Source organism: Triticum urartu, chromosome 7A (assembly GCF_056163025.1).
Source record: "Triticum urartu cultivar PI428250 chromosome 7A, HENAU_Tu73, whole genome shotgun sequence".
In the NCBI taxonomy this organism is placed as follows: Eukaryota; Viridiplantae; Streptophyta; class Magnoliopsida; order Poales; family Poaceae; genus Triticum; species Triticum urartu.
This window is the reverse complement of record NC_141879.1, coordinates 753,893,474-753,965,289: the sequence shown is the minus strand read 5'-3', so window position 1 is coordinate 753,965,289 and position 71,816 is coordinate 753,893,474. Positions and strand designations below refer to the sequence as shown.

General features: G+C 46.1%; 1 protein-coding gene and 3 long non-coding RNA genes across 7 annotated transcripts; 2 read left to right on the top strand and 2 right to left on the bottom strand.

Annotated features, from left to right (window-relative positions):
* Positions 1 to 3,260: 3,260 nt before the first annotated feature.
* Positions 3,261 to 14,568, top strand: LOC125520509 (uncharacterized). Of its 2 annotated transcripts, none has more exons than XM_087538143.1 (9): positions 3,261 to 3,661; positions 5,352 to 6,419; positions 7,613 to 9,716; positions 10,106 to 11,125; positions 11,205 to 11,315; positions 11,641 to 12,663; positions 12,820 to 13,857; positions 13,978 to 14,203; positions 14,307 to 14,568. In XM_087538143.1, exons 2-8 carry the CDS (start codon positions 5,370 to 5,372, stop codon positions 14,157 to 14,159), a joined length of 6,528 nt encoding a protein of 2,175 aa, XP_087394269.1. In that variant the 5' UTR covers positions 3,261 to 3,661; positions 5,352 to 5,369; the 3' UTR covers positions 14,160 to 14,203; positions 14,307 to 14,568. The 2 variants fall into 2 exon arrangements, with proteins under 2 accessions (XP_087394269.1, XP_087394268.1); XM_087538142.1 differs by having other exon boundaries at positions 14,301 to 14,568.
* Positions 14,569 to 19,016: 4,448 nt separating this feature from the next.
* Positions 19,017 to 23,019, top strand: LOC125524542 (uncharacterized). Of its 3 annotated transcripts, none has more exons than XR_007290821.2 (6): positions 19,017 to 19,455; positions 19,729 to 19,802; positions 20,510 to 20,615; positions 20,923 to 21,119; positions 21,195 to 21,296; positions 22,833 to 23,019. It is a non-coding gene; the product is annotated as an uncharacterized LOC125524542 (long non-coding RNA). The 3 variants fall into 3 exon arrangements; XR_015611625.1 differs by having other exon boundaries at positions 20,499 to 20,615; XR_015611626.1 differs by lacking the exon at positions 19,729 to 19,802.
* A 16,648-nt stretch (positions 23,020 to 39,667) lies between these two features.
* On the bottom strand, positions 39,668 to 40,438 carry LOC147962886 (uncharacterized). Its single transcript, XR_015612256.1, has 3 exons — positions 40,169 to 40,438; positions 40,003 to 40,060; positions 39,668 to 39,915 (listed from the first exon to the last, which is right to left on the bottom strand). It is a non-coding gene; the product is annotated as an uncharacterized LOC147962886 (long non-coding RNA).
* A 9,490-nt stretch (positions 40,439 to 49,928) lies between these two features.
* On the bottom strand, positions 49,929 to 51,744 carry LOC147962885 (uncharacterized). The gene is made up of 3 exons (XR_015611735.1): positions 51,280 to 51,744; positions 50,500 to 50,696; positions 49,929 to 50,060 (listed from the first exon to the last, which is right to left on the bottom strand). It is a non-coding gene; the product is annotated as an uncharacterized LOC147962885 (long non-coding RNA).
* Positions 51,745 to 71,816: the final 20,072 nt, after the last annotated feature.

Here is a 71,816-nt window from a genome sequence, read left to right as displayed (position 1 = left end):
AACGCTACAAGCTTTGATAAAGGCAGGTATCTCAGCTGCTGTAGCATAAGGAGGTAGAGTGCTGATCGTAGCTAGGCTCAGTCAATACGGTAACAAAAATGGTTCCTAATTACTGGTACGTACGTATTGGCTTCTACTCACTTTGTGAGCCTAGCTACGATCTTTACAAAGCTTTGTAGCATTTGTATACCTAGCTGGTTTTTCTTACTTGCCTTGTACAGCCAGATCTAGCTCACTGGCAGCGTGCTTTACCATGCCTTGTTTTATTTCTGACAAGTGCATATATTTATCTCTCGCGCGTGGTTTGTGCAGAACCGCATGTGGATGGATCAACTACCGATGTGCATACAAGCTAAGCTAAATAATCCAACCTGACAGCCCACGCTATGTACTCTAGTTAATTTGCTCCCTCCAACGTTGCTGTCTGCTAACGTTCGAGTGTACTATATTATGTATGAAGAGATGTGAGTTTTTTTCCGGTACACTGTCTCTATATGGTCCCATCTAGCCATGGGGTCTAAAAGAAAGATGCTCCTTGTTAGAATAAATCCGAGGCCACCGTCGATCATCCGAGGACCAAACAATCACACAAGCATGACACCGAGATTTGTTAACGAGGTTCACCGATATGACTACATCCCCGGGGCCTGACTATGGGCGCTCCTCCTCATGACATCGCTACAATACCGCACCCGGTCGCCTTGGACGCCAGCATACGCCGCCGGCTTCCCCTGCGTTCCTGGACCGTGACCGTGAGCTGAGCTACCATTACATGCTTTTGCTCTGAGCTTGCTCTATTGTGTGCCTGGACCGTGAACCAAAGATTGGCCGAGCTGATTTGATGGGCGTGTAGCCGCCGGATTGGCCGAGCTGATTTGATGATCAGACTCATCGGCTGTGACTGGCTGGCTGTTGTCAGAACCGCTCTCCAAAAAGCACCTCGGCCCTTCGCCCTTCACGGGGATTTTGGCCGGAGCGGAAAGAAGGTCGTGGCTTGCCTCTTGCTCGCAAGGGAGAAGGCGCACTTCCACGATGGGGGTTTTGAGCACGGAGTCTTGCCCTAGAGATTTGAGTCGTTAACCGATGATCCCATCGATCCTTTGTTGATCTCACAACAAGACTCTCAATGAAAGCATCAGTGTCGCTGTTAAAACCGGCAAACCTCGGGGTAGGGGGTCCCGAGCTATGGATCTCGGATAGATGGTAACAGGAACAAGGGAGACAATGTTTTACCCAGGTTCAGGACATCTTGACGGAGGTAAAACCCCATGTCCTGCTCTTATTTAGATTGACGATGGTGTATCGAATACAAGTTTGACCTACCTCGAGATTATATACATGCCGGGTAGGGCATCTAGGGTTACATGGTCGGTATCCAGGAGATCGTGCAGAGGCGGTAGGAGATGTCTTGGAGTATACGCCAAGTCTTCGGCAAGTGTGTTCTTGAACAGACATGCAGCTTCCGGAGTCAACCTCGATGAGAATGAGGGCCCATTACCTTGGCCCGGGAACCACGGGTCGGCTAGGTTAGTACCCCCTAGTCCAGGACGCCGTCAACGAGGTCTTATGTGGTTCTCCTACTGGATTTATAACCTTGGTTCTTAACTGAGGGAAATACTTATCTCTATTGTACTGCATCATCCTCTCCTCTTCGAGGAAATCCCAACACATCTCACAAGTAGCAGTCGCCAGTCGCAGAGAGGGCCAACTGGGTTTCGAGGCCCTCCCATTGACGCTCGTTATGGGTGTTCATGGATTCCTCCATGACACACCTCATGAGCTCGGCCTCCTCCTCCTCGATCATGGGAGGTGGCGGTGGCGGGGACGGGGAAGGAGATGGCGTCGGCGTTACGCTGCGCACACACCTACGCCCGCGCGTTTGGGCCGGGCTCTCACCACGAGCAGACGTGGGCGACGAGGGCTCGGAGGATGACTGACAAAAAAGGATTGCCGCCATAGGTCGTGCTCGTCATGGAGCCACGTATCCAACATCGGCCAATCAATGGCATACTTGTGGTCGTAGAGCAGATCCAGTGGCAGGCAGGCGTGATGTCGATCAATCTCCTCATGGCGGGCATGGCTGCTCACCGGTACTAGTGGGATTTGCACACGATCTGCAGAGAGATGCCAATTGTTGGGGAGGTGGGCATCTCCCCACGGGAGTGTCGGCGGAGATGTACGACCTATTGTGTTGTGGGGCTGCCGGCGGCGCGATGGCAAACGCGGGCGGAACAGGTGGTGTGGGCGGCGCAGACCTGGTGGAGGAGGAGCCGACCTCATGGTCATGCTTCCCCTTGGTGATCCAATGCCAACCCATGGCACCAGCGAGGAGGTGGATGAGAGGGATGCGCTGACGGCTAGGGTTTGCTCGCTTGTGTCGGGGCTCGAGGAGGTGGCCTGGCTTGAAAGTGGAAGCTGTGGATTGGCCGGTCCACGGCTTCCACATTAGAAAGGACGATGACCTAGCAACTGGGTGGTTGACAGCGGGGGCCCACTGCGCGTGCGTAATTATTTTGGACGGTGGAGGTAGGTGGATGGCCGCCACATGTTCCCGATGCGGACGAGGAGCAAACACATGCATGTCCGTTCAACGTCAGTGTGGATGCAAACCGGACACAACTTTGTGCCGAAAATGGAACAGGCCGGACGCCAAAGGGACAAAAAATACAAATGTGGTCGCACGTTAGGCCCGTACCGCCTGTCTGCTTGAGCAAACACATACTTGATGGGGTAGTGCATTGGAGTTGCCCTTAGAACAAGTATAGTAGGATGAGAGAGAGAGGAGAGAGAAGGGAAGCGGACTACTCCTAGGTGATATGGAGGTGGGCCATGCTCCTAGGCATGTTGTGAGAGAGGAGGTGGGCCATGTATCGAAAAAGTAGTACACATTTACATGCAACTATTGTACTTGTCAACTACTCCCTCCGTTCCTAAATATATGTCTTTCTAGAGATTTCAACAAGTGACTACATACGGAGCAAAATGAGTGAATCTACACTCTAAAACATGTCTACATACATCCGTATGTTGTAGTCCATTTAAGATGGCTAGAAAGACAATTATTTGGAAACGGAGGAAGTATAAGCTTGGCTATAGATGATGTGGCAAGACTATATAACCAACAACTGGCTATATTATTAATCATGCTCTTAAAGCAAAGACCAGTGACGACTTGGAAATACCCAATCATGATGAGCCCAATAAAAGGAAAGAGCCCACCAACCAGGACGCTACGCTAGGTCTCACTCCCACTCGCACTCCCCAGCTGCTGCAATGCGCCGCCTTCTGCCTACGCCGCCGGAGAGCACCTGCCGCCACGCCCAGTTGCTCTGCCTCCTGCGGTTGGTGGTGTAGATCCACGCCGATCTGCTGCGCGCGGGGGCGACGGGCCGGCGGAGGATCTGCCATTCCCGCTGGCGGCGCCGCGGAGGAGGACCTGAGCTGAGCTGCCGATGCGGGAGGCCACGCGCCGGCGGAGGTGCTGAAATGCTGCTCTCCTGGGCGACGCACAGGACGAGGAGCTGAGCTGTTGCTGGCAGAGGGGACGCGCCGGGCGGATCACGCTGGCCCCACGTCTTCTCCGCCGTCGGCATTTTCCGCGGCAAGTGCATCGGCATTGGGTACCAGATCTGAATGAACAAGGCATCCACCCATCTCAAAGGTTAATTTTGTACTAGCTGGTTAAACTTGTTGCTTCTTTTCCTAGTTCCTTCTTCGTGAATCGGAAAGTTGATTATATTAGACTGCTTGAACCAAATTGCTTTGCCTGTGTGTAGAGTTAGAGAATCTTGTATCTAACTGATGAAAAGTAAATGTGGAACCTACTTGGTGAAAAGGCTGTTCGTTCCAGATCTGAAGGAACATGACATCCATCCATCCTCCATCTCAAAGCTTAATCTTGTACTAGCTTCTTGCTTCTTTTCCTTGTTTCTCCTTCATTCAGGAGCTGGAAAGTTGATTATAGACCGTTGCATTGGTGTTGGTGGATTATACCACACATTTTTTATTTTATTTTGCTGAAAATTGCATTGCCTGTATGTAGCTAACTGATGAAATGTAAATGTGGCACCTAATTGATGAAAATGCTGTTTGGCCGGTTGGACCTCAGAAACCTGTTTGTTCCCTCTGAATTCAGGGTGGACGACACGAGCGGTCTTCAGGACCGGCTCGCGGCCCGCTCGGTCCGGCCAGACTCGGTCCTCGTCCGGCATAAAATCCAGCCCGTCCGGGCCCTGCAAACGGGACCGAAAATCCCTCGGTCCGGTCCGGTTAAAGCTCGGTCCGACCAAACGGACTGACGAACACGAGCTATGGCATGGCGGGGGGCGTGGCAGGGGCATGTCGGGACGAGGCGGGGGCATGACGGGGGCGTGTCGAGGTCGTGGCAGGTGCGTGGCGAGCGCGTGGCGGGTGCGTCGGTCGTGCGCTGGTCAGCGCCACCGTCGTTCATCCGCGCGGCCACGGGCATCCATGACACATGTCTACTGGATGCGCCATGCTCGGATCTATCACGTGGAAGGTAGAACTTGAAGCAGGAGGCCCTACACCGCCGCTGTACAACGGCCGTCGTGCACCGGCCGTCGTGCCAGATTCTTCATCACTGTTGCTACCCAAGCTCTGCTTGGCCGCCATGCCGTCCACCGTGAGTCACAGAAGTCGCCGGACACCTCCACGACGAGCCCCACTGCCTCCAGCGCCCTCCCTGCGTCGCCGTGCTCCGGCACGAGCTCTGGGGTGACCACCGGCCGGTCCAAACGAGGCGGTCGGTCTGGCTCGGGTTTTCGTCGCTGCGGTCCGGTCCCTGAAAACAGGACCGCGACGCTGCTCGGTCCGGTCCGGTCCGGACCGCCGACGGCCAGTCCAAACGACGGCTCGGTCAGGGACCGGACCGGCCCGGACCTTGTCCACCCTGACTCTGAATCCTAGCTAATTTAGGAGAGTGTTAAGATTAAAGCGTGAGGGTCAGTGTCCAATAGGTCAATAGTAAAATTTAACTGAAAATTAAATTTGCTTTGCCTGTATGTACAGAGTCTTGTACTAACTGGTGAATGGTAAATGTGGTACCTAATTGATGAATAGGCTGTTTGTTCCTTTGAATCCTATAAAAGCTATATGCAGATGTGGAGATGGGCATTTTAGGGGAGCGTTAAGATTAAAGCGTGAGGGTCAGTGTTCAGTAGATAATATTACACTGAGAATTAAATTGCTATATATTTCTTCAGTTGGCGAGGCAGTTCAAAATTAATTTGTGTCCTTACACGGTCACTTACACCTAGCTAATTAAGCTTCTTGGTTGGTTTCCCTGTCTCCCATGCCGCTACTTAAATTTCACCCCATTTTTACTATTGCAGCAAAAGGCAGCAAGTACAATGGCGATGGTGCTGGATGCATTCGCGTCCTACGTGGGCCACATGCTCGCGCAGATAGCAGAAGATGAGGTAGGGGTGATGCTGGGCGTCTCCGGCGAGATCGACAAGTTGGGCGACAAGCTCCGGGACCTCAAGAACTTCCTTGCTGACGCCGACAGGAGGAACATCACGGACGAGACCGTCCAAGAGTGGGTAGGGGAGCTCAAGCGCGCCATGTACGAAGCTACTGATATTCTCGATCTCTGCAACCTCAAGGCCATGGAGCGTGGATCATCCTGCGTTGATGTAGGTTGTTTCAATCCCTTGCTCTTCTGCATGCGGAATCCCTCACATGCTCATCAGATCGGCACCCGTATAATGGCTCTCAATCAGAGGCTCGACTCCATCAAGGAGCGGAGCGCTGCTTTCAAATTCATCAATCTTGGGTCATATGAGGATCGTCATAGCAGCAATGCCCATGCCTCCCAGCATGGTAATCCATGCCGGGAGACGACAGGGGACTTCGACCAGTTGGCTCTGGTCGGGGAGAAGATTGAAGAAGATACAAGAGCACTGGTGGCCCAGATCATGCAGACAAGTGAGGACGTCAGCAACAACGTTCTGGTGCTCGCCATAGTAGGTGTTGGCGGTATTGGCAAGACCACTCTCGCACAGAAGGTCTTCAATGATGAGGCAATCAAAGGTGAGTTCAGCAAAAAGATATGGTTGAGCGTCAACCAAAACTTCAGTGAGGTTGAGTTGTTGAAAAGAACCATCATTGAAGCCGAAGGAGATGCCCAACCTGCTGGAAATGCAAAGGCCACGCTTAACCGAACCCTCAAGGAGGCCTTGAGGGGCCACAAGACCTTATTGGTAATGGACGATGTGTGGAACCATGAAGCATGGGGGGGTGTGCTCAAAATACCCTTAGTCAATGTTGTGGCCGCAGGCAGCCGAGTCCTCATCACAACAAGAGATGTAGGTGTTGCCCGTGGGATGACAGCCGCATTGCCCTACCACCACGTCGATACATTAGGGCCTGCTGACGCTTGGTCATTGCTCAAGAAGCAGGTACGTATGCAATTAAACACTAATGCATGTTGTATAATCTATCTTCATCTACTTGTTAACAATACTACATTGTTAATTAATAGAATTTTTGACCGGTGATAATTTTGTGGCGCTAATATTAACTTTGCTCTTTTGCAAATAAAGAAGTAAATAACAATTGTAAATAATAATTTCATCAAAGCATGGTGCTAAACAATGAAACATATCACACTGCCAATTGGAATTTCCCCCTTTTTTTTATTATGCCTACATGACACAAATTCGAGAAACTGCAATTCTGTTTAGCTGAGCTTGAGTAATAATTAAATTTTGGATAATTTATATATGTCAATTTATCATGGAAAAAATTCAGTGAACCCCTACCAATACAAGAAAATTGATATTGAACTAAAATTAACTAGACTAAATGTTGGAAGTAATTTTGCGAAAAAAAGCGTATGTACATTTTTTACTGCAATATTTGGCCTTGTATTATGCATTTTAGCTGACTGAGAGATAAGATAATTTCAGGTGACTGTAAAATAATGAAACTAATAAAATAGTATTTTGGTTCTGCTGAAGTTGGAGTATAATTCTATATAATGGTGATGAGAGATTAGTGGAAAAGTTTTGATAAAAATGAGATATGTTATAGTTATTGCACAAATCTTTGGTGTATTCGAGCTAGGTAAGTAAGGGCCTGTTTGGTTTCAAATAAGTCACCAACTTATAAGTCAAAAAGTGAAAAAAGTGACTTATTTTGCCAAACAGACCCAACTTATAAGTCACCCCAACTTATAAGTCATAAGTTGCTCCACCCCAACTTAAAACCTATAAGTCACTCCCTTTTGCGTGGGTCCCACTACCTTTATACATAAAGAAACAAGGTGGGAAGGTGTGGTCAGGTCACTTATAAGTCAGGTGACAACCCAACAGGCGTGACTTATAAGTCACTGGTTTTAAGTCACCTGACTAAGTCAGATGACTTATTGGAACCAAACAGGCCCTAAATATCCTTTTTTTTAGCGGGAGTAAGTATCCATTTTGACGAGCACTTTATGTGCTTTGACTATGTACATTGTTAGACGTACCATGATAAATTTCGCTTACGGAGTATTCAACTGTATCTTAAGATGTAAAAAAATTGAGTGACTTAGAGGAGCTTTATGCGTAGTTAATTAATACTATCGGGCCCTTCAATTCCATGTTTGCAGGTACTGTCAACTGAGATAGATGAAGAGCACATCAATATTGGATTTAAAATTATACAAAGATGTGGTGGTCTACCACTTGCCATCAAAGTAATGGGGGGTCTCTTGCGTCAAAGAGGGGGGCTACGTTCTTACTGGGAGCAGGTTTTGGATGATTCTAAATGGTCCACAACCAAAATGCCCCAAGAGCTCAACTATGCAGTATACTTGAGCTATGAAGATATGCCTCCTTATTTGAAGCAGTGCTTTATTTACTACTCTCTTCTTCCTAAAAGAACTAGGTTTAGTGTGCATCAAGTCATTGCCTTGTGGATTAGTGAAGGATTTGTTCATGGAAGCTCGAATGATTTAGAAGAATGTGGAAGAAAGTACTATGATGAGTTAATATCTCGGAACCTTATAGAGCCAGATCAACGGTATATCAATCAGCAGTTTTGCAGCATGCATGATGTTATTCGCTCATTTGCTCAATATATAAGTAAAGATGAAGCACTTGTTGCTCATGACGAAGGCGTTGATATTTTGAAGAAGCTTAATTCGCAAAGGTTTCTTCGGTTGTCTATAGAAACCAACCGGTTGCAATCAGGTGCACTTGATTGGAAATCTTTACAGGAGCAGAAATCAGTGAGGACATTAATCTCAACTATGCCAATAAAGATGGAGCCTGGTGATTCATTGGTTACTTTCTCTAGTCTCCGGAGTCTACATATAGAATCTGCCGATGTGGCTACATTGGTTAAAACGTGGCATAAACTCAAGCATCTGCGGTATTTGACACTAGTAAATAATGATATATCTGTACTTCCAGGGAATATTGGCAAGATGAAACTATTGCAATTCCTTCATCTTCATGGATGTGAAAAGTTGGTGAATCTTCCTGATAGCATTGTGAAGCTTGGCCAGCTGAGGTTACTTACTCTTCCCAAAAGCAGTATGATACCTAGAGGGTTCTCCGGTCTCATAAATATGAGGAAACTCCTTGGGTTTCAAGCCCACATGGATGGTGATTGGTGCAGTTTGGATGAGTTGGGTCCTCTTTCCCAACTCAGACTTCTCAGTTTATATCAATTGGAGAATGTATCTGCTGCCTCGTTTGCTGCTAATGCTAGGCTTGCTGAGAAGATTCATCTTAATGAACTGTTTTTGTACTGTACCAGCATACTAGGACCTGACGGGTTGGCCAAAGAAAAAGGAAGTGTCTCTGAGGAAGAGCAACACAGAATCAAGAAGGTGTTTGATGCACTCTGCCCTCCGCCCAATGTGGAGAAAATCAACATTGATGGTTATTTTGGTCAGCAACTCCCGAGTTGGATGATGTCCAGGTCAAGGGCGCCCCTCAATAACTTGAAGTTTATATTACTTTATAACCTGGCTTGTTGCACCCAACTTCCCAGTGGGTTGTGTCAGCTCCCCTACCTGCAATTACTTCAGGTCGTCGGTGCTCCATGCATCAGGCGTATTGGAACTGAATTCTTGCGGGCTGTAGGAGCTCCATTTCCGAGGTTAAACAGGCTGTTCTTATCCGGAATGGTGGAATGGGAGGAGTGGGAGTGGGAGGAGCAAGTACAAGCCATGCCCCGTTTGGAGACGATTGAACTCATTAATTGCAAACTGAGTCGTTTTCCTCCTGGGCTTGCCTCCAATGCAAGGGCTTTAAAACAGTTACGCCTAGAACAAGTCCAGCACCTCAGATACATTGAGAACTTTCCTTCTGTTGTCGAGGTTACAGTGCTTGGAAGCCCCAACCTAGAGAGGATCTCCAATCTCCCTAATCTGCAGAAGCTTAACATCAACAATTGCCCAAAGTTGAAGGTGGTGAAGAGTATCCCTGCACTCGAGAGGCTGGTCTTGTGTGATTACGCCATGGAAAAACTCCCAGATTACACCCGAGATGTAAATCCAAAGCTTTTCATATTATTGTGCAGGCTATGGCTGCTCGCTTCAGTAGCTGCGGGACAACTTGGTATTGAGTGGGATAAGTTCAGGCATGTGAACCATGTGAAGGCATATGCACATGGTGGAAATAACGGAGGTAAATGGTATGTTTTGTACACAAGAGGCAACGACAAGTTGGATACAAATATCAGGCACTCCACCGTATTTGAAGGTAGATAAAATAAAACATACGAGCTTAATCTTAACTTCTGTGGGCACTCTGGTTTACAAGTTGTTTTATTTTATCTCCTGGATTTCATCCATATCTGTTGAATGATGACTGAATATATTCCATAGTTTGTTTTTTCTTCGACATGTTTTGGTCAACATGCAATTTAAGTTTTAGCCACACCACTAGCTGTACATTTGGGTCGTTTAATGTCTAGTTTCTGATTTGGTTGCACTCCCCCATGTTGCTAAGTATTTGTCCTTTTTATTTCTTCTGCTAGGTTACCTCAAGTTTTATTATTATACAATTCACATCATGGTTGTTAGAGCACAGATCCTTCTTTGCAAATTAGAGATTTGTATAACCAGTTTTGTATTTTTCCTTCCATGCAGAAACCTTATCATCTTGTATGGTGGACCCACAAGGATTTGAGTCTATGTACAAAATGAGAAGAAGCACCTTCAGTTACATTTGCAGCTTGGTGAGGTTGCCATTTTTGGAAGATATGATGGCGAAGGATCACACCTTTGTTGATGGGAGAGTGATGTCTTTGCAAGATCGAGTAGCCACTGCTCTGAGAATGTTGATCTCTGGTGAGCCACCGGTGGTCGTAGGATCCTCTCTTGGTGTCAACGAGTTCACTGTCTCGCTGGTAACTCAGAGGTTTATTGAGGCTATTCAGGAGCGAGCGTTGCGCCATTTGGACTGGCCATACCGTTTCCAAACAATGGAGCAGATCAAGTGCAGGTTTGACAAGATCCACGGCTTGCCAAATTGTTGCGGTGTTGTACATAAAGCTTACTTTGAATTTGGATCACCAAACCTTGACCATGAGGAGAATGCTGACACACTAATGCAAGCCGTCGTTGATCCAAATATGAGGTTCACAAATATTTGGTTTGGAGCAGCAAGTAGCATGAACCAGTCAAGTCTTTTGCATGACTCTTGGCTCTTCAAGTCCTGCGAGAAAGGTACTTTGTTGGATGGTAGCAAGCTGAAGGTATCAGATGGCTCAGACATTGGGGAATACATCATTGGTGATGCGGGATACCTTCCTCGTCCATGGCTCCTCACACCTTACCAGTTGGAGGATGATATCTCAGACTCGAAAGTGGAGTTCAACAGGAGACACTCTGCAGCTACTGCCATGGCGCTGAGGGCAGTGGAAAGGTTGAAAGACACGTGGAAGTGTCTACAGGGAGAAGGCTGGCATCCAAATAATCAACGTGATTTGCGGTGGACAATCAACACGTGTTGTAGGTTGCATAACATAGTGATAGACATGGAGGAGGAGGGTGCAGGCATGCTGAGTGATCAGGAGGAGAATTGCATGGAGCAAGTGAGCCAATTATTAGAGGAGGACGCTGTCAAGGTGAGGGATGTGCTGTCCCAGCACTTGGTTGCATCTAGAGGTAAAATAACTCGGCTCTTATCTGTTCATTTTATTTGCCTTTCCCTCCCGTTGACTCCATCTTTCACCTACTTGGTTAGTCCACACATCCGGTCGAAGAGATGAAAACAATGAACAAGAAGCACACCAACTACAAACAATGGATCGCGGGAAATTATACAGAAACAACAAATTGACAGCCCAAGAAAATGGTATGTGTTATACACAAGAAGTGGCAACTGCAAGTTAGATTCAAATACTGGCTGCTTTATCTTATTATACTTTTGTTTCATTTTCTCCTGCCTTTCATCCATTTATGCTGCTTGATGACTGAATATATTCCATAAATTTTTTGTTTCACATGATTATGAGTTGTTTCAGATGACATAAAAACATGGTTGTACGTGTGGGTTCTTTTATGCATAGCTACTTTCTGATTTAGTTGCACCCCATGTCTTTCTTGTTATACTAGGTTAGCTCTTGCATTGTAAATTAGAGATTATGTATAACCAGTTTTGTACTTCTCTTGCCATGCAGAAACTTTATCATATTGTATGGTGGGCACACAAGGATTTGAGTCTCTGTACAAAATGAGAAGAAGTACCTTTAGTTACATCTGCAGCTTGGTGAAGGTGCCCCTTTCTGAAGATATGATGGTAGGAGGCCACACCTTTGTTGACGAGAGAGTGCTGTCTTTCCATGATGGAGTGGCCATTGCTCTTAGAATGTTGAACTCCGGTGAGTCGCCGGAGATTGTGGGATCATCAGTTGGTGTGGATGGGTCAACGGTTTTGCTGTTAACTCAGAGGTTTGTTAAGGCTATGGAAGGACGAGCAATGCACCACATCCGCTTTCCTGGCTCCGCTCAAGTGAAGAAGACCAAGCGCAAGTTTCACAAGATACATGGCCTCCCAAACTGCTGCGGTGTTGTATATACAAGTCACATCAAATTTGGATCACAAAACCATGAGAATGAGGAAAATGACAGCATGCTAATGCAAGCCATGGTTGATCCAGATATGAGGTTCACATGCATTTCACTGCAATCGCAAGGAAGAATGAACCAATCAATCATGTTGCACGACTATTATCTCTTCGAGTACTGTGAGAAGGGTGCTTGGCTGAATGGTAGCAAGCTGAAGGTATCATCAGGTGGAGGATCGGAAGTCAAGGAATACATAATTGGTGATGCAGGATACCCACTTCGTCCTTGGCTCCTCACTCCTTACCAGTTGGAGAATGGCGTCTCACTCTCAGCCACCAAAGCTGAGTTCAACAGGAGACATTCTGCAGCTACAGCCGTCGCTGAGAGGGCGATAGCAAGGTTAGAGGACACATGGAAGTGCCTGCAGGGAGAAGGGTGGCATCCAAATAACCAACTTGAAGCGTACTGGACAGTCGACACGTGCTGCATATTGCACAACATAGTGATAGACATGGAGGAGGATCAAGAGGAGGAGGAAGAGGGGAAGAATTACAGCAAGCAAGTGCGGCAGTTAGCAGATGAGGACGCCATCAGGGTGAGGGATGCACTGTCCCAACACTTGATCGAATGTGGAGGTACAGTAACACGCACCGTCACTTTAATTTCCCCATTTCTATATAGCTGCAAAGTGATTTACGTATTCTGCTACTTTTACCCTGAGTATAAAGAGTATTATGTTACCTCTTGCCTTGTAAATTCGAGATTATGTAACCAATGTTCTTCCAATCCAGGAACCTTATCATCTTCTATTGTGGATGCACAAGGGTTTGAATCTGTGTACAAAATGAGAAGAAGCACCTTCAGTTATATCTGCAGCTTGGTGAAGACCCCATTTTTAGAAGATATGATGGCAAGGAATCACACCTTTGTTGACGGAAGAGTGCTTTCTTTGCAGGATGGAGTAGCCATCGCTCTGAGAATCCTCAACTCTGGTGATTCACCCGTTACCATAGGATCCTGTATTGGTGTGAACGGGTCAACTGCCTCACTAGTAACTCAGAGTTTTGTTAAGGCCATGGTGGAGCGAGCATTGCTCCATGCGCGTTGGTCATACTCTTCCCAAAAAATGGAGAAGATGAAGCGCAAGTTTAACAAGGTCCATGGCATGCCCAACTGCTGTGGTGTTGTATATACAACTCGCATCAAATTTGGATCACAAAACCGTGACCATGAGGAGAATGAAGGCATACGCATGCAAGCCGTCCTTGATCCTGATATGAGGTTCAGAAACATTTACATGTGGCCGTCACAATGGCATTTGTCAATCGAGGCAAGTTTGCGCAACTCTGTTATGTTCAAGCACTGCGAGAAGGGTCCTTGGCTGAATGGTAGCAAGCTGAAGATATCATCAGGTGGTGGATCGGCAGTAAGGGAATACATAATTGGTAGTGCAGCATACCCTCTTCGTCCTTGGCTTCTCACACCTTACCAGCTGGAGAATGGCCTCTCACTCTCAGGCGCCGAAGTTGAGTTCAATAGGAGACATTCTGCAGCTAGAGCCGTCGCGCTGAGGGCGCTAGCAAGGTTAAAAGACACATGGAAGTGCCTGCAGGGAGAAGGGTGGCGTCCAAATAATCAACTTGAGGCGTACTCGACTGTCAGGACATGCTGCCTGTTGCATAACATAGTGATAGACATGGAGGAGGACGGTGTAGGCATGCCGAGCGATGAGGAGTATAATCGCATCAAGCAAGTGTGGCATGTAGCAGATGAGGAGGAGGGTGTCAGGGCGCGGGATATACTGTCCCAGCACCTGGTTGAATCTGGAGGTAAATTAAGACAGCTCTCAGTGTGTTTGTTTGTATGCTGGCTTTGTCTATTTTTTTTATTTTTTGTAATTCCCTGCTGTTGATTCCATGATTCCATCTTAATTTCATATGTTTGGTTAGCCCACACAATGGCTGCAGAGGAGGAACAAGAAGCAGTGGTAGTTGCATCTGGCTTAGTAGGCAAAAACAAGGAAGAAGAAGCAGTGGTAGCTACATCCAGTTCAGGAGATAAAAACAAGGAACAGGAAGTGCACCGAGCACAACCAGCGGATCGAGGAAAGGAGAAAGTGCATGGTAGCTAGCTGAGGAGATGAGATCAGACAGCCTTCTCCACTGCATCAATTTGGTACTATTCTTTTTGTTTCCTCTGTTATCAATCGCAGCCCTCTTCCTGGTTTCTATATTAATTTAGTGTCAGCTAAATTAATTTTAAATCTTGGTAGGAGCAGGTGGAAGAGGACACTAGGCAGCCTTGGAGATCTTCATCCTGCTGCTTGGTTACATCTAACTGTATGCATGAATGCAGTAATGGAGCCAAAAGCTGAACTGATGCTGCAACATGAATTTACAGTTGGATCGACAAACTATTCATTCTGCTTTTCTATTAGTTGGCATGTCTTTGGCAAAGGCAACGGTTTTGTATCTTATATTATCGACAATACACTTAATTTCATGCGTCGTGAGAAGAAGACACTATTTGTGACATCCATACATCCTTTTCAGCTTCTGCAACCTGAAGAGTGTTTTGTAAGAGCGGATCAACTGATCTGTCACCTGCACGTACTGTTATCTGTCGTTCTTCTCTAAATTGTGCTTGGCGAACAGCGCAGAGTGATGCATTTTACATAAATTTGGGGTTGCCTTGCCTGGAGCAGGAGGTAAAGTTGGGGCAAGTACTCCTACAGTTTAATCTGTTCATTTTAGCAGTATGTTTTTATAAATTTCCTCATGCTCATTCCATCTTCCTGACCAGGGGACGATTCCCTGCATCTTGCTCTATTCTATTGGGGGTTAGTAGTATTAGCTAGCTATGGTTCAGTTGACACCCATGGAACTGGATTCAGAAGAACGTATGTTTAGGCTGAATGTATGTTCAGTTTACACCGATGGAACTGGTGGCTTCAGAGGAAAAGAATTCTCGTCCCTCAGGCCTCAACTATGTTATGGTGCCACAGACGACGGCGTCGACATTGGCCTAGTTCCCCCAGCGAGCACGGCAAGCACTAGTTCCCCTTGGCCTCGTCCATCTAGCTCCATCTGGCTCTCAAGTAAACTCGAAGGCATGGACAAGGCATTCCTTGACGTCGATCTTCTATCGAATTCGCATCGAAACACTTGATTCCTTGGTTGAGAAAAATAGCTGGCATGTCATCATGATCTGACAAGAAAGAAGAGAGCAGAGTAGTTTTTCTTGGCAAAATCAGTGAGGGATAAAGTTTAGAGGGAAGAGAAGTGCTGATTAATCTAACGGTGCACTGGTCCTGCAACCGCAACTGTTACTTAATTCGGCGAGCGAGGAGAGATTAGCAAGCTCATGACTAACTCGGCTCTGCTCTGTAATCTGTACATCGCTAGTAATTTTCAGACGAGGGATACTTTTGAACCCTGCTGCATGAGCTGGTTATACCAGGTGCATCAAGAGGCAAGAAGATATGTTTAATATATGCGCTCACAAGTTGCAGCGAAGACAAAGCCTTCAAGAAAGCACAAGTCCTGTAAATTCCCTAGTGATAGTGTTTCAAGGGAGGTTAAAGGGCCAATCAACAACGACGCAGAGCTTCTGCACCAGATCACGGAAAGCTGTTCCAGGTGTGGCAAGTCACTACCGAAGAAATCAACTACCAGGAGCATGTCAAGGGACAATGGAAAATAACCTGATCCACTTCTGATATGTCAAGTCTAAAGAAGGGCAGATAAATAAGTCCATTTCTGAAAGGCACTGAAGCTTTGTCAACTCTTGTAGGACTTCTTGTGAGACTACCAAGGCAAACAGCTAATGCTCCATCTGTACCGACGCATGAAAAAAGTTCAAGCCGACAAAGTCCTGATGGTGGAAACAGTGGCAGGCCAATGTTCCTTCCTTGTACAAATGAGTCGTATCCTCTCTTCGTGGCAACATATCCATGCCTTGATGATATACTCTTTTACAAATACTTCATCTCCCTCTTTTTCTAGAGCACTTTCAATGGTTTGAAGATGAGAAATATCAACATCCATCAATAGCATCAAGCGCATCAGAGATGAATGCTCTGACAATAGTTCTTTTTTGATAAAGGGTGGATCTTATTGACTCAAAATGAAGCATCAACAAGATACATAACACATGAGCACACCAGGCCTCTGCATAGTTAGGATGCACACAACCAACACCAACTCACACCTACCCGAATACTTGTCGTCAACCAGCAAAGTCATATAAAACCAAAGCTGTGCGTAGACAAGAAAAAAAGAAAAAAAAACAAAGTCATATAATGCGATGATGAGGCACCGTAATTTGATCAACTTGCACATGTGGCATGGGAACCACTTAGAGCATCTACAACCGACCACCCCAAACCCGCCTAAAATGCCTGGGCGGGCTGCCTGGTCATTGACAGGTTACGAAATTTCGACCTAGCCGGATGCCTCAAATGGGTCTCAAACACTCGTACTGACCGGTGCACCTCATATCGAGCCCAAATATGGGGCGGATATGCGGCGCCCGGGCGCGCCCGCCACGTCGGACTGACGTCGGGGGTCCCATGTGGAATCGACCGGAAACCCGATGGTCCAAAGCTCGTCTCCTTCATCGGACCGATGTCGCCGTGTGGCACCGCTCCGGCCGGCCGCGTAGTGCCTAGCCCGACTATTTAAGCCGACCGCCGACCGCCGGCACCAAAACCGTACCCCTCCACATTTCCCCCCGCCCGTCCGCCGCCGCCACCACTTTCCACTCCCCGTCCACCACCACTAGTAGTTATACCCCCATGCCGCCGGATATGGGGCCTCCCATTTCTAACGCCAAAGCGCCGGCTGCAGCTCCTTGAGCAGATCCGGGTACGACGCGAAACCCGTATCACCGCGGGGCTACCTATGGATGTAGTGGATTTGGAGGAGGAATTGGAGGAGGTTGATGAGGAGGAGGAGCCGAAGGGGGATGTGGGGGACGCGGATCTGCAGGCGAAGTAGCAGGCCATCCTTGATTCCCTCCACTTGGAGTCGGATGCGGAGGTGAGACGCCGTCGCCGGCAGGAGATGGAGGCGCAACACACCACGGAGGAGGAGGAGGTGTTCACCTACATGGATGAGGTCGAACACGAGGAGGAGCCGGAGCCCTCCTACGCGCCCGTCCACTCGGCAACCGGCACCGAAGCCGTGGACATCTCCGACGACAAAGATTAGCTATAGGGTAGTACGTAGTATGTAGTACATAGAATTTTTCCCGCATTCTTTGTATGGATCTAGGGATTGAAATATGAGAAACTCGGATACAGAGTAGCTAATTTGAGGCATGCCCGGTCACTGTCCCCTGACGCGCTTGGTCGCGTCCGTGGGACCGGATTTGTCAAGTCCTGTTGTAGATGCTATTGCAATCAGTGTAGCCCATTCTGCGCATGTTACCTTCTTTTTAGAAATTGGTAAAAAGTTTATCGAGTATAATCATAGTAATATTATTTTCTCAAATATTCGTGTGTTCTAAATATTATACGTAGAAATAAATGACTTATTTTGAAATGTTCATGTGATCTTTTCAAATATTCTCATTTTTGTTATTATTCACTTGTGATAGCTTTCACTCGTGGCACATATTCATAATTTCTATATAATTCAAATTTAGTCAGATGTAAATATTTATATAAACATTTTAAATTTTACATTTTTATAACTATAAATATTTTTTGATTATACAAATAATTCTTAAACTACAAAAATAATAATATATGAAAATGCGCAAATAAATATTTGAATGTTTGTATAAGGAAAGTAATATTTATGAATTATAATGTAACAAATATTTGTCTTACTCTAAATTATACAAAAAAATAAAATTAGAAATAAAAATGAGGTTATATTATTTTTTCGAAAATAATACGTCAATACTATTTAAAATTATTGAGCATTTTTATAAAATAAGTTATTGTGTTTTTTTAATATTTATAACACACTAATATTTGAAGTTTATTTTTATTACTATGATTATAATTTACGTATGTTTTACAAATTTGAGAAAAATGAAAGAGAGCTAACATGGGCTGCACTGACTGCAGCCCACTTAAACCACACTGGCATGCTTTTTTTAAACAATAGATAGGGATTTTACCGATAAAAAACAAGAAATCGTAATTTGTGGAGTGGCTAGCACAGCTGGTTCACTAGCGTTTCGAATCCTAGGAACGACAATCTTTAACTAGGATTTTTCCTTTGTGCTTAAATGTGGGACCCACTGGTCATAGAGACATATATAAAGCAAGCAGTAAAGTGAACATCGATGGCAAGTTTAAGCACCACCGGTGATATTACCTTATACTCCCTCCGTCCCAAAATACTTGTCGGAAAAATTGAACAAAATGAATGTATCGAGAACTAAAATATGTCTAGATACATTCATTTCTCCGACGAGTATTTCTGGACGGAGGGAGTATTTGGTGAAGAAGTACAGAGATGATTTTGTGAGATATCGATGGAGTTGAAGATCAACTGATTTGGCGTCCCATGCGGACTGACGTTGGGGTCCCATGCGGAATCGCCCGGAAACCCAGCGGTCCGGAGCTCATGTCCTATGTGGGACCGATGTCGCCGCGTGGCGCCGCTCCGACGGGACGCGTTAGTGCCTAACCCGGCTATTCACTACACCATGCACTAGATTTCCCTACAGTTGTGTGTTGGGAAAAGTCAGTTTCTCCAACGGACTGTTGGACGGGAAATGTTCTATCGAACTGTCGGTCGGTAATACTTGCGTATCATGACCAACTGTCGGTAGGGAATAGTTGGATATTTGATGTCCGATTGTTGGTCGGGGAAGCTTCTTTTCCCATCTGACCGTTGGTCGGTGATCAATGCCGACCGACTGCTAGTTGCAAATTGGGCCGGCCCATCTCTGCGCGCGCGGGCCAAAAACTTAGCGCCAGGCCTCCCTCATATTTTTCCATATGGCCTACTTGTGCCACGACCGCACACACCCCACCTCACCAAACCTAAATCCTCTCAGGCGCTCCCTCCCTCGGCCGCCGACCGCTAGATCTAGCAACCCGCGCGCCGTCGCCACTCGCCAGCACGCCGTCACTGCGGCAGCGAGGTTGCTGCCATGTCCCCTTCATCCTCCTCCACCCCCACTGCTATCCCCACATTGCTAGTGTGCTCTCTCCCTTGTTCGCTAGGGAGAGATAGATTGCACCGGCGCGGAGAGGCCAAGGCGCGATGGTGGACGCCGCCGTCTTTCTCAGATCCGGGGGTGAGTGAGGGAGGTGCGTAACTAGGGAGAGAGCACACTAGCACTCTCTCATCACCCAAGCGCCTCCACCGCCGCCGTCACGCCACGGGCCTCCTCCAATCTGCCCTCGTCGGTTCTGTTCAAGGGGGATCTGGCCGTTGACTGCTAGTGTTTCCCCTCCCTAGGCGGTGAGTGTTCTTTTCCCTCTCCGTCTCCCTCTATACCCCCTCCCCCATCCAGGGGCGGATCCAATGGATGTTCCATGGGCGCCATGCCCCCCCTCCCCCATTGAAAATGCAAATTATATTTACTATATAGTAGTTAGGTTAATTTGTGTGTACTATCTGTGTTTAAATACGAGAGTATAAGCCTGGCACCCCCTCTAGTGTTGTTCTAGATCCGCCACTACCCCCATCAGTGCTATCGTTTGTTGATTTGTTCCTTTTCCCTTTTCCATTCAGATCAGCCATAACTGGTGGTAGTACTTCTATCCAGCAAGGAGCGCTTTGGTTGGGAGCTCGAGCTTGAGTAGAACGTAAGATATGGTTCCTGTAATAGGGTATTTTGTGCATTTTCTAGAGTGTATTGGACAATTGCGAAATTTTATTACTAATTCTTATAGTGAAAAGATAGATGTAAGGTCACGGCAGATAGTTTTCTAGCAATTCTGTACTTGAATCGACAAAATCTGGTAGACATATAATCTAGTAGACATTTGTGAGTATGAAATTTGCTCCTCTTCTCTTATGATGACTTCGCCGGCAATTTTATTTTTCTTATATTGCTATATCATTTTGTGCTTCTAACGTTTTTCTGCACCATTCGACCTAGTATGTTTTGCATCAAAAAATTTAAAGTGCACCACGCTTTTTCATCAAATATTCATCTATAGGTAGTATGAATTTTATTTTATTAAACCTCCCTGGGCCATTCGTGAGAGGCAGGTTAAGGATCTCTTTTACAACGTAAATATTCAGTTTTTTGTAATGATTTTCGCAATAGCTTTTCTTGTGGGTTTGGCAATTATGTAAAGATAATTGACGATAGCACAAACTAACGAAGTTCTTTACCATGTTTGTGTAATTTGTACAAAGTAAGGAAACTATGTTGTAGGTTGCAGTTCATTTACGTGGCACTGTAAGGATTAAAACATATTTATTCATGCCTTAAATTTATGTTGCCTTTTTTATTGAAAGCAAAGACTGCTTTCTCGTGACTCTTGTTTGAAAAGTTATCTCTCAGGTCGAATTAGCTCATGGTGGAAGTGGTTAATCTTACTCGTATGATCGTCCAAGCAGCGTTAGCAATGGACGCCATGGAGGTGTTTCTAGGTGCTCTGAGTACCAAGGTTTGTACTTCTGTCTTGTTAATGAGTTCACTGTAATCCAATTTATGGCGTGGAAGGTGTATTGTTTCATATGGATCTTTGTGGATGTTCTGATGTGTTATTGTAATCCAATTTTGTTTCAAGCACACCAACTGAGTTTCAGATCTTTATTTTATATGGGTCATAGATAGCATAAATGTAGAGTTGTGCAGATTCTGAGTTATGGGTCATTTACCTTACAGCGCACATTTCTCCAGTGATTTCCATAGCTGTTAAATGTTTCCTGTTGTATTTTCAGCGATGTACTCATATAGTGTGTCTTTTGCAGGAGGAAAAATGGCAAGCGCAATCGGAAAAGTTTAAGATGGTGGGGTCATCGAGGACCAACTGAAAGTAACAGAGTATGAACTAATGAGAAGTAGGAACCTTCAAGAAAATGAGAGACGGAGGGCAGTGGTACGCGAAAAAAGTACTGTTGTGCAGCAAGATACGGAAGCAAACCACATACCAAAAAAGAAAAGAAAGGTATGTAGCTTTCATCACATTTATTTCCTCCGCCAAGAAGAAAATGTAGCTTCCAGCACTAACCTATCTATGCAGGCACCTTCCCACGCACCTGTATGCATGAATGAAGGACGTGTTTTGAGGTCTAGTGTAACAAAAGATCATGATCATGTAGACCCTACACATCAGCCCTCGAAAGTAAGCCATCCTGTTGAGTTAAAACTGTAGTATATTCATCCACACATTTTTATTTTTGGTGGAAAGTAAATATAGGTAGAACATTCAGCAGTACAAACACAACTAGCTGAAGTCAGTGATATAAGTTATATTCTGTTCTGAAAATAGAACATCTAAAACACATGTGCTTTATGTGATGGCTTAGTTCCTCCCTGGTTTTCCTTTTTAAATTCATCCTAATTTACTAAACCTTCTAGTTCTGTTATCTGGGCTAGACCTCCACATGTGTGTTTTATGTGATGGTTTAGTTCCTCTAGAGGTTACCTTGAAATTTGGAATTTCAAAGTCTTCCTGCGATTACTAATTACCAAGATATCATGTGGTGACTGTTGCTGTCGTAGTGATGTGGTGTAGTCAGCATGGGTTGTGCAGTTTAAGTTTTGGATGTCATGCCTGAGCTACTTTTTATCTCCTCTTGTGATTACTAATTATCCTGAAACACCAGAGCATGAGAAAAGGAGGTGACCTTTTGTTATGCTCTTTTTTTTGCCAAATGAACTTGGTTCTCTTTCTCTCTCCACCTTTAGATCGACAGAGTAGCATCTTACACCATAATTTAGCCGCACAAAACTTAAATCTGAGTTATATTGATGGTTCTCAACATCGTGGCACCGATCGATGCCTCCCCCCTCACACACACCCATAGTTGAGTTCTTTATGATTGATTTACTCTCCGTATCCTACCCATCAAATCCGAGTTATACTGATATGGAACTTGATCTCCTTGTGGAATTTTAGTTTTGCATTTTGTTATATCTATAATGGGGCATCGTATTATTAACTTACTTTTATTCTCTATACACTGAATGCAAATGAGGTATTTTGTGTTTTTATTCTCTGTTTTGCACAAGTGGCGTGCAACCCTTTCCATGCTTTTTGTTATCTGGAAGCAACAGCAAGGATATATCATACATGAGGGTACTTAAGTCCAGCTAGGAAACAAAATAGCTTTGAATACCAAACTCAAGAACCTATTTGGTGCATAGTATATTGGTCCCAGCCTACTTGCTATAAATGCCTGATTTTGATGGATTTTTTTCATGGATTTGATTATGCAATCTAGAGTTTGTACCCTTCTGAGCCAAATTCAACAGAGTATATCATCCAGTACTAGCAATTTCAATTATCATGGTGTATTAAAGTCAAAGCTAAATCCACTAGAAATCTGTACATCTACTGTAAGAGTCACACACACACACACACACACATTTTGGAACAAGTGTTGGAATATGGGCAATCTTACAACGTAAATGATGCATTTCCTTTCGAATGGATAGACAAAAAGTGGGCAGAGGGCTTCTATGGCACATCCATGGCTACTGCTGGAAGTTGATTGTCGGTTCTTCATTTCCTGAAATGCTATTTTTATAGATTAGGCACATGTATTCCTCATTTTGTGCTGTTGTGTGTGCACAGTGCACATGTGAATTCTGCCTGCATTCAATTTCATAAATTAATTGAGCATTCTAATAATTGAGACTTCTTTAACTTCTGTAGTGCGCAAACATAAGGATTGGACTCACAATGAACCATGAAGCCAGCGATCCGCGTCAACTGGATGTCTCATACTTTCATTTTTTTGGCTGTCTTTATGTAAATCTGGTCTATGGTGTCTTGGTGCTTAGAACAGGCTGAAGTGTATGTATGTGACAATTAGTTAATTGAATAAAAAATGTTTGATGCACCTGATGTATGTTGTCTTGGGTGATTATGCTTTAGAACACATGTATATGTACGCAACAATTAGTATCATATGTTAACTACAGTTGTGGTTTCCCAACCAAAATGTTGATCAAATATTGGTTTTTTTTTTAGAGATGATCAAATATTGGTTGGCAAAAGTAAACATGGTCTGGTTGTTGGTCAGCAAAACAAACCCTGCCTAACAGTCGGTCAGGAAAGGCTAACACCAAGCCCAACAAAATGTTGGTCGGGAAAGAATTACCCATCAGATGGTCGGTCGGGAAAGGCCAATGAATGCCCCAACAGACTGTTGGTCGGGAAAGGCCCATGGAAGGCCCAACAGATTGTTGGTCGGGAAAAATAACCCTTAGCCGTCAAGCAATCGGTCGGGAAAGACATGTCGGTCGGGAATGGGCTTTCCCGTCTGGACTTTCCCCAACAAACATGATCGGTCGGCAATAGTTTTTCCCAAACGACTGTTTGTTGGTGGAAGCTGTATTTCCGACCAACCTGGCTGTCGAGAATGTAGTGCTGTGGTGTAGTGATTTAAGCCGGCCGCCAGCACCAAAACCCTACCCCCTCCACATTTTCCTTCGTCCATCCGCCGCCGCCGGCACTTTCCACTCCCCATCCACCACCACTAGTAGCCATACCCCCATGCCGCCGGACAAGGGGCCTCCCATTTCTTACGCCGGAGCACCGGCTGCAGCTCCTTGAGCAGATGCGGGCACAACGCGAAGTCTGGATTACCGCGGGGCTACCTACGAATATAGTGGATTCAGAGGAGTTGGAGGAGGTTGAGGAGGAGCTGGAGGAGGATGTAGGGGACGTCGGGACGCGGATCTACAGGCGGAGCAGCAGGCCATCCTCGATTTCCTCCACTCGAAGTCTGATGCGGAGACGAGACATCATAGCCGGCTGGAGATGGAGGCGCACCATGCCGCGGAGGAGGGGGAGGAGGAGATGTTCGCCTACATGGATGAGGTCGAGCAGGAGGAGGAGGAGGAGCCGGAGCCCTCCTACGCGCCCGTCCACTCGGCAACCGGCACCGACGCCGTGGACATCTCCGACGACAAAGATTAGCTATAGGGTAGTACGTAGTATGTAGTACATAGAATTTTTCCCGCATTCTTTGTATGGATCTAGGGATTGAAATATGAGAAACTCGGATACAGAGTAGCTAATTTGAGGCATGCCCGGTAACTGTCCCCTGACGCGCTCGGTCGCGTCCGTGGGACCGGATTTGTCAAGTCCTGTTGTAGATGCTATTGCAATCAGTGTAGCCCATTCTGCGCATGTTACCTTCTTTTTAGAAATTGGTAAAAAGTTTATCGAGTATAATCATAGTAATATTATTTTCTCAAATATTCGTGTGTTCTAAATATTATACGTAGAAATAAATGACTTATTTTGAAATGTTCATGTGATTTTTTCAAATATTCTCATTTTTGTTATTATTCACTTGTGATAGCTTTCACTCGTGGCACATATTCATAATTTCTATATAATTCAAATTTAGTCAGATGTAAATATTTATATAAACATTTTACATTTTGCATAACTATAAATACTTTTTGATTATACAAATAATTATTAAATGAAAAAAATTATAAATTATTAAAATGAGCATATAAATACTAGAATGTTTGTATGAGTAAATTAATATTTATGAATTATAATGTAACAAATATTTTTCTTACTCTAAATTATACAAACATTGTTATAACTAGAAATAAAAGTGAGTTTATATTACTTTTTCGAAAATAGTACGTCGATACTATTTAAAATTATTGAAATTTTGCCAAATAAGTTATTGTTTGTTTAATATTTATAACACACTAATTTTTGAACTTTTTTTTTACTATGATTATAATTTACGTATGTTTTACAAATTTGAGAAAAATAAAAGAAAGCTAACATGGGCATGCTTTTTTTTGACAATGGATAGGGATTTTAACCATAAAAAACAAGAAATCATAATTTGTGGAGTGGCGAGCACAGCTGGTTCACTAGCACTAGTTCGAATCCTAGGAACTACAATCTTTAACTAGGATTTTCCCTTTATGCTGACATGTGAGACCCACTGGTCATAGAGACATATATAAAGCAAGCACTAAAGTGAAGATGTGTGGCAAGTTTAAGCACCGCCGGTGATATTACCTTATATTTGGTGAAGAAGTACAGAGATGATTTTGTGGGATATCGATGGAGTCGAAGATCAACTGATTAGGCATTCACCTGGATGCAAGCGAGGGAATGCAGAGCTTAGTTTTGTACCTTGCCAAGTGGTTGCAGAGTAGTTTTGGGCACGCTTGGTTGATTGAGAGTAGAACAGAGATGAGAGCATTTGCAGAGTGTTTTGTGAGAGTTGATCAGCATTTTGTGACGGTGCAGCTGCTGTCAGTACGTCAATTTGAAACAACAAAATTATGAATTATTAAAATGTGCATATAATTATTCAAATGTTTGTATAATTAAAATCATTTATGAATTATAATGTAGCAAACATTTGTCTTACTATAAATTATACAAACATTTTTAATATCAGAGCTAAAGTTCAATTTATATTATGTTTCCGAAAATAATACGTCGAACACACTAATTTTTGAACTTTATTTTTATTACTATCATTCAGGTTTTACAAATTCTAGAAAAATAAAAGAAAGCTCAAATGGACCGCACTGATTGCAGCCTACTTAAACCACATGGGCTTTTTTTTACAATATATAGGGACTTTATCCATAGAAAACAACAAATGATTATTTGTGGAATGGCTAGCATAGCTGGTTCGCTACCGCTAGTATGCTACTCCCTACAATACACTAGTGTCAAAAACGCTCTTATGTTATGGGACGAAGGGAGTAGTTCCCAGGGATCTCTGTTGATGGCCTTCACCCTACTGCTCAGCTTGGTAACACCAAATTGCGTGCGTGCACTTGGATGCAATGCAGGTCCTGTATGGCAATGAAAGAGCCAACCAAAGGCTAAAATATGTGTTGTCATATATCAGTGTATCTTATATTGCTGGCAGTAGTAAGCTTTTGTGATCGAGGAAACAATTAATATTGTAGCTGCATGGAGACTAGGAGACTATTTGTGAGCGAGTGTCCTTTTGTGATCGAGTATGATGGATGTGGACTGAATGTATCTTCAGTTTACACCCATGGATACAGTATGGCTCGTCCTTGAGGCTCAACTGATGCTCATCGATTTGACTCTGCATTAAGGACACTCGCTGGCATGAAGTGTCACCCTCCCTTTGCCAACAGTCTTCTATCGAAAGAATTTGCATCCTTCAGAAGAAGAAGAAGAAGAACTGACATTGTCATGATCTCACAAGAAAGAAGAGAGCATAGTCGACGCTGCCTGTTTGTTTGCAGCTACACCAATCTTGTTATTCTTTGCAAAATCAATCGGGGATTCAATTCACAGGCAAGAGAAGTGTTGATTTTTTATTTTATTTTCGCGATAAAGGGAAGTGTTGATTTTTCCCCCAACTTCCTGGAGGCAGAAATGGACCCAAAAAACACAGTTCAATTTCGTTAGTCAGCACGCTCTGCTAAATTTTTTAGGGGTTGCTCTGCTCAAATTTTTTTTTTGTATAGACGAGCAACTGGGTTCCTACTATGTTCAATTTCAGCTTGAGTACCTGGCAGTTTCTTCTACTACTTAAAAGCAACAAACGAACAAAGTACACGGCCGAACGAAACATGGTAGTGAGGTAGTCCTCATAACAATGCGGATAACCAGAGAGGTGGTGACTGGTGAGGTACTATGAGAGTATTTTTTTTTCTCTGCTATTACTTAATCATGCTTCAAGTCGCAGTTGTGTTTTTAGTTCATTCTTCTGCTCTGGCGCTAGTTAACTTGAGTGGAAATCTGGCGCTAGTTAATTGCTCGGAAAGAGAGTAGTGAGCTGACAATACATTTGCTGGCAAAAGAAACTACGGTTATCAATACATCTGTTTAGCAATATGCTAAGCAAAGCACATTGCATATTAACTGGCCGGCTTTATAATTTTTGAGTGTTGAGTATGCATGCACGGAGGGAGTACTTAGTATCTCATCCAGTTTCACTGGTAGAAAAAGGGCCTATAGTCCCGGTTCGTAAGGGCCTTTAGTCCCGGTTCAGGAACCGGGACTAAAGTGTCGGTACTAATACCTCCACCCTTTAGTCCCGGTTCAATCCAGAACCGGGACTAAAGGCCCTCCACGTGGGCAGTGCGCAGAGCCCAGTCAGGAGACCCTTTGGTCCCGGTTGGTGCACCAACCGGGACCAAAGGGTCTCCTGACTGGGCTCTGCGCACTGCCCACGTGGAAACCCTTTGGTCCCGGTTGGTGGCACCAACCGGGACCAATAGGCATCCACGCGTCAGCATTTCTGTGGCTGGATTTTTTGTTTTTTTTTGAAAGGGGGGGGGGTTGGGGGTTTTAGGGGGTTAATTTAGGTGTTTCATATATTGTGTTAGCTAGTTATAATTAATAGAGAGAAGTGTCCTCTGTTATGTCTGTGCTTGGTCGACGCTACGTACTATACATACGTATATAGAGAGGACTAGACACGCTAGCTAGCTAGTAAGCAAACGAAGGAAACAGAAGATCGTCATGAACATATATGCATATATACAGAGAGAAGTGATATCGACCACCTCTCCTTCTCCGAGAGATTGGTCGAACAACAAGTTCTCGTATATCTATCTGACACTACCGGCTACATATATACAGTAATTATCTCTTACAAATATAATCATACGGACTCAGGGTTAACATAGAATTCTCCGTCTTCAGGGATCACGTGGTCAAGAAAGAAGGCCGCCAATTCCTCTTGAATTCCTCGCATGCGAGCTGGTGCTAGGAGTTCATCCCGCTTCCGAAACATCTAATTTAAAGAAGGGGGTCAATACATATATATATGAATGAATGAAACTCAACACAAATGATGGTAATAAAATAAAATTGTGAATGTTGTTATTTATGTACTTCATATTGTTCGTCAGTGTAGCCCCGCTCACAGGTCGTGTGGCGGATGGACTCGCAAACATAGTAACCACAGAAATCATTCCCTTGTTGCTGCCACAACCACTTTACAAGAAATAGAGGTTAATCAAACTGATAAGCAAGAATGCCAAATGGTATTGATGAAACTAGCGCTTGAATGACTAGTAGATGCGCTTAAAATGCTACTATAGCTAGTACTTACTTTCGGGTGTCTAAATTGCAGCTCCTTCGGCAGTCCCGGAGCTTTTCAGGTGAATTTTCTCCAAACCCTGCCGGACAAAGAAAACAATTACTTGATATATCAGGAAATGAACAAAGTTGCTGATATGGTGGATAATGATCGATTTAACTTACTTCTCGAGTATTTGAGTCATGTCTGCATAGTCCTTGGGATCTTTTCGTCTTGAGTCTAAGACGGTTACTAGTCCCTGCTCAAGCTTAATATGTAGGAGAATATAGTGGAAACTGCACACGCATGCATAACTCATCAATTACATTACTATAACCTTGACTAATATATAAGGGAAACCGAATACGCACAAGACAGTAACACTCACTTGAAGTTGTAAGGAAAGAGTATTATATCTTTGTTTTGATTTATTATCAACGATTCTAGCATGCTGGCCTCGGTTTCTGCGGCATGAAATTTAACCTGAGTTGCATCTATGAGATTTGTGTTAATGAACCCAATATCACCGACTTGTCTTTTCTTCAATTCGATGATCTTCAATCTGCATAATATAGTGAGGATGATTATAAATACATGCAATGAAAGAGCTAAGCTATATAGAGAAACTTAATGACAGAAGTAGTACTACTTACAGACAGTAGCAGGTGACAGTTGCTTTATCGAGGGCCAATTGATTGAAGAACTGATAGAACTCCTCAAATGGAACAGGCAACAGATCAATTCCAACGAGGTCATGCTCCGGTTTAACTCTCGCATACAAAGTACTCCTCCCCCCAGAGTCTCTGCAGATTTTCAAGTACCAATCATGCAATCTTTGCATCATCGTTGATAGAGATCTTTCATCTTTGACGAGAGGCTTCCCGTACTCGTATCTTTGTATCTGCACGTCCATGGGGTCATAATGTACTTCGTCGGGCAGGTAATCTGCAGGATTGCTATAACCGGGCACCATCCTCGGATCATTATCGACGTTGTGGCTAGGCACCTTGAGCGGGGGGCACGATTGCTTCGCTTGTTCGCCGAGCTGGGCAATTTGTTTCCCAGCTCGTCGTTGTTTCAGCCTTTGATCACTGACAGTACTTCCCGACCGCTCCGCTTCGGCAAATTCCTTTCCAATAATGCGGTCATAGTTTCCTTTCGGCGAATCAGACTTCGGTGTTTTTGTCAGGGCAGCCAGAGTGCGCTTCACTTTCACCCGATCTACCTTCTCCTCCGGAGGTGGATGTTTCTTTGCTTTCACCCCTTCAAAGAATTTCTTCACTTCTTCTCGCGCGATCTCGGCGTTCTCCTCCTGGGTCCTCTCGTATGGTAACTTCTCTGGAGTCTTCAGAGAAGGACCGAATCTGTATGTCCTCCCGCCTCTGGTTGTACTGCTAGACGCCGACCGAGAAGACGTAGTGATTGTCTTCTTTACTTGCTTAAGCGGCGGAGGAGAAGGACTACGACGCGCCGGAGCAGCTGGAGCGGCGGCAGGTCTCTTCCGCCCTTGCTGACGAGGCGGAGAAGGAGGAGGCGGGCTGCTCGGGCGCGTCGGCGCAGGCGGAGAAGGAGGCGGAGTGCCGCCGCGCGCCGGAGAAGGAGCCGACCGAGGGCCCTGATCGTCACTCGCCGGAGGAGGAGGAGGCGGTGGAGGCGGACTGCCCTGACTCGCCGGAGGAGGAGGAGGAGGCGGTGGCGTCCAGTTCGGAAGGTTGATGAGGTCCTTCCGCCATAGGCATGGAGTCTTCAGAGCAGACCCCAGCCGAGTCTCCCCTTCACCGGTAGGGTGGTCAAGCTGGAGGTCCTCAAATCCCTCCGTTATCTCATCCACCATCACCCTAGCATATCCTTCTGGAATCGGCCGGCAGTGAAAAGTTGCGCCGGGTTCAGTAGGATAAACAGAGCCAACAGCCGCCTTGACCTTCAAATTCATCCATTGCGTCATAAGGTGGCAATTTTGAGACTCCGTGATGGCATCCACGGGATAGCTGGCAGGAGCCGTCAAGGCATGCTCTAGCTGAAGCAGCTCGGTGGAAGCCACGCTGCTTCTGCGCTGAGATGGCGGGGTAGCTTCGGGGGAGGCTTCGGCAGTACGTTTGCTGCGATTTGCTTCTCGTTCCTCTATCGCGTCCACCCTTGCTTGCAGCGTCTGCATTTGGGTCTGCTGCACTTTTTTCCTCCTCTCATGGGATTTGTAACCGCTGCGTCCGGAAACCCAACCTTCCACGGAACGGAGCCTGGCGTGCCTCGTGTCCGTCTAGGGTGCTCAGGATTCCCGAGGGCCATTGTGAGCTCGTCGTTCTCTCTGTCTGGAAAGAACGTCCCTTCCTGCGCTGCTTCGATATACTGCTTAAGCTTACTGACTGGTATGTCCATTTGATCGTTCGTCCAAATGCACTTCCCTGTTTCAGGGTCCAGGGTTCCGCCAGCCCCGAAGAACCAAGTCCGGCAACGGTCTGGCCAGTTATTTGTCTCTGGTTCGATCCCTTTATGAACCAGATCATTCTCACTCTTGGACCACTTAGGCCGGGCTACGAGGTAGCCACCTGACCCCGTGCGATGGTGAAACTTCTTCTTCGCAGCATTTTGCTTGTTTGTCGCCGACATCTTCTTACTCTTTTCTGATGTCTTGTGGGCCACAAATGCGGGCCAGTGATCTCTGATCTTCTCATATCTGCCCTTGAATTCTGGTGTCTCATTTTTTTCGACAAACTTATTCAGCTCTTTCTTCCACCTCCTGAATAGTTCTGCCATCCTCTTCAGAGCAAAAGACTTGATTAATTTCTCTTTAACTAGGTTCTCTGGATTATCCTCAGGCGGTAGGGTGAAATTTGACTTCAGCTCAGTCCAAAGATCATTTTTCTGCATATCATTGACATAAGACACCTCAGGGTCTTCTGTAGCTGGCTTAAACCATTGCTGGATGCTTATCGGGATCTTGTCCCTAACCAGAACCCCGCACTGAGCAACAAATGCGCTCTTTGTCCGGAGGGGTTCAATAGGTTGGCCGTCGGGCGCGATTGCTATGATCTCAAACTTTTCATCCGAGCTCAACTTTTTCTTCGGGCCTCGTCTCTTTACCGAAGTTGTGCTCGATTCGGAGGGCTAGAAAAAAGAACAAAGACTTAATTAATATGTGTACATACCAAAACAATGAATGCATCAATCAGCTAGTCAGCATAGGCTTAACTAATATATATACCTGGCCGGACTTGGTTCGGTCACCGGAGCCGTCATCACGGTCTCCTTCTTGCACCGGCATTGGGTCACCGGAGCCGTCCTCATGTTCTTCTTCTTGCACCGGCATTAGGTCACCGTAGCCAGCTTGTTCACCCTGTCCTTCCAGACCATCGGTTTCGTTGAGAAACAACGAGATGGCATCACTTCCTTCTGTGATTATGTCCCTCAACAACGCTTCTTTTGTTGCTTCGTCTAGGGCGGTGTCCATAGTTTCTACAAATATTTACAATATGGCAATTATTATTCAAACATGATAGATGGATATATTAGTGCCAAACGTAGAACTAGCTACCTAATCATAGTAAGCTATCGGGAGGGGGTATATATCGACAACGACGACACTACATCTATGTCCCTCGACGACCCTCGTTCCCGATAAAAAAAAGAGGAAGAAGAAGAAAAATAAGAGGAGAAGAAAGAATAGAGGAGAAGATCTCCTCTATTCTTTCTTCTCCTCTTTTTTTCTTCTTCCTCTTGTTTTTTTATCCTCTTCTTCCTCTCATGTTCGATAGGATCGCCGAGGGGTCGGGAGGTTGCGTAGTGTCTCAGGATTCAACAAAACCATGTCTTCATCATTAGGCGAAAGTAACATGTGCATGATGGTACGAAGCTCGTCAAAGTTGTTCTGGAACGGACTCCCAGATAGGATAATCCGCCTTTTGGTACAAAGTTCAACAAGAGCCTTCCAAATATCGCTATTTGGAAGGCCTTTGCTGAATTGGTACCAAAAGGCGGATTATTCTATCCGGGACTCCATTCCAAAACAACTTTGCAGAACTTCGTACCAACATGCCCTGGTTACTTCCGGCTAATGATGAAGGCATGGATTTCTTCAATACTTTGACACTAGGAAACCTCTCTCGACCCCTCGGCGATCCTCGACCCCTCGAACCCTCGACGACCCTGGAACCCTCGACCCCTAGACGACCCTCTTCTTCCTCTCATGTTCGAGAGGATCGCCGAGGGGTCGGGAGGTTGCCTAGTGTCAAAGGATTCAACAAAACCATGTCTTCATCATTAGGCGAAAGTAACATGTGCATGATGGTACGAAGCTCTTCAAAGTTGTTCTGGAACGGACTCCCAGATAGGATAATCCGCCTTTTGGTACAAAGTTCAGCAAGAGCCTTCCGAATATCGCTATTTGGAAGGCCTTTGCTGAATTGGTACCAAAAGGCGGATTATTCTATCCGGGACTCCATTCCAAAACAACTTTGCAGAACTTCGTACCAACATGCCTTGGTTACTTCCGGCTAATGATGAAGGCATGGATTTCTTCAATACTTTGACACTAGGAAACCTCTCTCGACCCCTCGGCGATCCTCGACCCCTCGAACCCTCGACGACCCTGGAACCCTCGACCCCTAGACGACCCTCTTCTTCCTCTCATGTTTGAGAGGATCGCCGAGGGGTCGGGAGGTTGCCTAGTGTCAAAGGATTCAACAAAACCATGTCTTCATCATTAGGCGAAAGTAACATGTGCATGATGGTACGAAGCTCTTCAAAGTTGTTCTGGAACGGAGTCCCAGATAGGATAATTCGCTTTTTGGTACAAAGTTCAGCAAGAGCCTTCCGAATATCGCTATTTGGAAGGCCTTTGCTGAATTCGTACCAAAAAGCGGATTATTCTATCCGGGACTCTATTCCAGAATAACTTTGCAGAACTTCGTACCAACATGCCCTGGTTACTTCCGGCTAATGATGAAGGCATGGATTTCTTCAATACTTTGACACTAGGAAACCTCTCTCTACTTCCGGCTAATAAGAAGAAGAAGAAGAAGAAGAAGAAGAAGAAGAAAAGAAAAAAAAGAGGAGAAGAAGAAAGGAATAGTGGAGAAAAGAGAAAATAGAATATTCTATTTTCTCTTCTTCTCCACTATTCCTTTCTTCTTCTCCTCTTCTTTTTCTTCTTTTTTCTTCTTCTTATTTATTTCTCCTCTTCTTTTCGGTAGAGGAAACCCTAAATAGCCAGCAAGTATCGTGGGTGTGAGATACATGTGGCCTTCGGTGTCGGACACTACATCCACGTCCCACAAGTGATGTGGGGGTCGAAGCCCGCGCCACTTGTGGGATGTGGATGTATTGTCCGACACCGACGGTACATGTATCTCACACCGACGATACTTTCTATTTAGGGTTTCTCCTCTACCGCTCGGCGACCCTCTCGACGACCCTCATTCCCGATAAAATAAAGAGGAAGAAGAAGAAGAAAAAAGAAGAGAAGAAAGAATAGAGGAGAAGACTTCCTCTTCTTCCTCTCTTCTTCTTCCCCTTCTTCCTCGCTTCTCTCATGAATGTCCGGCGTTCTCGACCCCCCCCCCCACGTGTCGAAGAAAAAAAAGAAGAAGAAAAATAGGAGAAGAAGAAAGGAATAGAGGAGAAAAGAGAAAATAGAATATATATTCTATTTTTCTCTTCTTCTCCTCTATTCCTTTCTTCTTCTTCTCTTCTTTTTCTTCTTTTTTCTTCTTCTTATTTATTTCTCCCCGTCTTCCTCTCCCCCCTCGGCGACCCTAGACCCCCTCTCGACCCCCTCTTCTTCTCCCTCTTCTAATTCATTTGTTCATATGAATACACAAACATTTTCATATTTACAATAATTAATATCACCAAAAAAATCTATGAACAGAAAAAAATCCTATATTCTTTCTTCTCCTTCATATTTACTATTTTTTGCATATGAACAGAAAAAAATCTATGAAAAAATCATATGAAAAAATCCTATATTCTTTCATATTTACTATTTTTTGCATATATACATGAAAAAAAAGCATATAACAGAAAAAAAAGCATATAACAGAAAAAAAGCATATAACAAAAAAAATATGCTAGCTAGGGCGCCGCGGCCGGACCAGAGGACGACGGCGACGGCCACGGCAACGATGGGGGCGGGCGGGCGACGGCGACGGCGATGATGGGGGCGGGCGGGCGACGGCGACGGCGACGGCGGGGCGGCGCGCGGCGCGGGCGACGGCGACGATGGGCGCGGGCGACGGCGACGATGGGGGCGGCGGCGTCGGGGCGGCATGCGGCGCGGGCGACGTGGGCGACGGCGACGGGGGCGGGCCGGGGCGGGCCGGGGCGGCACGCGGCGCGGGCGACGGCGACGATGGGGGCGGGCGGCGTCGGGGCAGGGACGAGGGCGGTGCGGGGCGGCGCAGGGACGAGGGCGACGGCGACGGGGGCGGGCCGGGGCGGCGCGCGGTGCGGGCGACGGCGACGATGGGCGCGGGCGACGGCGACGATGGGGGCGGGCGGTGTCGGGGCAACTGCAGGATGAGAATGAAAAAATGCTAAGTGCTTCCTTATATAGAACAGGCTTTAGTTCCGGTTCGTGGCAGCAACCGGGACCAAAGGTGGGCATTAGTCCCGGTTGGTGCCACGAACCGAGACCAAAGGTCAATTTTCGGCAGGCCAAAGGGCGGGAAGCGGCGACCTTTGGTCCCGGTTGGTGGCACCAACCGGGACTAACCACCAACCGTGACCAATGCCCCCTTTAGTCCCGGTTGGTGCCACACCGGGACCAATGCCCTTGTGCGCCCCGCGCCCAGAAGTTTAGTCCCACATCGCTAGCTGAAGGGCGCCGATACTGGTTTATAAGCGCTGCTCTGCCTCCCCTTTCGAGCTCCTCTCAAATGCAGGCTTTCGGGCCTAAACTGCTACTGCCTGTGGGCCTGTTGGGCCTCTGCGGGCCTGAATCCTGGCCCATGTAGGGTTTCTAGTCGTATTCAGGCCGTGGAGGCCCAGTAGGTGGCATTTTTTTTGGTTTTTTCTTTTCTATTTCTACATTTTTTTGGTTTTTTATTTTTTTTGTTTCTACTTAAAACTAAATAATTACAGTTTTTTTAGTGATTTCTTTTTGCTTTTAGGTCACAAAAATTATAAACTTTCTGTTAGTGCCATTAGTTTTAAATTTTAAATAGTTTAAATTTGAATTTTTAAAAATTTGTGTGAATCACTAGTTTATGAATAACTTTACTATAAAATTAGAATTTTTTTCTATTTATTTTTTATTTCTACTTACAACTAAATACTTACAGTTTTTTAGTGATTTCTTTTTCCTTTTAGGTCACAAAAATTATAAAATTTCTGTTAGTGCCATTAGTTTTAAATTTTAAATAGTTTAAATTTGAATTTTTAAAAATTTGTGTGAATCACTAGTTTATGAATAAATTTACTATAAAATTAGAATTTTTTTCTTCTTTGCTATTTATTTTTTATTTATACTTACAATTAAATACTTATAGTTTGATTTTAGGTCACACAAATTATATTCTTTTTGCTATTAAAGAATATTATAGTTTTATTTAGTTGATCATAACATAATATTTTAATTGATTGTTTTTATTTTCATAAAAGTTTTGTAGTTCATTCTGTTTGCTATTAATTCATTCTTTGAGCTAAATGACTCTGAAATTGGAAAGCATTTCAAAATGAACTCTGAAAAGGTTGAAAGTTGGCATGGTATCATCATTTCACCCACATAGCATGTTCCAAAAAGTAGAGAGGGTTACGACAAAAACTTGATGCACTTCGTGTACAAAATGGACAATCACTTTCGAAGTATCAAAGTTTCGAACCATAAGACATGAAAGCATATCAAATGAACTCTGAAAAAGTTGAAAGTTGGGATGGTATCATAATTTCACCCACATAGCATTTGCTTATTGCGGGAGAAAGTCTTCACTTTTTCTTTGCTTGTGTCATTTGCTTATTGCGCCGTAACCATGGATAATCTTCATTGTTTATCAGGATGCTTAGGTCAGCCTTGACATTGAAGGGAGGAATTTCATGAAACTTTTCATAATCTTCAGACATGTCTGTCTTGCCGTCCACTCCCAGGATGTCCCTTTTTCCTGAAAGAACTATGTGGCGCTTTGGCTCATCGTATGATGTATTCGCTTCCTTATCTTTTCTTTTTCTCGGTTTGGTAGACATGTCCTTCACATAGATAACCTGTGCCACATCATTGGCTAGGACGAACGGTTCGTCAGTGTACCCAAGATTTTTCAGATCCACTGTTGTCATTCCGTACTGTGGGTCTACCTGTACCCCGCCGCCTAACAGATTGACCCATTTGCACTTAAACAAAGGGACCTTAAAATCAGGTCCGTAATCAAGTTCCCATATGTCCACTATGTAACCATAATATGTGTCCTTTCCGCTCTCGGTTGCTGCATCAAAGCGGACACCGCTGTTTTGGTTGGTGCTCTTTTGATCTTGGGCGATCGTGTAAAATGTATTCCCATTTATCTCGTATCCTTTGTAAGTCAATACAGTCAAAGATGGTCCCCTGGACAACAAGTACAACTCATCACAAACAGTGTTGTCACCTCTGAGACGTGTTTCCAACCAACTGTTGAAAGTCGTGATGTGTTCACATGTAATCCAGTCGTCGCACTGCTCCGGGTGTTTGGAGCGCAGACTGTTCTTGTGTTCATCGACATACGGGGTCACCAAGGTAGAGTTCTGTAGAACTGTGTAGTGTGCTTGAGACCAAGAATATCCGTCCCTGCATATTATTGAGTCTCTTCCAAGAGTGCCTTTTCCAGTCAGTGTCCCCTCATACCGCGATTTAGGGAGACCTATCTTGTTAAGGCCAGGAATGAAGTCAACACAAAACCCGATAACATCCTCTGTTTGATGGCCCATGGAGATGCTTCCTTCTGGCCTAGCGCGGTTATGGACATATTTCTTTAGGACTCCCATGAACCTCTCAAAGGGGAACATATTGTGTAGAAATACGGGCCCCAGGATGACAATCTCGTTGACTAGATGAACTAGGACGTGCGTCATGATATTGAAGAAGGATGGTGGGAACACCAGCTCGAAACTGACAAGACATTGCGCCACATCACTCCTTAGCCTTGGTACGATTTCTGGATCGATCACCTTCTGAGAGATTGCATTGAGGAATGCACATAGCTTAACAATGGCTAATCGGACGTTTTCTGGTAGAAGCCCCCTCAATGCAACCGGAAGCAGTTGCGTCATAATCACGTGGCAGTCATGAGACTTTAGGTTCTGAAACTTTTTCTCTGGCATATTTATTATTCCCTTTATATTCGACGAGAAGCCAGTCGTGACCTTCATACTGAGCAGGCACTCAAAGAAGATTTCTTTCTCTTCTTTCGTAAGAGCGTAGCTGGCAGGACCTTTATACTGCTTCGGAGGCATGCCGTCTCTTTCGTGCAAACGTTGCAGGTCCTCTCGTGCCTCAGGTGTATCTTTTGTCTTCCCATACACGCCCAAGAAGCCTAGCAGGTTCACGCAAAGGCTCTTCGTCACGTGCATCACGTCGATTGAGGAGCGGACCTCTAGGTCTTTCCAGTAGGGTAGGTCCCAAAATATAGATTTCTTCTTCCACATGGGTGCGTGTCCCTCAGCGTCATTCGGAACAGCTAGTCCACCGGGACCCTTTCCAAAGATTACGTAGTGTAAATCATTGACCATAGCAAGCACGTGATCACCGGTGCGCATGGCGGGCTTCTACCGGTGATCTGCCTCGCCTTTGAAATACTTGCCTTTCTTTCGATATTGATGGTTGGTCGGAAGAAATCGACGATGGCCCAGGTACACATTTTTCCTGCATTTGTCCAGGTATATACTTTCAGTGTCATCTAAACAGTGCGTGCATGCGTGGTATCCTTTGTTTGTCTGTCCTGAAAGGTTACTGAGAGCGGGCCAATCGTTGATGGTCACGAACAGCAACGCCTTAAGGTTAAATTCCTCCTGTCTGTGCTCATCCCATGTACGTACACCGTTTCCATTCCACAGTTGTAAAAGTTCTTCAACTAATGGCCTTAAGTACACATCAATTTCGTTGCCGGGTTGCTTGGGGCCTTGGATGAGAACTGGCATCATAATGAACTTCCGCTTCATGCACATCCAAGGAGGAAGGTTATACATACATAGAGTCACGGGCCAGGTGCTGTGATTGCTGCTCTGCTCCCCGAAAGGATTAATGCCATCCGCGCTTAAAGCAAACCATACATTCCTTGGGTCCTTTGCAAACTCATCCCAGTACTTTCTCTCGATTTTTCTCCACTGTGACCCGTCAGCGGGTGCTCTCAACTTCCCATCTTTCTTTCGGTTCTCACTGTGCCATCGCATCAACTTGGCATGCTCTTCATTTCTGAACAGATGTTTCAACCGTGGTATTATAGGAGCATACCACATCACCTTCGCAGGAACCCTCTTCCTGAGGGGCTCGCCGTCAACATCACCAGGGTCATCTCGTCTGATCTTATACCGCAACGCACCGCATACCGGGCATTCGTTCAGATCCTTGTAGGCACCGCGGTAGAGGATGCAGTCATTAGGGCATGCATGTATCTTCTCCACCTCCAAACCTAGAGGGCATACGACCTTCTTTGCTGCGTATGTACTGTCGGGCAATTCGTTATCGTGGAAGCTTCTTCTTCAATATTTTCAGTAGCTTCTCAAATCCTTTGTCAGCCACAGCATTCTCTGCCTTCCACTGCAGCAATTCCAGTACGGTACCGAGCTTTGTGTTGCCATCTTCGCAATTGGGGTATAACCATTTTTTGTGATCCTCTAACATGCGATCGAACTTCAGCTTCTCCTTTTGACTAATGCATTGCGTCCTTGCATCGACAATGACCCGGCGGAGATCATCATCATCGGGCACATCGTCTGGTTCCTCTTTATCTTCAGCAGCTTCACCCGTGGCAGCATCAGTGGGCACATCGTCTGGTTCCTCTTGATCTTCACCAGCTCCCCCCGTTGCAGTGTCACCGTATTCAGGGGGCACATAGTTGTCATCGTACTCTTCTTCTTCGCCGTCTTCCATCATAACCCCTATTTCTCCGTGCCTCGTCCAAACATTATAGTGTGGCATGAAACCCTTGTAAAGCAGGTGGGAGTGAAGGATTTTCCGGTTAGAGTAAGACCTCGTATTCCCACATTCAGTGCATGGACAACACATAAAACCATTCTGCTTGTTTGCCTCAGCCGCATCGAGAAACTCATGCACGCCCTTAATGTACTCGCGGGTGTGTCTGTCACCGTACATCCATTGCCGGTTCATCTGCGTGCATTATATATAATTAAGTGTCCAAATTAATAGAAGTTCATCATCACATTAAAACCAAAGTGCATACATAGTTCTCATCTAACAATATATAGCTCTCCAGAGCATCTAATTAATTAAACCATACACTGAAACTATGTAAAACATTTCAATGCGAAAACAAATGCGATCATAATCGCAATCAAGGTAACAATTGATCCAACGGCATAATGATACCAAGCCTCGGTATGAATGACATATTTTCTAATCTTTCTAATCTTCAAGCGCATTGCATCCATCTTGATCTTGTGATCATCGACGACATCCGCAACATGCAACTCCAATATCATCTTCTCCTCCTCAATTTTTTTTATTTTTTCCTTCAACAAATTGTTTTCTTCTTCAACTAAATTTAACCTCTCGACAATAGGGTCGGTTGGCATTTCCGATTCACATACATCCTAGATAAATAAAATCTATGTCACGTTGGTCGGCATAATTTTCATAAACAATAAATGAACCAATAGTTATGAAGATAATATACATACCAAATCCGAATCATAGATAGGACGAGGGCCGACGGGGGCGGATACCAAAACCATCGCACTATATAAGATGCAATAATAAATGTAAGAAAATGATACAAGTATCTATCTAAACAGACAAGTAAGAATATTTTTCCTTTCAGAAAGAAGATAAGAACAAGAGGCTCACCACGGTGGTGTCGGTGATGAGATCAGCGCGGGTGATCGACGGCGGTGAAGACGGGGACGGGGCGTGACGGACCACTAAATCTAGACAAATCTCGAGGAAAATGGAGCTTGGAGGTCGAGCTTCGATAGGAGAAAGTTTAAGTAGTGTGGCTCGGGCATTCCATCGAACACCTCATATGCATAGGAGGTGAGCTAGAGCACCACAAACCCCTCCCCTCGCCGGCCAGAGAAAAACAGAGCACTGGAGTGCTCTGCTCGCGGGCGAGGGTATATATAGGCACCTCATTGGTCCCGGTTTGTGGCAAGAACCGGGACTAAAGGGGAGCCTTTGGTCCCGGTTCAGGCCACCAACCGGGACCAATGGTGGTGGGCCAGGAGCGAGGCCCATTGGTCCCGGTTCGTCCCACCAACCGGGACCAAAAGGTCCAGACAAACCGGGACCAATGGCCCACGTGGTACGGCCGGCCCCCTGGGCTCACGAACCGGGACCAATGCCCACATTAGTCCCGGTTCTACACTGAACCGGGACTAATGGGCTGAGCCGGCCTGGACCATAGCCCTGTTTTCTACTAGTGTTTAAATCTTGATGAGAGCAGGCGGAAGGGAGACTAGCTTGTACTAGATGGATCCTCATCTTTCTGCTTGGTTACAAGTAAATCAAATCGCCAACGGCGGAAGGGGCGCGGCTACCTACACCACTAAACTCAAAGTTGGATCGGCGAATTTGTTTCTTTTCCTCCATACCTTTGGTTAAGACAAGTGATGTGTGCCTTCAGGAGAGAAGAGTTAATAGTGTGGCCGCGCGGAGAGAGCGCTTGTGTTTTGTTTATATTCTTTGAGTTGGTTGCTGTAACCTGATGAAAGAATTTCACAAACACTTGTTTCAGTATGTATACAGTAGTGTGCATCAGGTCTTTTTTTTCCTTGTTGTTATTATACGATGGTGTTTTCTCTATCACGGCATATGCCCTGTTTCACCACTACATACATAATCATGGATGATAGTTTATTTTTGGGTGATGTTGCCAAATTAAGTTGGCATCTTGCTTCTCTGCAAGTCAGACATGATGGATATGGACTGAGCGTATCTTCAGTTTACACCCATGGAGCTGCATTCAGAAAGAATAGAAACACATCTTCCTTTGCTAGCGGTCTTCTATAGAATTTGCATCGAAACACTTCATTCATTCATTTATTCATTCATTCAGAAGAAGAAGAACTGCCATTGCCATGATCTCACAAGAAAGGAGAGAGCAGAGTTGAAGTTGCATGTTCTTCTTCTTCGCACAATCAATCAGGTTTATCAGAGTTATGATTTATCAGAGTTGAGTTACTAACAGCGTTAAGCTCGTGCCTTTCAACAAAAAAAAAAAACAAAAAACGTTAAGCTTGTGCATTCTGGAGATGTCAACTGGATGGATGTACGCTAACATGTATAGGAGCCATCTTGAGTTCATTTTCATCTCCAGTCTGACTGAATCCTGTCGTAGCACTACCCAATGTTTCAACTGTGCTAGCCTTATGATTTATGAGTTATGACTTATGAGGCAGCTGCGAATTCTACTCTACATGGAATGTGAAAAATCTATCTAGATTATTCATTCATTTGGACTCGGTTGCAGCAGCTGTTAGAAATGAAGTTGAGAGAAGAGCAATGCGGAGTGGGGGAGATGACACTAGTATCGTGTAGTGGTGTTTTGTGACAGTCCAACCAAGGTCAACAGATTTGGCATTCGCCTGGATGGAAGAGAAGCCAGGCTTCCATTTTGTAGCTTGCTAACTGCAGACTGATTGTTCGTAAAGGTGGCTGCCCGTCAGGAGCTGAAACTCCCAAGAAAGGGACCCTTTAGTGCAGGTGCAAGTCTTCCGAAGCTATGGCACTCAACTTGTTATCGTCTCTGAATTTGTCTGAAGTCTCTGAATTTGTCTGAAGTTGGCTGAATTTTGTTATGCTGGCATAAAGGTCCTGGGCTTATGAGGCAGCTGCGAATTCTACTCTACATGGAAAGTGAAAAATCTTGATATGCTGCGTATTTCATATTATCGGTAACAAGCTTTTTTGTGTTGAGAAAACAATTCATAGTATAGTACTATATGTTGCAAACATGGTGAGAGGTGAGTGAGTCTTGTATGCTGTTTTATGCATGACAGGTGTTTGGGCAGCAGCTGCTGTTAGGAATGAAATTCAGAGAAGATGACAATAGTATATATCGCGTACTAGTGTTTTGTCACAGTCCAAGGAAGGAAGGTCAACAGATTCAGAGAAGCCAGGGTTCTGTTTTGTACCTTGACAACTGCATATATAGCGATTGTAGAGGTACGTGGATATATATAGATGGCCACCTTTCAAGACTCTGAAACTCTCAAGACTCTGAAACTTTTACAAGCGTTTATAAAAACGAAACACGTGGCTGCTTATATATATCCAAGTTATTCCTCAATGCAGTGGATCAAAGTGATGCACCTGAAACTTGAGTTCCGATACTAACATGATTTTTGTACCTGAAACATACCTACTTCTTGTATGTTAAGCTTCATGCAGAACTCACGTATGACTCAAGAGGCCTCTACGTGGACACAAAGGGGGGCTATCAGCAATTTTTAAATAAATTGCACAAACCAGGACTTGAACTCAAGACCTTATCTCTGATACCAAGTTAAACGTGGACCGAAAGTGGGCTGCAATTTAATTGCGCCGGCCGGGTCTTGAACTCAAGACCTCTTGGCTCTGATACCATGTAGAAGTGCATGCTCTAGCCAATGCAATCAAAAGACCGATCTAGCCAATGTACATCGCTAGAGTCAAAAGTATGCACGGCGAGACACTAGAGTCAAAATCCAGCCATGGACCAGCTTCTCGGATATGTTAGTGATGTGAAATGTGTTGGTTGTTCCTAGTCTACATGATAGTAGGGCTTATGGTTCAACAGCACTCGAAAAAAAATCATTTTAGCCTGCACATTTGTTGAGGGTGGACTGGAGAAGCTTCACTGGGATTAATATCTGGTGAGAAAATTGCTTTAACAAACAAGGTGAAAAAACATAACCTTGGAGATTCAATTCAACGGGGTTTATTTACACTGACATTATAGTGGCAGCGATAAGCAATCGATCAAGGCCATGTTTTGTTATGGACCATACTCTGACAAAACTGAATTCAGAAAGAAAAAAATATATCTATCTTTGAATTGGTATAGAGATTTATTCCCTCAAGGCGGTCCATATCATTTGACGTGCAGGGCGGTTGCCACTCCACCCCCTACCATGGTTGGCTTTGTGACATCCATCCTGCTTACCACATGTTTTTGCAGCTTGTGCTTCCACTGTGCTGTATATATATACATGGGAAGTGAAAAATATATATTAATGCCTTAAACCCGGGTGTATGGGAAGGGTGATTTCTCTGCAGTTGCTGCTTATTAGCTTGACATAATTGAAAACCACTTTTCATAAAAGAAATGTCTTTTCTTTTTCACGAATAATAACAGGGAGATCTCCCCCGGCCGGCTCCATTCATGGAAAGAAGCCTGAACAACAAGACCAGGCCCGATTACAAGGTTCAGAAAAAGCAAAGGACTACAAAGCAACCTCCACTGTGATTCAACAGAAGGTACTACTGCACAAGTTCAGGCACGATACTGCATGGAGAAGACATCTGACCACACAAAACATATCAGCATGCAGCTGAGAATGAGCAATCTCCAACAGTTGAGAATGTAAAAACCGTATCCACACAAGTAGCCCACTCAAGTAGAAATCTATTCTACTGAGTATAAATGGGTCAATCGAATAATTTATAGATAGGTAACCTCCATATTCTACACCAAAGGACAAAGCAACCTCCGCTGCGATCCGAAAGAAACTCCACAGGTTCCAGGTACGACTGTAGACGATGTGCTGTTCGAAATAAATGAAGAGGCAAAACTTTAAAATTAAGAAAAGTGAACTTTTGAATACATAACATACTGATATTTTTCATTTCGTTTTTATGGGTTTTTTCTTCTAGATATGGTTTTTCTGTTATTTTTTATATTTTTATACTATAATTCTAATATAAGATGAACATTTTTTAAATACACATTTAAGATTTATTTGTTATATGGTAAATTTCTTATACATAGTGAGCTTTTATTAATTTATGGCAAGATTTTCATATATGATTAACTGTTATTAAATGTATGGTGAACATTTCTTAATATACTATTTATTTTTCAATATGAAATAAAATATTTTAAACCCATACAAAACAATTTTTCAATCTATTTTCTATTTTTTAATCTCCCTCCATTCATAAATATAAGATGTTTTAACTTTTTCTGAATCGGATGTGTATAGACATATTTTAGTGTGTTTGTTCACTCATTTCAATCCGTATGAAGCCCATATTACAATATTTATGAACGGAGGGAGTAGGTTTTCAATTATTTAACTATTTAAAAACGTAAAAACGTACTTGACCCTAACGCCCTGCTCATTTGTTTTTGCCATGGATCGTCATATGACGGCCCATGCACACAGGTCTCCATAAATTCGTGAGTGCTCTTATATGATGCTCACTGCGTTATATGGAGCTCAACGATCAGGGCACGTTAATGGGTCGAATGCCAATTCCATGTCGTCCTGTTTTCTTTGCGGAGCGCTCCTATGGTTTTGATTTTTATATTTCGTACAAAACATGATTTTTCAGAGATAAAATTTGAAAAATAATAATAGTTCAGAAAACATTTTTTTAACACTACATGAACATTTCTAAAAATATGTGAATTTTTAAAAATATGAATATTTTTTAAAAAATGTGAATATTCACATAAATATGCATGCACACTTTTGTAAAAATATGTTCAGCGTGTATTTCAAGATGATTATCATGTACTAAGAAAAAGCCCACCGTGTTCAAAACAATGTTCACCATGTTTTAATGAATCTTGGTAGGCTTAAGCATGTTCATAGTGTACCAAAAAAGCCTGACGAGTTCAAAAAAATGTTCACCATGTATTAGAAAATATTCACCAGGATTAAATAAATGTTCACCCTGTTGTAAAAATTGCTCAGCATGTATTGTCCACCATCTACTAAATATGACCACTGTGTTTTAAAAAGTATTCACCATATATTAAAACATGTTTTTCGTTCAAAAAAAGTTCAGCATGTTCACCGGGCTGAAAAAATATTCACCATGCATTAAAGTAATGTTCAGCGTGTATTAAATAAACGTTCACCTGCTTAAAAACTCGTTCAATGTGTATTTAAAAATTATTCACCAGGCTTTACGACATGTCCGTTGTGTTCTTTTTCACAAATACTCATATAAAACACAAAGACAAATGTGTTTTTACTAATGAAAAAGGTAATAAAGGGGGGAAAAGGAGCAAAAGAAAGAAGTAAGAAAACAAACAATGGAAACGGGAAAAGGAAAATAGTATAAAATGAGTCTGCAGAATTGGTGCAAAGGAAATAATTCGGCGATAGAAGCACTGATGGGCCAGCAAAACTAAGTGCAAAACTACGCCAAACAACCATGCCACCATCGAAATTATACCAATCCTTAGCTAAATCACCATAATAAGAATTTACACTAATCCTCAAATAGTGGGTATCCCCTTTGAATCTAAAAATTATATAAACAACATGTCCAAGTCAATCAACCTGTCATACATATTGTCTCACAAATTACTCCAATTTTACAATATTAGTTTACGGAGGGAGTACTTCTTTACTAACAAGGTACACTACAAGTATATCTCTCTACTTCTTTACTATGTACAGTTGCATGGGTTCTACGTAAAAACTATTTGTGATTTATATCTTTGAGAAGATGCTTAGTTGCTGAAGAACTGAAGATTAATAAGTATCCTGATTCCTTGGTATGTTGCTGTAACTGAAGATTCAGCAAACATATATAATGGCAGCAAGTGCTGTATGTTTATGATAGGTGTTTTGGCACTATTGGATAGTAGCAGCTGCCAGTGTTTTGAAATAATTAATTTGTATTTTAGCCCATGCTACGGAAGTCCGTCAATTTTTTTCTTAGTATCTAAGTATTCCTCTTGTCGCTTAAACTGATGTATGTAGAGTTGTAGACGTATTTCAGTGCTAGATACATCCGTTTGAGGCGACAAGTAGTTGTGGACGGAGGCAGGGAGTAGGAAAAAAAGAAAAGAGAAAGAATAGTACTACAAGAAAATAATGAAAGAAAAAATGAGAAAAGAGAGAGGCCCATCAGGTATCATCATCATGCGCCGCGAGGCCCACCTCATCCCCGTCTGCCGGAACGGAACCGATGGGCCTCAAAGCCGCCGTCTTCCTCGCCGTCACCTCTCCTACTCCTCCTCCAGGGGCAGCAGGGCGGCCGCCTCCCGCATTTCAGCAGCGGTGATGGCCACGGCGGTGGTGGTGGGCGGCGGTAGAGTCGGACAGGCGCTGCTCTCCCTTCTCCGGCAGAGCCGGCCGGGCCCATCCTCGTCTGCACCCGCTACACGACCTCGACGCCACCCCCAAATCCCGGTGGCCCGACCTCGTCTTCTTCCAAAACAGTCAAGGAGTACTGTTTCTGTTTGTAGATATATATGTTACCTTTCTGAATTCTTTTACATCGGATCATGCATGCTGTCAGTTTTCTTCAGCAATTCAATTTCGTAGACATCGGCCATATATTCAGAAGAAGCCATCTAAGGTAGACATCGATTATATCATGTATAAACGGATCGAACGAATAAGGTATAGTATACATACATAATTTTGTTCTACATCAAAGGACAAATCAACATCCAAGTAATCCAAAAATGAACTTCACAAGTTCAGTTTTCTTCAGAGCTGTGGTGCACTTCCCAACCGCCGTGAAAGAGGCCTACCAATTCCCCAATCTATGCAATGGAACCTGCACTTGTACTACATTGGTCTTCAAAATTAGTAACATTTTTTTTAAAAAAGGAATATCACTAATAGAAAAAGGGTCTAATGTGAAACTCATTAGTCCCGGTTTACAATTGAACCGGTACTAATGTGACCATTAGTGCCGGTTTCAATGGCCAGGCGGGCGGCGCTCATTAGTACCGGTTCGTGGCGAACCTTTAGTACCGGTTCGTGCCACGAACCGGTACTAAAGAGGTGGTGGCCTTTAGTACGGGTTGGTGGCTCCAACCGGTACTAAAGGGGGGTCTTTAATACCGGTTCATGCCACGAACCGATACTAAAGAGGTGGTGGCCTTTAGTACGGGTTGGTGGCTCCAACCGGTATTAAAGACCCCCCCCCTTTAGTACCGGTTGGAGCCACCAACCCGTACTAAAGGTGGTGCGCTGCCACCCGCAGTGCACAATGTTTAGTCCCACCTCGCTAGTTGAGAGGAGCTCGCACCGGTTTATAAGCCCCGCCGCGGCTACCGTGTCGAGCTCCTCTCTAAGCAGGCCTTTGTGGGCCTATTGCAAGTCTTCTGCCCTGTGGGGCCTATTGGGCCGTACGGGCCTACATCCTGGCCCAACTAGAGATTGGGTTAGTCGTATGCAGGCCGTGCCGGCCCAATAGGCGGGCTGTTTTTGCTTTATTTCAAAAAAAATCCTTACCAACCGGGACTAAAGGTCTCCCAGACCACGGCGCGTCTCGTGCCACGTGGTGGGCTTTTGGTCCCGGTTCGTGTTGAACCGGGACTAAAGGGGGGGACCTTTAGTCCCCACTCTTTAGTACCGGTTTCAGAACCGGTATTAAAGGTCCTTACGAACCAGTACTAAAAGTCATGTTTCTACTAGTGTATATTAATATCATGAAGATACCAATTACACTCAACCTCTGCACCAACAGGAAGACATTCAGGATGCACACAGCCAAAGAAGAAAACAAAATAAGAATGGAAAAAACATGCCCGCTCCACACGGCTTTGACATAACAGTTGGAGTGGAGGAACGATTGGTTCTACTCGCTCACTGAAAAGGCCCTAGCGGAATGTGTAATTTATGTGAAAGACAAGTAATATGTAATTTATATTATTGGCGACAAGCTATTATGCGGTGGAGAAAATAATTTATATTACCGGCACTATTCAATTGCAGCAGTCATTAGCGTTAATTGCTTCTGGATTTTTTTAAGGGGTAATTGCTTCTGGATATGTTACCTTGTCCAGTGCAACCGGAAGACCCAGCTAGGTAGGTATCTACTCCCTCCTTTCCGGTTTATAAGGCTCAATTCAAAAATCTCACCAACCAAGGTAGATGATGAGTGGTGGAATATTTTTTTTAGTTTGAAAAAGCACCCAATTAATGCTCTTGTTTTTCTCAAAAAAACTATGTTTACCAATGCATTAATTGGTAAATAATTAGACTGAGTAATACAAAAGAAAATGATGTTAGAATTAAGCACGACTTAACTTGCTCGGAAACGTGCATGTGTCCTAGTCCAATTAGGTTTAATAGTCCTACTAGGATTAGATTTCCTACACGTCTCGGTCATGTAACTAGCTATATATACATGTACGCCCCCTGTTAAGAACCAGCCTGTGGCCATCAACAGAGTCTACCGATCCGTTTTTCCTGTTTGCTTTCGCCAAGTTTACGCACCAGTTCCGCCGACGACGCCGAAGTGAATCGATCGCTAGCTCCAAGGTCACGTACGAGGAGCATGCGGCTAGACGTGCATGTGCTGGGTACTGTTCATCAATCAAGGTGACTGTTAGCTAGCTTTGCACGTGCGTGTATGTCCTGCTGCTATCTGGTAAATTGAACTAGCGATCAAAAGCCAACAAATGATGTAAAGTTCTATACCAAATTACTAATAGTGGCTTGCAACCAACAACTCTTGTGTGATTAGCTGTTTAGCGCGGCTGAGGAGGTGTTTCAGTGTTTACCATTTGAATTCAAAGAAAGTCATGTCAGAAGAAAAGCAAACTGCCTCAAATAACAGAAAATCCAAATCAAAATAGTGGCAGTGTGGCCCCAACTTTATCAAATAAACAAGTATTCACCATAAGTGAGTTAGGCAAAATGATGAAGAGTTGCAGGCTGCACCCTGCACCTAGGTTTGCCACAGATAAGCTAGACGAACAGAAATTCAAAATGGGAATAGTGATATGCTACACCGCAACGAAATAAATACATTTGATTTTTTTTACCAGACTAGAGTAGATTTTTGGTCTGAGATAAATGGTTGTATACCATTGCGTATCCCATGGGGGTAGTACTACTATTCTATTAACAGAAGATAGTTTTATTTCATCTATAACAAATTCGGATGCACTGACACATGGCATAGAAACATGAATCGGAAGAATAACAAACTTTAGACAGTTAAGGTACAACGCAGCAAGAATCAATATGGGATAGATGATAACCAAGACCTCGATCAGCATTTTATGTAACATAACAGTACAAATATAATAGCTTATTAACTTAGATTTTGTATGTATACTAAGTGTGAAAATGCTAAAATAACTGGGAGTGCTCCAGATGGTTTGAGTGTGGACGTTTGGAACAGCCATTGCCCCGGTTCAACTCCAGGCAGCACAGAAAAACTCCGTTTGTTCCCAAGCAAGAGAAAAATCGGGATATGTTCACAAGAGTGGGTAAAGAAAACTTTGGCAGCTGGGGAGCAAAAAAAAGCCAGCCGAGGTTTCACAACAAAAAAAGTGGGAAACTACTAAAGGTACTAGAACATGATGTAAAAAATCTTCTAGTACAACAATTGGAGCTCTAGCATTACTTCATTAGCCCATATATAAACCCTGTTTGACAAAAAAGAAAACCCGTAATAATTAGTAATGTGTGCTCTGCTCCGAAGATATATCGGTTAAATTACCTGATTGGTTGCTGCAGTATAGGCCCTCTTTTCAAATCCCCCAGCGATTTCTCGAAGTTGGTTCAGTTCCTCTGGCTTACATACTCGCAGAAAATTCTTCATAGCTTCCATTCTACACGCATAATGCAAAATGGGAATAAGTTGGATCTGAGATGAAAAGCGGAACGAGTAGGCAGAGGAGCAGCCAACGAGGGTAGATCTGCCAGTAAACATGAATGGTTTACCAGCCATGAGAAATTTGCCAGTAAACTTGTGTTAAATTGTTCAGTAAATGAAGCTGGATTCAAAGCCTAGCAGGCGCCCCACAAGTTGCATTTCTTTTTTAATATTAATAAGAATCGAAGGGAGCTGGGAGCTAGATCGATCGACGACGACGAATCAGAACTGGGTGGAAGCTAAATATGAGATGGATGGATGAAAAAGCTGACGGAAATTCTTCTTTATTTCGGTTGTATTGTGTGGAAGGAAACCCGAAAATTGGGTGGAACCGTGGAAGGGCAAATAAGATGAAATCAAATCGAATGAATTAGAGTGAATCCCAACATACATACATCATATGGACGATCCTGCTGCGCCCTCTGGGCTGGAGCTCGGCTCGCCAATCAGCGCCGGCGGCAAGGTCGGGCCGGCAGTTGGCGTCCATGATCTGGATCTGCGATTCCTCGTCTAGTCCCCTTGACTTGGCCGCTGCTCTCGCCTTCCACTCAAGTATACGATGCACTTTCCATCCCGCTCGTATTCCGTCAGCCTTGCTAGCTTACTACAAGTGGAATAATCTATCTATGACATATGGGTCCCACTTGTCAGCGGTGGGTTAGAAAATACAATAGGAAAGAAAAATGGCGTTCGGTGCCGTGCAAGCGCGAGCTAACCAGTACGGCAGGGCTACTTGACGAAATGGGGTTTTCCCCCGCCTTGTATTACAAAGCAAACCATCACCGATAAAATCAGATAGATGCTGGGGCGGAAGCAGCACAGGCACGCCAAAAAGAAACGAGAGAGCAAAAGAAAAGAAACGAATGCCGACACCGGCGGATCAACAAAAACGAAGAAGCTTCGCGACCGCCGCGCCCACCGAGGTTTCTCCACCAAGCTCCTATACTCCGAAGCGCGGCATCAGGAGCATACCAGGCCCACAGGCCCAGCCGAGACCTCAGAAGCTCGTAAAGCTCCCATCGTCGCGCTGCAGAAGGCACGCCGCCGGCACCACCACCTCCAACCTGAGCTCCTCCTCCTCCGCACCACGCCGAAGACGTCGCGGCCACGCCAATGGACAACCCGCTAGAATCCAGATGGGCCCCGCAAGGGCCAGATTTGGGTCGGGGGCGCGCCGCCGGCCACCTCACGGCCGCCCCGCTGCCAAGAGGTAGCACCGCCACTTCGCTAGCCGCCGGCGACCGTCGCCGGGTCGCCGGTCCGTCACCCAACCGAGTAGCACCGCCGCCGACCTCTGCCCCGGGAAGGAGAGCCGCGCGCGGGGGGACAGGAGTACCCGCCGCCGCCGACACCACCCGGGCCAGCGCCGGGGGCGTCCGCTGGCTGCGGCGGAGGAGAGCAACAAATTGGGACACCGAGAGGGAGAGGAAGGAGCACGCCGCCCCGGCCACCACCCGGGGAGGCGGCGCAAGGGTGGGACCGGGAGGGGGAGGGGGGAGGACGGGTCGAGGCGTGCACCCGCCGGCAGCCGGCGGTGGCGGAGGAGGAACCCTAGCGGGAGGGACAGCAGGGCTACTTCATGCCTACCATTGAGATAGCATGATCTTTTCGACCCAAATATCCTCTGTAGTTCCGGGCGAACGACCTGGTCACTGACCGGGCACCTATACGTCCTTATATACACTCCTGGTCACTGACCGGGCACCTATACGTCCTTATATACACTCCATATCTAGAGCGGATATACACTCTATATCAATGGCAAAACACCTTGCAAACCCTAAGAAGTTTTACAAAACTCTCTACTCTTCCCCCCCTATTCTTGGTTTCCATAACAAAGAGAAGGGAGAGGCCTTCCTGATTCACAATCTTGGGAAGCTCTCGATCTGTCGATAGGATCCCAAGCCCTCAGCAGTTCCAGCTCATGCAGTCCATTAGGATGGGCAAGCCTACCTCGCAGCCGCTGTCAAGTTTTCAGGCGTCGGTCTTTTATTCTTCGGGTTCCTCTCGAAATCACCTTCTGTCGCAATCCCATTGACATCCCCCAACTCCTTAGAACAAACCGGATTATTATTCTGATAGACTTCGTCGTCTGCTGTCAACAGGAGACGGGGAGGACAAATCCGGCCGTACACTTGCTTTGGCCTCATTTCTTTTATTTTGTGAGTTCTTCCTGGGAGAATTCACCTTGGTGCCACCATCTAGAACATTACTGGGGTTCTTGCTTGCATTCTCTCCCGAAACAACCTTCTTCCGTTCTTCAGGGACCCTCAACTTCGGACCAAAGGCCAGTTCGCCTTTTGCATCATGCGTGCCCGGTGTTGGGCAATACGGATCAGAGTGTCTAAGCTGGTCACAGGAGAAACGAAAGTGTGGGACATTTTCATGTTGAATAACGTATGGATATTGTTTCTTTCTCCTTGCCGAATCAATGACAATCTACCTTCTCAGCTTTTTGTTCACATCAACTAACACCTTCACTCGCAGAAAACCGCCAATGTGGTCAAACTATATATACCAAGGTCGCCTCTTTATCGACCTGTGCTGTAATCACCTTACCCCATGAATCATCGCACTGAATATAGGGCAGGTTCAAAACCCTAGCACGCGCCGAGCAGTCTGCGCGCCAGTAGGCTGCTGACGCGCTCTACGCGGGGCGCTCGACCAGCTCGCTGCCTCGCCAGCCTGCACCTGACTCCGCTGCTGGAGGTGGCCGCAGACACGGCCATCCGCGCAAACGCGGGCGTGGCAACGGGACGGCGCGGATTTTTAGAGCTCAGGTTTCTGGACACCCCTTATCCTTACCCTCTAACATTGCTTTGAGATCCAAAGCCTATGCTCTACAGAATATTTTCCCTCACACAGGCCACCAATGACCTTAACAAGCCCATTTAGAACCGACTATCACCAAAACTGAGCCCACTTACCGCCTAAGCAGCCCCGACACACCAAACGCTCCCATTTTGTGGGAGCTTAGTATATGTAGTGATTACACGATGGTCTTTTCTCTGTCACGCGGCATATGCCCTGCAAGTCATAATTCATTTGGATTCGGTTGCAGCAGCTGTTAGGAAGGAAATTCAGAGAAGAGCAATGTGGAGTGGGCTGTTTTGTGACAGTGGAAAGTCAACTCACAGATTTGGCATTCACCTGGATGGAAGACAAGCCATCTCGGGGTTCCGTTCTGTACCTTGCCAACTGCATGCAGAGTGATTGCGGAGGTGCACAGAGTCAGGAGCTGAAACTCTGAAACTTCCAAAGAAATCGACAGTTTAGTGCAGGTGCAAGTCTTGTAATGGCTAAGACTGCAGCTTGTCGTCAGTTCATGCTATGGCACTCAACTTGTTATCGTCTCTGAATTTGTCTCAAGTTGGCTGAATTTTGTTGGTGCCTTGAGCCCTTGAGTCCACTATATCAGAACAGAACCAAGCCTTGAGGACAGAGGTTCTCAACAGGGCTCACACTAATAGCATCATTAAATATTTGCATTGCTTCCACTAGCTAGCATGCATGATTTGGACACTCAATCTGTTCTCAACAGGGTGCATGATTGTGTACCTGATCTACTATGCTTTTATACTGGAACTTGGTATTAAACCTAAATTAAGTGATAGCGCATGGCTTGTTCCTTTACCCCTTCTGCCGTTCTGTGCAGGGTACAATGTTGGAATCATAACTTTCAGCATAGGAAAAGTATGCATGGAAAGACCAGTACGCGGACTAGCTTATGATGCTTGTGGAGGAATAGAGATAAGCTGCTCGCTCCACTGTCTTCTCCGTCTGCCATTTCCGACCAACATGACCAAGCTGTCGTTGCCGGATCGAGCGTGAGTGAGAGAGGAGGAAGAACTTGCGAGCGAGAGAGAGTTTTGCGTTGCCTAACTTCACAGCTTTTTCTGCGTTACTTCCCCTTCTTGGAGATTTTGGTAGCCTAGGCTCGGATACGCAGATCCTCCTATGTAGTACTATGATGTAGTATGATGAACAACTATCTGTGATGTAGTATGACGATCAACTATGTATGATGAATATCGTTGTAAGTTTCTCCCGTAATTTTTCCTTTCAAATTTTACAGTTTCATAATCACCCGCAAATCTGATCTGCAGCGAACTGTAAACATGTTTTTCGGGTCCGACTTTTACAGTGACTGCTAAGGATGCTATTATACTAGCACGTACTAGTCTCTGGTCTACTAGCACGTAGTAGTACTAGTCTAGTCTCTGGTCCACTACTAGCAAGTAGTACTCCTACTTGGAGTAATGAAGTGGACTGAAGTACGTACCAGAATGTGGAGTGCATGACTTGACAACGACGCACCACCTTCGAGCTGATTGCCTGTAGGAAATTCAGCTAGAAACGTTGCATATGGAATGGGGCCAAGATACTGAATCCTGACTTGTTCATACGTGCCTGATAGCTAGTTGTCTCTTCCAAAAGCTAGCTTCAGGTCAAGCCGTCCAAGAAGGCCAACAATAGCCGTCCCATTCGCAGAAATCTAGTTTGGCTCGTAGAGCATATGCTCCGGCCCACTACCCAATCAACGCATCTTAGAGCATCTACAGCCGGGCGCCCCAAATCCGTCATAAACGTCCGAACGAATGGACCTGTCGGTCACCGGTCACATAAAAGCGGTCCAGACGAACTTCTCAAATGGACCACAAACGCCCGGACTGACCGATACCTCTCATATCCAACCCAAATCTGGGGCGCAAATAGGGGTGTCCGGGCACGCCCGGATGTGTCTGCCATGTCTGGCCCGACAACCCTACCTCAACCCAAATTGCTTCAAATCCATCCTTCGACCTACCGGATCCATTTGCTCTCTCCTCTCTTCTTCCTCCTTCACGACGGACGACTCGCAGCTGATCTGCCGCCGCACGCGCTCCGCAACCGTTTCGAGCCTCTGCGCCGCCAGCACCGGCACAACGGTCCTCTCTCCCGTTCTCGCCGCCGGGGCGTCGTTGCTGGCATAGACGGCACCTCGGTATATCCGACAACTCTTGGGCTGCCCCTTGCGCTCTATGTGTTCGCCACATTGTCTGGCCCATTTTTTGTGAATTACTTGTAGGGAAAACGATGAATTATGATGCTTCGTCAGACGAGGAGTATGGACCGACGGAGCTTGATCAAATGATGCAACGTGAGTTCTTTGATCTGTAAGAATCAGACGAAGTGGACATTATCATGCTCATGAGCATGCAAGAGCAATTGTTCGTGGAGCTGCAATTATGTGGAAATCAGACATTTTGTGGCAGCTGATGACATATTGTGTTCTTTTGCACAATATGATTGTCGACGATGAGGATGATGGTGTTGGTCAAACCAATGATTTTGAAGCGCCCGGAGAACAAGTTCAAATTCTGAAAGATCAAGATGCAAATCAGCTAATGAACTTTATGCAGATGCATCAGAATCTTTGAGATCATCAGATGCACATGCAGCTACTCAACGATCTTGTGGAGCACATGTGGACCCACACTGAAAATCAAAGGGCTAATGTTGGAGTTGTGCACTTAAAATATATTTTATGTAAGAACTATATTTCGCCATCAATATTTTTTATTTATGTGTGAAATTGGCGTGTAAGATGGACGATGCATGGATTTGCATGTTTATGAGATTCCGAATTTGAAATATGAGGATGCCGGACACGAGATATGAGGGGCCGTCCGGATGCACCCGTGCGTGTCCGGGCACTTCCACAACATATAGGGGGCGGATTTGGCAAGTCCGCCTGTAGATGCTCTTAAATTGTTAAAATAAATCTAAAACATTTGCGGGCATATCAGGGCAATAAACGTGCGTGCATAAAGTCTCATGAAAATAATATTTTGTATGGTCCCTATAAAATAGGCACATATAGATAAAATCATGTATTTTAAAATGCATTTATCATGTAATTTTTCCTAATGGGAGCACCTAATATTATGCTGCATGAAGACTGCATATATTCCATACTTTTTTGTTTCACATGATTAAGGCATCTCGGAGGACATGTAGACATGGTTGTACTAGACATGCAAATTATGTCTTAGCCACAACCGTGAGCATTGTTTAAGGCCACTCTCTGATTTCGTTGCACCCCCTCATGTTGCTAAGGATTTGTTTTTCTACTTGTTCTGTAGATCAATTACCTCAAGTTAAACAAATCAAGAGTAATATGTTTGTTCTTGGCTTAAGATTATGTATAACCAGTTTTGTACTTTCCTTGCCATGCAGAAACTTTATCGCCTTCTATGGTATTCACACAAGGATTTGAGTCTTTGTACAAAATGAGAAGAAGTACCTTTAGTTACATCTGTAGCTTGGTGAAGGTGCCCCTTTCCAAAGATATGATGGTAAAACGTCGCACCTTCATTGATGACAGAGTGTTGTCTTTCCATGATGATGTAGCCATTGCTATGAGAATGTTGAACTCAGGTGAGACACCAGAGATTATAGGATCATCATTTGGTGTGGATGGGTCAACGGTTTCGCTGTTAACTCAGAACTTTGTTAAGGCTGTGGAAGGGCGAGCAATGCACCACATCAGTTTGCCAGGCTCTGCTCAAGTGGATAAGATCGAGCGCAAGTTTGACAAGATCCATGGCCTCCCAAACTACTGCGGTGTTGTACATACAACTCACATCAAATTTGGATCACAAAACCATGAGATTGAGGAAAATGATGGCATGCTAATGCATGCCGTGGTTGATGCGGATATGAGGTTCACGGGCATTTCATTGCGGACGCGAGGTACCATGAACCAATCAAGATTTTTTCACGACGCTTATGTGGCCGAGTCCTGCGTGGAGGGTGTTCGGCTGAATGATAGAAAGCTGAATGTATCATCAAGTGCGGGATCAGAAGTTAGTAATACATAATTGGTGATGTAGGATACCCTCTCTGCCCCGGGCTCCCCACACCTTACCGGTTGGATAATGGCCTCTCATTCTCAGACGCCAAAGTTGAGTTCAACAGGAGACATTCTGCAGCTATAGTTGTTGATATGAGGCCGCTAACAAGGCTAAAAGAAACGTGGAAGTGACTGGAGGGAGAAGGGTGGCATCCAAATAATCAACTTGAGATGTACTGGACAGTGAGCACATGCTGCATGTTGCATAACATAGTGATAGACATGGAGGAGGAGGGTGTAGGCATGCCGAGTGATCGGGAGGATAATTACATTGAGCAAGTGCTGCAGGTAGAAGATGAGGACGCCATCGGGGTGAGGGGCGGCTGATCGAATCTCGAGGTAAAACAACAATACCCAGACAATGTTGTATTTGTTCATTTCATTTTTGTTCCATCCTATCCTATTTGTTCCATCTTATTAATTTCATCAGTTGGGACGTTAGTCCACACAATGGTTGCAGAGGAGGAACAATAAGTAGCAACAGTTGCACCCGGTTCAGGAGATGAAAACAAGGAACAAGACGAACACCAGCGGCAAAAAGCTGGCCAGGAAAAAGGGAAAGTGCATGATAGCTAGCTGCGGACATCAGATCAGGCCGTTTTCTCCACCTAATTAGCCTGGTATTCATTTACCTCTCCTATTATGAATTGTGCTTGAGTGCTTCTAGTGGCAGTTCTCTTCTGAGTTGCTATACATGACACTAATTAATTAATGTCAGTTGAAACCATTATTAAATCCCTTGGCGATATATATTAAATTGACTTGGAAAGAAACTAATCTGATCTATACATGCACCTATTTTATTAGCAATTGCTAAGCAGAACATTACCTATTAGGACTCGCTCTCATGTATTCCCTTTCTGCGCAGGCCCTGACTATGCAGCCAAATTGGTGCTGCCACATGAATGAAAAGATGGATCGCGGAAAAAGACAAGTGTTGTGTAGGATTGGTCACATCATTGGCAAGACAAGTGTCGTGTATCGTATATCATTGGCGGTAAGTTTTGATGTGTTGAGAGAACAATTAATAATGTAGCTGCACATAGGCTAAGAACTTTAGTCAGTGAGTGGGTGTTGGTCGTTTCCATATATTCTTTCAATTGGGTGTTGTAATGTAGCTGCACAGAGGTAGTAAGCTTTTATGTGATTTCCATATATTCTTTCAGTGAGTGGGTGTTGTATGTTTATAAATCACAGGTGCTTGGGCATGATTCGTTCATTCAGCTATAGCAGCAGTTAGCGCTAAGCGCGCCGTGGATGATATTGTCATCATGGTGTATTTTCTGGGGCAATTTAGAGAAGAACAGAGATGACAGGGTCGAGTGTTTGCGACAGTCAATCAACTGATTTGGCTCACCTGGATGGAAATTCAGATATGTGTCCCTTAAGTTGTAGAAGGCGTGTCCTGCTGCTTGAGGATAAGATCAGACGCGACAATTCAGACTAGTACTAGAACTAAGGCTTAGGACACAATCCTTCTTCCCAGGATTGCAGTTGCATGTGCTCTGAGGTTTGTTTGCATGTGAACAAGAGCAGGCGTGTGAGATTTTTTATTTTTTAGAACAGTGTGCATTGCTTATGCATCTACTCCCTCCGTCCCAAAATAAGTGTCTCAACTTTGTACTAACTCTAGTGCAAAGTTGTACTAAGATTGAGACACTTATTTTGGGATGGGGGGAGTACTAGTTTTCATTTAATTTCGCTGCAGATATATGCTTCTGTATGATGTTACTGGTAAACTGATATCCGGTTCATATATAATGGGAGCTTTATGTTTTTCTTCTGTTTAACTTGCTAGAGCTTCTTACCACGTACATGGCGCTGAACCTTGTGGATGGGTATGGCCAGCCGGCCCTGCTATACATCGTTCCTTTCACACTGGGTAAGAAACCGACATCGTCTATCTATCACCGGCTTTTCGTAGGTGCAACATATGGCGCTAGTTAATTAATGTCAGCTGGGAACCACTAAATGTCCTGGTGATATTTGAATTTGCTTGGAAAAAAAAAACTAGGCTGGTGACCCCTCTTATATGAGCAAAGTCAGTTGTGGATGTTCTTCGATTTTAAATGAACCGGGTGATGTGTTGAATTTGAGCTTGCTTCTCTTGAAGTCTTGCGGTTGTACATACGGATGTGCACTGAATGTATATTCAGGTTACACCGATGGAACTGGCAGATTCAGAAGAAAAGAATGCTGGTCCCTCACAGACAGATGGCGTTTCCATGACCTCACAAGAAAGAAGAGAGCAGAGTTGAAGTTGTCTATCTACTTGTAGCTACACTTACACCCATGTTGTTGCTCTTCGCAAAATCGATCGGGGGTTCAGTTGAGAAGGAAGAAAAGTGTAGATTAATTAATCTAACAATTTGCCGATCCGCAACCACAGCTGTTAATTAATTCAGCGAGATGAGATTAGCAAGTTCATGAGTCCACCTAGTCTGTACGACACTAATTATTTTCAGAGGGTCCACGTTAATTGTGACTAACAAAAAGTCAATGACACTAAGCTTTATCTTTTGCAAATACTAGTGTTTTGTATATTGTATACTATTGGCAGTAAGCTTTCATGCGTCCGGAGAACTAGTGATAATGTTCACTCATGCTGATTAATGTGTTGGTTGTCCCTACTCTACTTAGAGAAGAGCAGAGCATATAATAGTGTACAAGCTTTGTCAGCTGCATTTTGCGTATCAGTCTTCATTTTTTATGATTCTCAAGTAATGTCAATAATGTTTCATTCTTTAATTCTCTTGCACTAAAATTTGTACTAGCAACCATCTTTAGTTCATGGTCCTCTTCAGCCTGAAATCCTGTAGTATATTCGCAAAAAGAAAAAAAAAACTGAATCCTGTAGTAGCACTACCCAATGTTTAACTTGTACTGCCATAAAGATGCTAGACTTATGAGGCAGTTCCCAAGTCGATATGCTGCGAGAAAACAACATTTGTAGAGTGGGGAGATGACAGTACTACATGTGTAGTAGCGTATTTGTAACAGTCGAAGGTCAACGGATTTGGCATTCACCTAGAAGAGAATCCAGAGGGTTCCGTTTTGTATCTTGCCAACTGAAGAGTGGTTGCAGAGGTGGACAGAGACTCTGAAATTTGCAAAGAAATCGACACTATTAGCACAGGGCAGCTCTCATATAACGTTTCGCTGCTCGCAATGCAAGTCTTGTAATGGACGATGTAGGTCTCTGATCAGTGGAGAGCTAGGTAGGTAGGGCTCCCGCGCCGCTGGTCACTCCGGCCACGGCGGCCACCTTCGCGGCCGTTCCGCCCGCGCCTCCGGCCGCGGCGGCCACCACCGCCTCTGTTGTCTCCCTGCTCGCGCCTCTGGCCACCCGGCCTTGGCGGCCACCCTCCCAGCCCTCTTCGTTTGTTCTCCTGCCCGCTGCGGTCCCTTTGGACGTCGCTGCACCACTGCCATACGACCACCTCGCTGGGCAGCTCGTAGTTCTGGTGCCCGTTCCTACTGCACGTCGGTCCTCGCCGGTAAGGCCTCTTGCTCCAGGTTGGTTTCTTCTGTAGGTAAGCTTGGTGCTGCAACCCTTTCTGCTTCCCTGGTGCCCCACTCTCATCCTTCCCGCCCTCCTTGCGCGTCCCTGCCCTAGTTTTTCTCCAGGCTTGCTCGTTGGGCTTGGTCCATGGATGGTCCCGAGTTCGAAGATGCTATGTTGGCCAAATATGGGTGTGGCATGGTGGAGGCTGTCGCTGGGCGCTGCCGGCCCGCCGGCGTGCTCGCCACAATCCTCACCGACGGTGTGCTTCTCTCTCCCAAGGCCTTCGCTTCAATCCTTGTCAGCTGGTTTGGGGGATGGGCCAACAGCTACCGCGTTCAAACGCGCCAGTGTGGCACTTTCCTATTCCAAGTTGCACATGAGAACATCGCCAAGGAGATCATGCTCCGCGATCCCTGGAGCTCTGGCTTCCTCTCTGTCAGGATGTCGCTTTCCACTCTGGAGCCTTCTGTGTGTCGTGCCTTTGAACCCGGCCGCATCAGCGCCCGCGTCCGGGCCTGGCACGTTAACGCTCTCCTTCCTTCTGTCCTTGGGCCTCACCCCTCGTGCGCGTCTTATCCGCACCAGGTTGGCAGTCCATCGATTGCACACGATCTGCATGGCCTGGTTTCGGGCGATTCCGCCGTCGTCTCGTATGGAGCGTGCTCTAGTGCTTGTAGTTGTGTGCATGCTTGCAATCAATGGCCTGCTGATCCTCCCTCCCCTAATCCTGGCATTTTTCCTGCGCCGCCTAGCGGTAGCCAACCCGCAGCCGTTCAACGCTCGGATTACCCCGAGGTTGCTGGCGATGCTTCGGCTGCCGCCCCCGCCTCCCTCTCCAACCTACGCCCATGCCTACCCCCCCCCCCCCCCCCACCTTCAAGGAGGTGTTGCTATCCAATGAGTATCCGCCTCCTGCAACCCCGGATACTGCACCAAATCGCCTTTTTTGATTTGGAAAGCCCAAGGACCTGTCCCGGCGCTGCTTCCGATGCCTCGCTTACAGCCACCGGCACCGCAATTGCCGGGATCCGGCTGTTTGCTGGACGTGTCGTCTCATGGGGCATCTAAGCTATCAGTGCCATCTCTGTTTCCTTCGCCCCTCTCCCACCCGTCCCTGCCCGGCCTTAAATACCAGCTCGAGTCCACCCGTTCTCCCCACCCCCGCACTCTCCTCCTGCGCCCTCGCTCTATCACCTAGCTGCGCTACCTCGCCCTCTCCTTCCATGGAGCCTGTTGTGCATGGCCGCCCCTCCTCCCTCGACGTGCACTACCCCATGGTGCCTGACCAAAACTCTCTCGTCTGCCTTGTCAACATCACTCCACCTAAAGCTGCATTCTTGCCATTGCTCAAGCGTGTCTTCCGGCACCAATTAGGAATAACAGCAGTGCGGTTCGCGGATGCTGCAGTGGGGACTGCTTTCGTGGTCTTCCAGCAGGAGTCTGAGCAAGTTGCCGCCCTGCGCGCTAGCCCTCTTGCCCTGGGGGATCGCATTGTCTGGATCCTGCCTCATAACGCCGGCGACAACTCCTTTTCCTTCGCCTACCGCCATGTTGTGAGCTTGTCCCTAGAGAAGATGCCCCTTGAGTTGTGGAGCCGCCGCGGGGTGGCGGCGAGCGTAGCTGGGTTCGCCAACCTGTTCCGCCTCGAGCACGCCTGCCTCCATGGCAGTGAGTTCTCGAGCATCTTCGTCCTGGTCAAGGTGGAGGCGCTTCATCACATCCCCCACCACCTCACCTTCCACCGTGTCGATGGCAATGGTACCTACGCCGAAGTGATCATCAACGAGATTTGGGACGTCGCCCGATCGCTCGGTGCTCCCACTGCTCCGCCCCGTCGTGGAGAGGAGGAGGGGCTGGGCACGGGCCGATGCGATGCGGTCGCGCTCCCTCACGCTCTTCTGCTCCCCTCGCGGCGGAGGAAGGCATGGCGGATCGCGCCTTCCATGCTTTTCTGCACCCGCACATAGCCTCGGTGGACGACTGCATTGCCATGCTCAAGCTCTCCGCCAGGCCCAAGCTCATCAAAGGTGCCACTTTCTCCTCCCCATCCGCAGCTCAGATTCTGCATGAAGATGAGCTACGCCTCTGCCTCCACTCCTCGCTGTTGGCGGCCGACGTGCGCACCCCGCGGGCTGCGGTAACGTTCGACGTTGACACGCTCTGCTTCTCCTTCACCTTAGAGCTCACCAACTGTCGGACGATCGCCGGGATCATCCCAGTGCGGCCAGTGACGGTCGGTGATGGCTTCTTTCCTTGATTCAACTACCTCTCGGAGGAGCTTGCGCGGGAAAGCTGCCGATCTCTGCTTTTTAAATTCTGGCCCAAGGAGGTGGGTGGTGGGCTATGCCCGCGTACCCTGCCCTGTCTCCCCTCTGTTGAAGCCCGCTACCCGCCCAAGCCCAATGTGCCTGCAAGCATTCTCCCTGCGCCTGGCCCGCTGCTTTCCTCCAATGACGCCAACACCCTGCCTCCTGCGGCCCAGTTTCCAGCCCAGGCGCACCTCCAAGCCCACCAGATTCTTACCACCCGGCCCATCTGCACCCGGCCCCTCCACTATATCCCTAGGGCTGAACCTGGGATCCTCCCCACCGTCCAGCCGTCTCCTGTAGTTGCCTCTGATCTCCTCCATGGCGCTTGCACGGCGCTCCCGCCACATGTGGCCTCTGTCTTCTGCAGCTGTCGCGACCCACCGCGTGAGCCTGCAGCTGCTGATTTCATTGCGTCCAAAGTCGCGCTGCAGCTTCTCCCCCCGGACTCTGTTGCCGCCCAGCCAGGCGCGCCGACCCTACTGGATCTCAATCTGGATCCGTGGGGGTCGGACCTGCCTATGGTTGAGTGCGGAGGGTTCGACTCTGCTGCGCCCGACGCGCTTGTGGTGGCGGCATCGACTGCTACTGCGGCTGCCTCTTTGGTCGTGCCGCCGCCGTCTGCCTCGTCCCCGCGCTGCAGCCCGCAGATCCGGCAAGCCTACGACGGGGTTCGGGTGAGCCCGGTGGAGCATGCCGCCAAGCGCAAGGCGATGGAGTCCGGCTCTAGCTCCAGCAGCGGCCCCTCCCGGCATCGAGGATCTTCTTCTCGGCGCAAGAAGGCGCGGGCCAAGGCGGTGGCCGTGGCCGGCCTCCTGGAGCTGCCGCTGATCGCAACTCCGTCCCCGCTCACAAGGAGCAAGCTCAAGTAGATTGCCCAAGGCTGCGACCTCAATGCCTCGGCCATCCTCGACCAAGCCAAAGCCCGAGCGGACGCAGCTGTGGTGGGCGAAGCTCCTGCCTCCCCGGCTGCAAGCGCATCCTCTGCATCCTCTGTGCGCGTTTTCACCCCTCCCCATGCTTAGCTTACCTACTTTCAGTTGGTCGCAGTGGTCGCAGCTGGAGGCCTGGGCCTTGCTGTGCTCTCTGCTTGTTGATGTCCCCCTCTTGTTAGATCATGTATCGTCTCCCTGTCTTAGCTCTGTAGCGGCTGCGGTGGCTGTGTTCGCAGTAGCTTTTGCATCCTGTTTCGACCTGTGCTACCTACTTATGTATCGAGTCTGGTTCTTTTCATTCAAAGACTATCATGTTTGCTACCTTTCCAGTTTTTCCTGTAACATGCTTATGCCTTGCTCGATTTTCCCCTTGGTTTGCTTGCACTATGTTTATCTATGAAGATACTAAGTTGGAATGTACGTGGCCTCGGTGACGACGACAAGTGCACGCTTGTCCGGGACACCATAACTTCTTGCTGTCCTACTGTCGTATGCTTGCAGGAAACAAAGTTGGCTTCACTTACTCCTTTCAAGATGAGATCGTTTCTTCCTGCCAAGTTCACAGATCACGATGTCACTTTCTCTGAGGGCACCTCAGGGGGCATTCTGGTTGCGTGGGACTCCTCCAAGTTTGTTGGACATGTTGTGATCGAGCACAGATATCACGTCACTATCAAGATGGTTTCTGCCGTATCCAGCTGCCAGTTCCTTCTCTCTGTTGTGTATGCACCCTGCCTGAGCACCGAGCGATCTGCTTTCTTCGAGGCAGTCTCTGAAGTGGCAGCTGATAACGACACACCTTGGGCAGTCCTAGGAGACTTTAACATGTATCGCTTCTCTCATGAGAAGTCAAAGGGTCAGCTGAGTTGGACTACCATGGGGCAGTTCAACACCTGGATCAGAGAGCACGGCTTGGATGACATCCCTGTTGACAATAAGTTGTTCACTTGGTCGAACAAGCACAACTCCCCAACGCTGGTGCGCCTTGATCGTGTCCTTGTCAATGCTGCTTGGGGCCTCAAGTTCATGCAGACCACGGCCTCATGCCCGCCTTACCCTACCTCGTATCATGCTCCAATCATGCTTCAGTTCTCTGCTGACACCCCAAAGAGCAAGTTTTTCTGCATGGAGAATCATTGGTTGGAGATGGCAGAGTCAAGGGATATCATCGTCAGTTGCTGGAATAGAGGCCTGCGGCATTTCTCTTCCTCGACCACACGCATCAACTACAAGATGCGTAGGCTGCGGGCTGCCCTGCGGCACTGGAGTAGGCGCAAGCCCAGTCTCCGGGTGCTTATTGACAACAACAAGCACGTTGTTTGCTTGCTCAACGCAGTGGAAGAAAGGAGAGACCTGTCCTGCCTGGAAGCTGTCCTCCGTGAAGCAGCATCAGCCAAAACAGAGCAGTTGATACTTTGGCAGACCGCGATTTGGCGTCGCCGGGCCAAAGTAAGGTGGTGCGTCTCTGGTGATGAGAATTGTAAGTTCTTCCACGCTGCAGCAAACTGCCAAGCACGTCGCAATAAGATCAGAGTCCTCGTCCACAACGGGGTTGAACACTTCCAGAACGAGCAGAAACTTAATATTGCAAGTGAGTTTTTTGCTGCAATCCTGGGGCAGTCAGCTTCCTCCATGCCAACTGTGAACCTCAGCTCCTTGTATACTCCCATGGACCTCTCCGGGCTTGCTGCCCCGTTCTCCTGGGCTGAGATCGTTGAAACTATAAACAAAGCTCCAAATAACAGGAGCCCAGGACCAGATGGGTTCACTAACGAGTTCTACAAAGTCTTCAAAAACCTGCTCAAAGATGATCTTCTCAGTTTCTTCAAGGACCTGCATAGCAACAGTGTCAACCTTGTCGGTATCAATACTGCATACACCACCTTGCTGCCTAAAAAGGACACACCCTTGGACATAAAGGATTACAGGCCCATTTCCCTCGTTCAGAGCTTGCCAAAGTTGGCTTCTAAGGTCATGACCAATCGGTTGCAGAAACAAATCCCCGAGCTCGTGCACTCCTTGCAGTATGGGTTTCTGAAAAGACGCTCCATTGTTGAAAATTTTGCGCTGGCCACGGAATTAATTCAGTGTGCTCACAAAAGAAATCTGTCGGTTATCGCTTTGAAGTTGGATTTCCACAAAGCCTTCGACAGCGTCAGCTGGGCCTGTCTCAACCAAGTCATGGTAGCAAGAGGTTTTCCACAACCATGGAGGCACTGGGTCAACAACCTGCTCTCCTCTAGTAGCTCAAGGGTCATGATCAACGGGGAGCTGGGCCCACCCATTCCTATTAAGAGTGGCTTTAGGCAGGGTGACTCTATGGCACCTTACCTCTTTCTGTTGGTGGCAGATGTGTTGCAAAGGCTATGCTATCTGCATTTCCAAAATGGGTCTCTGCAGCACCCGCTTGGCGTAGACCACTTCTTTCCTGTGCTGCAATACGCTGACAACACCTTGATCATCTTCAAGGGGGACTTGCAGCAGGCCATGATCATAAAGGACATTCTAAACTCCTTCTCGGCCTTTTCAGGGCTGGCTATAAATTTCCACAAGAGCACCTTAGTGCATGTTGTTGTCGATGCAGTCGTCACAGATGAGATTGCCAGTTTGGTTGGTTGCCCTGTCTCCTCCACGCCCTGCACGTACCTTGGTCCGCCTCTGTCTCTCAATAAGATCACTCATGGGATGCTGCTACCAGTTATACACAAAGTGGATCGTCGGCTGTCAGGTTGGTTGGACACTTTCCTTTCCCTTGGTGGGAGGCTAACCCTTGTCAACTCTGTACTGGCTGGCATTCCTACATACTTCATGACATGCTTCCCTTGGCCTAAAGAGTCGATTTGCTCTCTCAAAAGCCTGTTGCGTGCATTTCTCTGGCAAGGACAGAACAAAGTGAAGGGGGGCCAATGCCTTGTGGCCTGGGACAAGGTGACTCTCCACCGCCAGAATGGAGGTCTCGGTGTGAGGAATCTGCAAGCTCACAACCAAGCCATGCTATGCAAATTTCTCTCCAGGATTCTGCAGCACTCCAACATCCCTTGTTATCAATGGTTTGCTCTGCAGCACTGTCAGTCTACCCTGCCCCTTGCGCCTTCTGGGCGGGATACTGCTATGTGGCGTGGGTTCAAGGCTTGCATCCCCATGATTATCAACTCCTCGCGATGCATCCTCGGTTCGGGCGAGCACATCTCCTTCTGGCATGATCTTTGGGTCGAGACAGGCAGACTATACTTGTTGATGCCTGTTCTTTACTCCTTTGCAAGGAACCGTTGCTGCTCTGTGCTTTCTCAATACTCAAATGGTGCCTGGTCAGTGCAACTCCACCCCAACCTCTCCCGCTCTGCTGAACGCGAGCTTGTTTTTCTGCAGCAGTTGCTCGCTCCGCTAGCTCCGGTTGAGTCTGGAGAGGATGTTACTGCCGTCGGTCTCTGAGAAGCATCTTAGCACGGGCTACTTCTACAGGCTCCTAACCTTCTGTGGTGTGTCTTGTGCCTTCCATGACTTGATCTGGGACACTCTGATTCCTTTGAAGCACAAAACCTTCCTCTGGTTAGCTTTTTGGGGCCGGCTCAACACCAGAGACAACATCATCAAGAAAAATTGGACTGCCATTGCTGCTAGCTCCGGTGGTGACCATTGCCTCGCAGTGGAGTCGATACATCACATTTTGCTGCATTGCCGGGCGGCCTCCACTCTCTGGCACCACCTACGGCTGGCAACGACTGCTGGCAGGCCACCTGATATTCTCTCTTTCGTTCGGCAAGCTACTGATCAACTTCAGTTCAAGTGCAAATGGAATGTGGCTTTTGCCGCCTGTGCCATCGCTCTCTGGCATGCCCGAAATGACCATGTTTTCAACTCGCGATCTTGGACAGACGCTTATGTACGGTTTTATGCCGCAGAACTGATCCGCCTTTGGTACTACAGAGCCAAAAAACAGCAAGACAAGGAGGACCTCAAGTTTTGGGGCAATCTTATAGCAACATAGTCGTATAGCTGGCGTCTAGTTCTCCTTCTCCTTTTCTCCTTGTTTCTTCTTCTGTGTTAAGAACTCCCTTCCTGTCAGGTTTTTTCCTTGTGGTTTTGCACTAAAGTGCACCCCACAAGCCCTTGTTTGTACGTCCTCAGGCTGCAGCCTGCTTTGAAATATAAAGGTGGCTCGAGCCCCTTTCTTTTTCAAAAAAAAAGGTCTCCGATCTCGGCACAGATTGCAACTTGTTGTCGGTTCACGCTATAGTGCTCAACTTGTTATCTCTGAACTTGGCTGAACTTTGTTGGAGCCTATTACTGCCATGTTCAGCTACCTAGTGCTAGTGGTCCAATATAAGAACAGAAGCAAGGCTTGAGGACAGTGGTCTTGGCCTTGCCAGTCTACTCTGAATCAAGAAACAAGTGCCCTCCCTTGCTTTACCCACGGTCTTCTATCGAAGTCACAAGAAACAAGAGAGCAGAGTTGAAGTCGCATATTTACTTGCAGCTACACCGACACCCAGGTTGAAATTTCCGAAGAACTCGACACTACAGATTTCTTTATGAAGCTAAGAACATCATATTCACAGATTTCTCATGCTTGTTTTCCTTCTTCCTGTGCAAACTTGCAGTTGCTAGTTGTGAGGGCTTGAGACATACCACATTCTCCTGCTAGCTGGAGTTGTTAGGGGATCACTTTTATAATCTCGGCCCTTCTCCTGCTAGCTGGAGTTGCTCTGCAGAGGTCAAAGAGGTACTTTGCTGGGCAGCTACTGTTACGCCGTAAAGCCGGGCAGGGCTCTTCTCAGGAGAACAACAACATAGCAGTCAGCACTCTTGTTTGCTTGGATTCAGTTTTGTTTACCTTGTTTTTTTTGCGGGATTGTTTACCTTGTTTCGATGGCCTTTTCTCTGTGGAGAATGGTGAAGGCATATATTCATGTTCCATCACTATGCATGGATAATCTCTGGTTTTAAATGATCTGCTTGCGACTTTGCGAGTCTTGGGGTTATATATGCATTGTTTTGATGGTTGGATCATATATATGGATGTGGACTGAATCTATGTTTAGCTTACACCGATGCAACTGGGTTTCTACCGCACCCATGTTCAGTTTCAGGCTCAGTAGTTGGCAGTTTCTTTTACTACAATATCAAAGTTTGTCCTGCCATTCCCAAAGACAAAAGTTTGTTCTATTCTGTGGCCACTGAGAGAGAATCATACTGTCAACTTACCTAGACTTCCGCTCAAGATCCCATGAAGATAAAAAAGTGTGCTTCTGAAGCGTCTTTCATTAAAGAAATACCTTTTTTTTGCTTTTAACGATTCAGTCTGTCCAACTGAGAACATCTGCAAAGGGCAGCCACATCAACAGCAGCTAAGCATGAACAATCTCCAACAGCCGACAAGAATATAAATGTAATAACTATATATATATATATATTCAGAAGTAGCCATCTAAAGTTTTTTTTTTAGAAAAGGAGGATGACCCCCGGCCTCTGCATCTGGGAGATGCATACGGCCACTTTATTGATTATTCTCGAGGACCTTACAAAGTATTACAACAATGTGCCTGAATCCACCATCTTGGCAACATATGCCGTTACTCCTATCCAAAATGATGAAGGGGTGCTAGCTGGGCCACTACCCAGACCACTCACCTAAATCTAACATCAAAAGCCGGAAGCCGAAACTCATTCGGAAGCCCCAGCCGAGCCACATACCGGGTCTAGGGCACAATCCGGTCAGACGCACTCGTGTGTCGTCGCCGCCATCTTCCATAGGTCTTCAGATCATATTGAGGCTTCTACCTTGTCTGGCCACTCTGCCATCGACGTCACCATGACGCCAGACAGCAACCTCCTCCTGCGCGAGCCCATCTCTGCGCATCGGACGCCGAGTCTCCACAGCGCCATGCCATCGATCTCCGCTGCCATCAATGTGTGAGATGAAACACCGCTCCACCATCCCTTCAGCCAGCCCTTGCTCCAAGACGATGCCCCCAGAAGGGAAAGCGATAGAACACCATCATCATCCGATCCGGAAGACACAGATCTGGGGTTTCCCCCTGAGCATCCCGAACCTGATGGCGCAGACTGCCGACGATGCCTCGACCATCGGTAGTAGCTCCACCAGACGAGCGTCGCCTACGTCGCCGCAGCCTCCAAGATGAAGCTGACCAGAATGCATATGTCGACACCGAACCTCCGCCACTTCCACCGCCGCTTGAGAAGCCCCCGAGCAACGCCTTCAGGAAGGAGCACGCCACCGTGGTGTCGTCGTCGCTTGGAACAGGGGGGTCTGAGGTTTTCACCTGAGCTCCTGGGAGGGGTGGAAGGAGGAGGTCCTCTCCGAAACCTCCAACGAGGGAAGCAACACCCAAAGGCACTGCCATCAGACTGGCCGCCACGCCGGCCAAGAGATTCCCCCAGAACCCTTCCAGCCACCGGATCTGCAAGGCCAGCACCCAAAAACGGTGACCGAAGCCACCAAGGGCCGGATTTGCTGCAGATCTGAGTAGATCGGGGTCGAGGATGCACATCACCATGGCCATCAACATCCAGCGAGGAACCGCCGCCGCAGCCGAAGCCCACCACCTCCCCGCCATCCACATGGCCAGGGAAGTGGCCCACCTGTCCACGCCGGCGCCGCCTGCCGCCAAGCTGCGTCGCGTGCCATCCGCCATGGCCGCCGCCATGGATCCGAGCCGCAGGCGGGCCGCCAGCCGCGGTGCCCCGCGGGAGAGGAGAGCCGCGCCACGGGGGGAAGGCCCCGCCGCCGCCGCCATGACGCGGGCTTCGCCCGATGGTGGCCTCCGGCGGCGGCGAGGGATTAGCTGGAGAAGGGGGGCCCGGCAGCGGCACGGTTGGGGGCTGCCGCCTGTGTCGCCTACCCTAGGCGACGCGGGGGCCGGGCGAGTAGCCATCTAAAGTAGGCATCGACTATATAAAGTATAAACGGATCGAATGAATAATGTATAGTACTCCCTCCGTTTCAAAATAGATGACTCAACTTTGTACTAACTTTAGTACAAAGTTGGGTCATCTATTATGGAATGGAGGGAGTACATAATAATCTACCACTACATCAAAGGACAAATTCGAGGTGGTATTAAATTCTTATGTGTTCGTCTGCTAGAAAAAAAAGGCATTTTCAAAATTTCATACGTGGGCCACGCGTTGTGACCCAGCGAAGCCAACACATTTATTTTTCTGCTCACATAGATGGAAAATCTATTTTCCACACTAGGCGACAAATAGTCGGAGCTTTGCATAGGACAATCAATAATGGGCTGCCCATTTTTCTTTGTTTCTGTGTTTTACTTCTTTCTTTCTCCTTATCTATCTCTTTTTTACATTCCAAGTTTATTTTTCATATAGAATTTAATTCATAAACTCAAAGTTCTCAAAAAAACTTTCAGAATTTTAGTTAAAAATCAAATTATAGAAAATGTTCAGAACTCCAAAGTTTTGTTTTTATTTTGAAAAATATTCAGAACTTGAAAAACGTTTTCCATTTTTTGAAAAGTGTTTTTTTCAAAATTGTTCAAGATTTATAAAAAGAAAATGGTATTTTAAAAAATGCTCCAAATTCGAAAAATATTCTTCTTTTAGTGAAATTTTCACAATTCAAAATAATGTTAAAAGATACACATTTTCGAAAAAAAATTGTGAATTTTCAACACATGTTCCCGTTCTAAAAAAAATGTTCACAAATTCAAACAATGGTAATGTTTTTATAAAAAAAAGTTGGTGTTTTAAAAGATGTTCCCGTTTCAAATTTTGTTTGAGTTTTTTTCGAAAGTGTACATAATTTTCAAAAAACTTTCCAGGATTTAAAAAAGGTTCATGTTTCCTACAATATTCAGAAACGGCATACCTTTAAATCTTGTTAATTGAAAGGAAATGTAGATTGTTAATGGGCCTTCTCTGGCGTACGATGACGTAACAAAATTCTTAAATGCCCTCGACCAATGAATGGAAAAATAGCGATTGATTACTTCACACTCGGCGAAACCGAGAAGCTAAATGTTTTTTTTCACGTGCACATATGATTTTGCTTGCACATATAATTCTCACTAATTTTAAATGCATACCTTTT

Bases quoted from the DNA above. Each gene is read 5' to 3' on its own strand.
- LOC125520509 (XM_087538143.1), top strand. From the start codon at position 5,370: ATGGCGATGGTGCTGGATGCATTCGCGTCCTACGTGGGCCACATGCTC. The intron at 11,126-11,204 runs GTAAAATAACTC...CTACTTGGTTAG, and splicing joins GCACTTGGTTGCATCTAGAG to TCCACACATCCGGTCGAAGA. The intron at 11,316-11,640 runs GTATGTGTTATA...CTTGCCATGCAG, and splicing joins ATTGACAGCCCAAGAAAATG to AAACTTTATCATATTGTATG.